We start from the raw sequence: 72,089 nt of genomic DNA, 5'->3' as shown, positions 1-72,089 counted from the left end.
GATACTAACAAGTCTGAAGTTATGAAGTGTTCACTGCCCGTCTAGGTTGTGTTGTCCTCAGAGTCCGTGGGAGCTGTGTTGTCCTCAGTGTCTGTGGGAGCTGTGTTGTTCTCAGTGTCTAAGGGAGTTGTGTTGTCCTCACTGTCTGTGGGAGTTGTGTAGTTTTTATTTTCTGTGGAAGTTGTGCTGTGCACGCATCTGTGGGAGATGGGCAGTGTTCACTGGCTGTAGGAGATGTGCAGTGTTTACTGTCTGTGGCAGCTGTGTAGTGTTCACTGTTTGTAGGAGTTGTGTAGTGTTCATTGTCTGTGTAGTTGTGTAGTGTTCATTGTCTGTGGTAGTTGTGCATTGTTCACTGTCCGTGGGAGTTAGGTAGTGCTCACCGTGTGTGTGAGTTGTGAAGTGTTCACTTCCTGTGGGAGTTGTGAAGTGTCACTCTCTGTGTAAGTTGTGTAGTGTTCACTTCCTTTGGGAGTTGTGAAGTGTCACTCTCTATGTGAGTTGTGAAGTGTTTACTGTATGTGGAAGTTGTGCAGTGTTCACTCTCTGTGGTAGTTGTGCAGTGTTCACTCTCTGTGGTAGTTGTGTAGTGTTCACTCTCTGTGGCACTTGTGTAGTGTTCACTGTCTGTGGCACTTGTGCAGTGTTCACTGTCTGTGGCACTTGTGTAGTGTTCACTGTCTGTGGCACTTGTGTAGTGTTCACTGTCTGTGGTAGTTGTGCAGTGTTAAGTGTGTGTTGCAGTTGTGTAGTGTCCATTGTCTGTGTGAGTTGTGCATTTTGCACTTTCCATCGGAGTTGTGCATTGTACACTGTCTTCGGGTTTTGGGTACTGCTCACTGTCTGTTGAGTTGTGTAGTGTTCACTGTCTGTGGCACTTGTGTAGTGGTCACTGGCTGTGTGAGTTGTGTAGTGGTCACTGTCTGTGTGAGTTGTGTAGTGGTCACTGTATGTGGGAGTTGTACAGTGTTCACTGTCTGTGGGAGTTGTGTTGTGTTCACTGATGGTTGGAGTTGTGTTGTGCTTTCTGTGTTAGTTGTGCAGTGCTCACTATCTATGGGAGTTGAGCTATCCTTACTGTCGGTGGGTGTTGAGCTATCCTCACTGTCTGTGGGAGTTCAGTTATCCTCACTGTCTGTGGAAGTTCAGCTATCCTCACTGTCAGAGGGAGTTGAGCTTCCCTCACTGTCTGTGGGAGTTCAGCTATCCTCACTGTCGGTGGGTGTTGATCTATCCTCACTGTCTGTGGGAGTTCAGCTATCCTCACTGTTTGTGGGCGTTGAGCTATCCTCACTGTCTGTGGGTGTTCAGCTATCCTCACTGTCTGTGGGAGTTCAGCTGCCCTCACTGTCTGAGGGAGTTGAGCTATCCTCATCGTATGTGGGCATTGTACCTTCCTGTTCTTCAATACCCTTTTGATGATTTATATGATATATTTACGGATGTAACAAGCGAAATACACCAGTTGTAAGAAAAGCGATATCATAGCGATGTTATAAAAGCGGAGGAGACGTGTAACAATGTATTAATTACTCAAGTGGACATTATCTAATGTCTACGCTGAAAAACGGCGTGGCTGTAATAAGGGCTGAGTTCAAAGAAAACATTCGTAGCTGATGGTTGGATCATTGACTGTCCTGTGAAAGTTCAAACTGATAATGAAGTGTGCAGATCGACTGCAAATAAAAGTTGACAACACATCTGCAATTATAGCTTCATCATATCAAACTGTGTGTGAACAAGGGAAGCCCGAGAGACGATCGACTCACGGAGATAATCAGCAGCATGTTGGCTGTGCGATTTCATTGTAATGAGGGGTGGTTTTATCTCATTTGCTCTGAACCTGTTTGATGCCACAACGCTTGCAATACAACACTGTACCAGTGCACGTCCAGGTAAATTCCTCTATTTCCAACGTATGTGTTCGCGAGTCATGCAATAGATCACAGGCTACTGCAATAACTCACAGACAAATTCAAATAGCATATGTCAATGATTAATACATCCGGGTTTACACGCATGCATATGGTGTTTATGTACATCTGGAGTTTCGTGAAAATTAATAGTTTATCTTGGTAGATCTGGGAGCAGAGTAGACGTCTTGTACAACAAGTGCTACCGACTGATCAGTTGATGCCCCTAAATAGACCCGTCCGCACGGGGAGGGAGGGGTGGGAGGGTAATATATTTATTTAATATGTTTCTCATCGTTTGTGTTTTTTTTAATATTCCAGCCACATGACGGCGATGTGTAAATATTTGAGTATTGACCAGACAATCATGTCATTGACTTCATGTGCATCTATCAATGGAGTTGGGATACAATGACATGCATCAACAATGTGAGCGAGCTAGTCACCTCAATAAGTCGCTTTTTTCAACAGAACCTGAAGAGACGAGCTTGGAAACAAATCGGTTCTTACAACAAGCATCAGGAGTTTTGATCTTCAGGGGGCGTCGCCCGTGATTCCCTGTGTCGTCAGGGAATGTCATTCGGATGTTCAAATCTGAATTTGACGACAAAGGAACGAGTGATAAATATCTGCTTCCGCTAATGATCGAGTGATTGCCATGTTTGGCCAAACTGATAGTGTGTCATCATGCCACAACAACGTCGATCGTTGGTCGTCCCGTCTTGGTGTGGATCACTAATAATTTCACATTGCTAAAAATGAGAGTACTACTTAAACTAAATCTACCTGACTCAACCTTCTTATTATTTGGGAAGTGGTTCCTGGAACGGATGTGTTTGTTTATTCTTTAACGCCACACTCAGCATTAATCCCACTATCTGATGGCGGTCTTAAATATTCGAATCTGTGTCAGACAGTCCAGTGATTGACATCATGAGCATCGATCTACGCATCTTGGATACGATGATGTGCATCAACCAAGTCATCGAGCCTGACCACCCGATCCCGTTAGTCGGTTCTTACGACCAGCATTGTCGCTTTCCACAAGCATGGGTTGCTGAAGACAAATTCTAACCTGGATCTTCATGGATCTGATACATTTCAAAGATGGATTTTGTGTTTTGACAAATAAATGACTATCCTAAAAATCATGATAACTGCATGCCTAGTTTCCTGATGGTAAACGTAAATGTATGTTTCATGTGTGGTACATTATATCATACATCACATAGGTCTCACCCCATGTTTGGTTGACTGGTTAACCTTGAAACTTGGAGCATAAAACCCACTTGATGTGAAGGTCAACGCAACTGCTGTGAATATAGCAATCATGTTAACTGACAAGTCTACAATATTTTGAAAAGAATATGTTATCTATGATAGCAGTTAGTACAAGAGCAATAGCCACCACCTTGGTCCAGATGATAAGGCATCTGCATGGATAGCAGAACGTTTATATCTCAGTGGGCTGGCCTATAAAACCTAGTAAACCTATCACCTAGTTAACAAATGAGGAGCGGTGAAATGGGGTTTAACGTCGCGTTTAAGATTATTGCACTTAAAGAGTGACGTGCATGCACATGTGTTTAGCTTCTTGTACTAGCATGGACTAAAGCTGTTTTTTAGCGCTAGCCCACTGAGATGTCATGCCAAAGTTTGCATCCATTCAGATACAGTGTACGGACTCGGTCCTTGTTTTATCCCTTTAATGACGAGCACCAATTTGTACAATCTTTTAACGCCAGTACCTGGAACGCGACTAACGGGATCGGGTGGTCAGTGTCGCTTAGTTGGTTGATGCACACAGTTATCGTATAACAATTGCGTAGATGGATGCTCTTGATGTCAATCATTTGGTTGTCTCTTCCAGACTCGATTATTTACAGACATCCGTCATATATACATTGTCAGAAGGGCTGTGTTTGTGCCAAAGCTGGGTGTCCACTGACAATAGGTTGGACATCCTCATTAAATTCATTGCATAATTTACATTTCATATTTACATTTGGATGCAAAATCAGACACTAACGCTTTCGAGAAGGAAGTGGCTGGTACTTAGCAGCAAGCCTTCAGTTTCCTGATCTCAACACACAACTCATAAACAGGATGCAGTGGTCGTTCAGACAGCCTTTCATGAAATACAGAGCCTGGGCCGATCTGATATGACACTTGGCTTGGTTGACACTCATATCTGTACCGTCCAGCATCACAGAACCATCAACAAAACCAACATTGACATTGAGATTATGCCCCACATTCTGGGCTCATTTAAAAAACAACAACAACTGTGGAATGACTTGTTTTCATAATTAGTCTTGACTTGCTTCACACGAAGAGCTTCAGACAAATAAATATGTTCAAATGTGATTGATGAACCCATGTTCTTCAGCTAAAAGTATTCTTGCACACACAATACATTTGCGTTGTTATCGTTGTACCTCGAATGTACCTTGAGAGTCTCATCAACCCTAGGTAATGAGATTATATTTGAAAGGAATATGTTATCTATGATAACAGTTACTACAAGAGCAATGGCCGCAACCTTGGTCCACTGGAGAGCAGAACGTTGGTATCTCAGTGGGCTTGCCTATAAAACCAAACCTCACTTACTAAACAAATGGAAAGAGGTGAAATGGGGTTTAACGCCGCGTTTAAGATTATTGCACTTAAGGCGTGACGTGCATGCACATGCGTTTAGCAACTTGTGCTAGCATGAACTGATGCTGTGTTTTAGCGCTAGCCCACTGAGATGCCATGCCAAAGTTTGCATGGATGTCCCATTCAGACACAGTATACTGACTCCGAGCCGACCAGTCCTTGTTTTATCCCTTTAATGACGACCACCAGGCAAGGAAACTAAACATACCATATTTTAACGCCTGTATCTGAAACATATCATTTTTTTTCTCGAAAAGACCAAAATAATATAAAGTGACAAGTTCCATTTTTAGATCTATATAATGTGTATGAGTTCAGATTTGTTTCAACAACTCTTACCTTGACCTGTGAAGATCCGGGGTAGAATAGGCCTTTAGCAACTAGTGATTGCCATAAAAGGCGACTATGCTTGTCGAACAAGGCAACTAACGGGATCCCGTGGTCAATGTCGCTTACTTTGTTGATGCATGTAATCGTATCACAATTGCGCGGATCGATGCTCTTGATGTCAATCACTGCATTGTCTCTTCCAGACTTGATTATTTACAGACCGCCGTCATATAGCTGGAATATTGCAGAGCGCAGCGTTAAACAACAAACAAACATAACAATCTTGCCTTCATTTTTCTTAGAGCTGGCAATAAAGGCACCACACCCGAACAATACTTATTGTCAATGTTCCCTGCTGTCCGACCGAAGGATAGATCGGATCTGTTACCAGAGATCCAACGTGACACGTTTATATCGCCGGGCTAAAACAACTGACCTACCTGGGTCACATGACACGAATGTTTTCAAAGTGATTAAATATTCCTTGACGTGTATGCATCCGAGTCGATTTCACTTCGAGGAACAAGTTTCCTGTAGTTCCCTTAACTTTGTTAACAGTTTGGCAGTACAAAGACTTCTCGATATGTAAATGTTAAAGGTATATCAGTTTTCATATCACACCCCCTATCAGCCCTTAGGTCCATACGAGGGTTGAGGGCTGAAGCAGGGTATGATAAATATGAAATGTGCCTTATAATAACCTTTTTATCATATACCATAATATCAAAAAGTAAATTGAATCGATTCACAAGTGAATGCAATACATTTTCACCTTGTTTAAAAGACGTTGCCACGGGAAAGCTACCTGAGCAGACGGCGAAGTAAGGGACGTAACTCCAATTACTTAACACTCGGGCTGACAGCGATCGCGTGGATGTTGGTGGCCCTACAGTTGACTGTGTGGCCCAGGTCACTCCTGACAGGGATGATGGTCACGGTACGTGTTGTCTGGACAACACCTGCTTGGGATGTGTGACCACTGGATATCCCCCTTGCCAACGGAACACTGTTCTTGTACCACGTGACGGTAGCAGCAGGGTAACTGGAAGAGGTCACGCAGGTCAAGGTCAGAGTTGACCCTAAGCAGCTCCCACTTCCTGGTTGGCGGATGTGATGGTTGTGAGAGACACACTGCTGACAGCAACTGCATAGACATTGAGTTAATCATAACTAATGTATATACAAACATGTATCTGTAAAGCCAATACCAATATATCGAATGCAAAAAAATAACTCTCTATGGTATTTATGATGTGGAGGGAGCATAATTATTTTATTACTTACTGTCAGGATAGGAATATGTTGAGTTGAGGGTATCCTGTGTGTTGGATGGCTGGCAGTAGTACAGGGAGTTCCTACTGTTGCCTGGCAGCTGGTAGTTGATGGTGGCTGTCCATCCAGTGTCTCCCTCCACTGCTGCTGGGCTGGTGGCAACATTCATCCCGTCTCTGTACAGCGTCATGGACGGCGGTGGGTTGGAGACAGCAACACAGGAGATAGACGTTGTAGTTCTTGTGATGGTAACATTGCTCAGAGGAACTGAAATAATAACATAGCTTTATAAAGTGTGGGTATCTATTTAAGACGACGGTGGATTGGAGTCTAGTGCATGTGACACTGATTTCGGGAACTGAAATATCAACATAGTTTTATGAAGTATGGTGACGGGGTAGAGAAACAGGTGATATATGAAGTAGTTTTAGCTAGGGTAACAATGCTTCGGGAACTGAAATAATAACATACCTTTATAAAGAGTGGGTATCTATTTAAGACGACGGTGGGTTGGAGACTAGCGCATGTGACACTAATTTCGCGAACTGAAATATCAACATAGTTTTATGAAGTATGGGGATGGGATGGAGAAACAGGTGATATCTGTTGCAGGTCTAGGCATGGTAACACTGCTCCTAGAACAGCACTGATAGTCATACTGTAGTTTACCCAAACATCAAAAGAACATACTTACCCGATACCTACATATGTATCGGGTTACTCTATACATACTGAAAGTCACACTGTGGTTTAAGCAAACATCCACAGAACATACTTACATGATACATCCATTTGTATCGGGTTACTCTATACATACTGAAAGTCACACTGTGGTTTAAGCAAACATCAACAGAACATACTTACCTGATATATCCATTTGTATTGGGTTACTCTATACATACTGAAAGTCATAATGTGTTTTAAGCAAACATCCACTGAACATACTTACCTGATACATCCATTTGTATCTGATTACTCTATACATACTGAAAGCCATACTGTGGTTTAAACAAACATCCATAGAACATAATTACTTAGCACACTTATGTTTAGTAGGCTGCTTGGTCTGCCTCCAAACTGAAAGTCGAACCTCCAGCTGAGTCTGTCTCCGCCGTACACGGCGTTGTTGATGGTGAGGGTGTAGCTGGTGGAGCTGGGGCAGGAGGTGGTGTAGTCAGCTGGGAACGAGAGGGAGGTGGAGCCGCAGCTACCCTGACTTACTCTGTGGAGTGTAGTTCCATCCTGCCACAGTATAGTAGTATGTGAAGCTTCTCCTGTGTAACACATCAGGGTACAGCTTCCCCCTGCCTGCACAGAACCTCGACATGATGACGTCAGCTGATGGTTCTGGGCAGTAACTGAAACCGTAGTAAATATGTTGTGAGATGTTACATCGAGGTTCACAGAACGATGTCTAACCTGATGTTCCACGATATCAACATAATCTTTATGCTTGTAAGATACTTGAAGAGAACAACTTGCGAGCCCAATTAGAATGGCCATAAAGGACTATTATAGGCAAAATTATCTGCACTCTGCTTTTCCACTTATCTGACGCATTCTGCTGCATTTATCTATTACTACGCGTTTGATGGCAACATGTGTCTACTACATCCCAATTCGCTTGCAGAGTTGCGTCCCTTTGCCGTGTGAGAAAAACATGATCGTGGGTTCGAATACCAGTTCACCATCATTATGTTTCCTGGTTTGAAAACACCACACCTGCGCTCGTGGGTTTCACCAAAGTGAATGCGTAAGACATACATTCTGGCTTTCCTCCTTCATCCAGCTGACACACTGAGCTGTAAGTGAAATATTGTTCAAACCAGCGTTCAGCCAAACCCACTTGCTGATTCTTTATAATTATAAACAATTCTCGTTATCCCGTTTCATGTGATGACAAATAAAGCATTCCGTTAGGATCTGACAAAACTAACTAGTTCTACATAACGAGATCGTCATTGTTTTATTCATGTGTATGCTTCATGTTCATAACTAGTAAACCACATGTATATACGGGGCGGTCGGGTAGCCTAGTGGTTAAAGCGTTCGCTCGTCACGCCGACGACCCGGGTTCGATTACCGACATGGGTACAATGTGTGAAGCCCATTTCTGGTGTCCCCCGCCGTGATATTGCTGGAATATTGCTAAAAGCGGCGTAAAACCAAACTAACTCACTCACATCTATACACCACACTCTTTATCATCAACATGCGGAGGTAGATGTATATTACTACAACCGTGTCCTACTCACTGACATATACGTGCAATCTACTTCCTGGTTCTATTTTCAGTGACTGTATGTGTGGGAACTGAGTGTGAGATTCACTTCGTTACCCCCGATGCAATAACATTAACACATATAAAGCACAAACAGTCAGATACGTGTACTTACCCATGTGTTTGTGACATATGTCTACCAAGAGAGCTCCAACTGTGAGGATGAGACGGGTGTACAGCATGGCCATGTCGGCAGTGTGTGAAACTAGATCTCGTGTAGGTAATGGATACTGGCGATACAGACGAGTACCCATTAATGTTATAACCAAGAAGGTGGGGAAGTTATACTGCTGTGCGGCGTCAGGCAACAAACTAGCAGATATTGGTGCTGGGGCACAGCGTATACGTATTGATTGTATGTGTCTGTGTAGACGTGTTACAGACGAGTACCCATTAATGTAATAACCAAGCAGGTGGGGAAGTTATACTGCCGTGCGGTGTCAGGCAACAAACAAACGATTACTTTGTTTCAGCAATTTATGTGAGTCTCTCGTGCTACCGGTCGATCTTGTGCCATCACTAATTTTCAGTAATCCATTTAAATAATTTTCCGCTGCTATGTTGCCTTTTACGCCTCGTGGAATCTGTGTCTGCAGAAAATCGAGACTGGTTATGTTCTGGCGTTGACGTTTTATATTATGCTACTTTCTATTACTCATCTCCAAAGAGACGCGTATAGTTTTCAAGACATCAGCCCGGAATGTAGTTGCAGGAAGGAGAACAAACTGTGTCAGTTACACATGTTCATGTAAATGAATAAATAAACAAATAAACAAACACACAAACAAGCAAACATATAGATACAGTTTAGCCTATGTATTCATACTCTGGTTTTTGAACAAGTGAAATGTGTAATCTTGAGCATCTGGCCGCTGAAATCATTTTCAGAATGACACTGGCTATATGTTATGAAACAACATAGCAATGCCGACCTTAAGAGGCTATTCGAGTATATGGAGTTACCTAACACGTGGACCCACTGAACACATTACAAGCTATGTTACATATTTTTCTTCAAAGTCAGGGGCGGTCGGGTAGCCTAGTGGTTAAAGCGTTCGCTCGTCGCGCCGAAGACCCGGGGTCGATTCCCGACATGTGTACAATGTGTGAAGCCCATTTCTGGTGTCCCCCGCCATGATATTGCTGGAATATTGCTAAAAGCGGCGTAAAACACGTGGACCCACTGAACACATTACAAACTATGTTACATATTTTTCTTCAAAGTCATGGTAAGCATAAGTCACATATCGGAATGATTGATTTCTATAAACTGACATGCAGTGTGTGCATTAGAACTATCGCCTGGGTTTGTGGGAATTATTGTAAATTTACAGAAGCAATATTGTTCACATGTGAGCTTTATTCAAAATAGTTATTCAGTATTCATAATCTCGGAAAAGCATGAAAAGAGTACCTGTTTGTTTCATAATCAATATCATATTTCTGAAATCAATGAAGTTATATTCGTTTTTTTTCCCTCCTCCGTTGTTTCAGCTGAAGATATCTGGAAAACACGTCTGTCATCACAAACACTAAACTGCAGCCACGATTATTTGGCAATGGGGCAACCAATATAAAGTCACCTTTAGAATCCTCCAAATCATCGTCCTCTTCTCAGTCATCCTCATCCGAGGCTTTTATCTTTTCTAGATCTATATGTGACAATAAACCACTCATCACTGATTTAGTCCTTATGTTCACAAAGCCAATGGCCCCACTGTGCATGTTACTGTTGTTACATTTGTCGTTCGTCTGACTTGGGAACAAATTTATCCAAATGTTATATCCCACCTACATATTATAACATCCCAACATTGAAGAAGAAATCAATGTTTCCAACACACACCACAGTTTTAGTAATGTGCCCTGTAACCACATCGACTGATAAAGAGGCAGTTTATAGAAATGTAAACATCACAGTGAGAGTTGTGGCATGCATTGTAACTTGTGTGATATTCGTTTTTGTTGTTGTTCTGCCTCAGTGATCTAGTGATCAGAAGGTCTGCCCAAAGAGTGGAAGGTCTGTGGTTCGATCCCTTGTCGCGTCATACCCAAAAACTTTAAAAAATGGAACTTGTTGTTACGCTGCTTGGTGCTCGGCATTTAAAGATAAAACAAGTCCTTGTCGGGGGCTCAGGGGCAGGATACTGTTTCTGAGTGGGGAATCCATGTTAACACGAGGCAGTGTATCTCAGTGGGCTGTCAATGGCGGTCTGCAGTTATGACTTGTACAAACAAGTATACACGTACACACTCACTCACGCACCCACGCACACACGCACATACTTAAACACGCACACACGCTCACACACGTACACTCACGCTCGAATGCACGTCACTAAATAAGGGTAATACAATTGTGACGTTTAACACCAATTCACATCACCTCACCTCCTCAATTAAGGTGAAGTGTTTATCATAATATTGCAGTACTGGCATCTGGTTAAGTGATGGCAATACCTGACTTTGTACGACTGTATGTTAAAACTAAAAACAAAACCTGGCTGATCAGGTTTCCTCATTTAGGTTCAACAACAAATGCTGCTTCGCACCAAATAATAGAAACAGGTTAAAGTCCAAGAAATCTGAAATCTACCAATATTTTAACTAAAGTGTTTCCATTACGTTAACGTTATCATCAAAGTGTTTGGTCAAATTATTTTGAAAATATATTTATTTGCTATGTGACATATTCAGTGACAAAGGCGATACATATATAGACATGAGCATAACCAACATAATTTGACTGAGCTCCTTTAAATTACTCGCCATGGTCAACGTTTGGTTTCTGTAACTGTGCTTTTATCGAGCAAACATAAAACAATGTAATGAAAACGTGAAGTGAGTAATAACTTTTGTTGTTGGATTGTTGTTTAACGCCGCACTCAGCAATATTCAAGTTATATAATGACGGTTTGTAAATAATCGAGACTGGACCAGACAATCCAGTGATGACATCATGAGCACCGATCTAACCAACTCAGCGAGCATGACCACCCGATCCCGTTAGACGCTTCTTATGACAAACGTAGTCGCCTTTTACAGCAGGCACGGGTTGCTGAAGACAACTCCGGATCTTCACGGGTCTAACGATGTTTTGACTCAAAGGAAAGGATTCTAATATGCTGCCCATGTTCCTTGGTCTGTCACTGGACATGATATAATGAAGTCTTCCTTCTTCGTTAATTATTGTCATGGTCAGGACCTGAAAAGTAAAGAACTACATATAAGTAAACACAGATTATATGACAGGTTTCATATCGCTCACAATAACATGAAATGCTAAAGGTGTTACATTAGGGTAGAAAAGAAAGCATACGCTTCTGTTTAATGCTTCTGTACATGCCCCACACTTTGTCCATGGCAATGACATACGATTCAAACCAGCAAGAGTGTTTCATGTTTTGGTTACCTTGAGAATGTGCTCCAGTGTTCTGATATGGAGATGGTTTGATGGACTCATAGGTCACAGGGGGAGTTTCTGTCATGCCTTCATAGGTGCTTGCAACAGCTGCAGCATCCGCTGAAGATATAAGTCATTGCGTATTACAACAACAAATCCGAATCACAACTCCCTTCTTCTAACTAGCACTTTAATATTACCTTCATTTGAATGCTTAAACTTAAACAATACTGAGTGAAAATGCAAAATCTATATCCACCTTTTGTATTCTCATAAATCTTCAACTGTGAATACGGTTGTTTTTCTGATTCCTCCAAATTTGAATACTGGACTGGACCATTTGTTTGATCTGAAACAAAACAATGTGAAAATATTGTATTGACTTCAGTACAAAACAGATCCATATATAATGGTAATTTCAGCAAAAGGGAAACACCCAGTACCTTGTACATACCTAATGATGAATACCCTCTGTTGTCCATTTCTACAGCTTCAGGATTCCTCCTGCTGCAAAGATAATAAGGTTGATTTCTAAAAACACATAATGTAATGGAGCGATTTACTTCAGTATGTGATATACGTTTTTACTTGTCTTGTTATTACTCTTTACTTTATTTACTTTTTTCACATATTCTTAACGTTGTTATCTTTAACCTTGACATTTACACTACCTTTTTCGTAATGCAGTTTCTGGAAAACAAAAATAGCCACATGGTACATAATGTTAAACACACATCATACATGGCAACACAATTTGACATCCATAAAGGAAGCCTACAGCGGCAATGATCAAGTAAACTGTAAATGACTGCATATTACCATATAAATAGCAACCTTTAATCAAACATTTGTTTTGACAAATGTGTCCATTCTGTCAACATTACACATGCAATTTAGGAAATCCTAGGCCTGACAATCATTCTATCAAGCGCATTAATCAATATCATGGATAATCACTATGCATTATTCCTCTTGACAATCATTTTACAATGGAATGTTAACTGTATACCTGTCAGAACATGTCCGAGTCTAGGTCTGTAGCCCTTTCTGTACAGTACTATCAGAACAATTCCCCCAATGAGCAGGGTAAGAAGAATGCCTCCTACTGTGGATCCTGCTATTATCCCTGTACATGAACATGGCGTTTCGAGTTTTTGCTGATTTGGTAGATCTACAATGTAAAAAAAAATCAGACGAAGTGCTAATCCGCGTATGACATTCTAAACGGGTGAAAGGGTATTCGTTTCCAGTTTCCTACTTTCAAACAAACAAATTGGTGATTGGTGGGTGATGGCACATAATTCATAGGTTCGAATCTGAACATATGTGTAAACGTGATGTCTTGTTTTTTTTATACTGACACTGCTAAAAGATATGTAGGTCACAACTTATTGCCTTGAACCCACATACACATGTTCACGATGAATGAATATAACCCTTGAAAACTTCATTAGATATAATGAACATTACTTAAAGTACTTCAAAATAAGAAATAATTCCAGTATCGAATGGATGAGTTATGTTTTCCACATAAACAGGAAAAAAGTAAAACTTCCAAATACAACATATGCTTGTATAAATTCTTTATGGTGATGAGTTGTTAATTACATTTAACTGATAATCAGATTAAACCATTTGTGATTCCACTTGAGTGACACATACCTCCAGCAGTCCTTGTTTCTAAAAATACATATCTGCTAGAATCCACATAGTCATTTCTCGAATGTAGTCGAAATATGTGAATATCTCCCGGTGTAAGCCCAGTCACTTCCACCACCATCATCTTGCCGGTGTCTGCATAGGTCTTGTACACAGTCCATGTTCTTGTAGCAAACTTGAGATGCTCAAGCAGAAACCTCTGAGGGTGTCCACCATTGAACCCAGGCAGCCAAGATAACCATACCGACGACGTTGTTGCATTATCCAGGTCTCTCAACTGTGTAGGTATCTCTGGTGGCCCTGACAACAAATTAATATGAAAAGGAATGCTGTAAAAGCTTTATCAGAGAATGCTGTAATATTAAGCTCTTTATTTGTAAAATGAAGATGTAATGATTACACAACAGCCAGAGAAAGGTATTGGAACACATGAACAAGTGCATCCTGAAATAGTGAATGATAAATCAGAATATCGCGGCTCACCTTCAGACACTATGCTGACTGTATATGTCAATGAACTGCTTTCACCGTTGTTGACTGTCAGACTGTAGTCCCCGAAGTCCTGCTGTTGGAGGTTAGTAAGGTGTAGTCTGGCAGTGACTGAGATGTCTGAGACAGGGCTGGAGGAACCAGTGAGGTCCTGTCTGATGCTGGTGGTTCTACTCCAGGTGAATGTAGGAAGGGGGTAGGCCAGGATCGACACAGACACGTTCACGTTACCACCAAGTCTAGTGGCGTATTTGAGTTGCTGGGGAACTGTCTCATCTAGTCGAGGGGAACCTGGTTAAATGTGGACAACATATGTAATGGCCCTGGAACAAATAATATATGTTTATTATGAAGACCAAATTTATCGATTATGTACAATTATTCATCAGGACACTTTCGTTGATATTTCAACTTGGCAGTATCAACATAAGAGACATGATAACACAAATATACAAGCATACCGTAGGCCGGCCATTTACTCAACAGCGTTAGTATCATATACACAGTTGTGACATCAACCATCAATGGAAATCATCACAACACTACCAGCCGAACTGAATATCCAAACAAAGATTACATTTGACCAGCAACACCACCCTCTGGCTGACAGGTGTCCCGATGTTGTTAGTGGCAGTACAGGAGTAGTTCCCTCTTTGTCTACAGTCTGCTGACGCCAGTCTATATTCTGCTGTCAGGGTGTTATCTGCCCTTGTCAACTCCTCAGTTCCATTCAGTAACCTGATGACTGACCTTGGGTTACTATCAACCTGGCATTTCAAGGTCACTGGATTTGACTCGTTAACTGTCACTGAACCACCAAGAGAGTTGACAGTAAACATTCTTACAGTGGCGGCATCTGAAAATATAACAGCATGAATATCTGTGGTTCGCTTTACAATGTGTAGACTATAGCCTTCGACTGAACATCAACAATGACTGTAACACTGTCACCAGTGTAGACTGTATACTTACACTGAACATCAACACTGACTGTAACACTGTCACCAGTGTAGACTGTATACTTACACTGAACATCAACACTGACTGTAACACTGTCACCAGTGTAGACTGTATACTTACACTGAACATCAACACTGACTGTAACACTGTCACCAGTGTAGACTGTATACTTACACTGAACATCAACACTGACTGTAACACTGTCACCAGTGTAGACTATATACTTACACTGAACATCAACACTGACTGTAACACTGTCACCAGTGTATACTATATACTTACACTGAACATCAACACTGACTGTAACACTGTCACCAGTGTATACTATATACTTACACTGAATATCAACACTGACTGTAACACTGTCACCAGTGTAGACTATATACTTAATCTGAACATGAACACTGACTGTAACACTGTCACAAGTGTAGACTATATACTTACACTGAACATCAACACTGACTGTAACACTGTCACCAGTGTAGACTATATACTTACACTGAACATCAACACTGACTGTGACACTGTCACTACTCCCGTGTGTATTAGAAGGCTGACATCTGTAGGAGCCTGTCTTAGATCTGTCAGCTTGTCCTAGACTCAGAGTGGCTCCACTGCTGAAGACTGTTCCATTGTGTAACCACCTGTAGGTACAACCTGGTCTACAGAGGGCGGAGCACGTGATTGATGGAAGAGCATTGTGCTCTGTCACAGTGTAGGAGGAGGTGGAGGGGGTCAGGGAGATCTGGTAGGGCCCGTCTGGAATGGGCACATAGCTCTGTGACACTGATACCGTGATACAATATATAGTTATACCTATAATAACACACATGAGGAAAACAATGATGAGTTGATGATATTCAGAAAAAGCACTTTGACAACACATTATGTTTATAATAGCAGCATGTACATAAAAGAGCGATTGTTTAAACGTTCCGCGGTTTGGTGTGGCTATCGAAATATAATTGTTCAGCATGATATATACATACTCTGTTCATCATTTGTTCATGGTTATGACGTTTTGTGTCTGTTCACGACGACAGGCTGTGAGACAAAAAGCAACAGTATGGGGAAACTTGACAGCGGTCTGCTTCTGTATATATTTACAAAAAATCTAATTGTCCTATTAAACACACGTGGTGCTGGCAAATGGTCGAGCTCCCTTGGAGTCTGTGATTCAACTGAAATTCGGAAAGCATGAATTTGTGAATACTAAAATAATTTACTTTGATAGAGTTTTGCTTTCTGCAGTAAACTCCACCAATCCAAGGGCAGTCGAGTAGCCTAGTAGTCAAAGGGTTCGCTCGTCCTGACAAAGATCCGGGTTCGATTCCAAACATGGGTACAATGTGTGAAGCATTTCGTCGTGATATTGCTGGAATATTGCTAAAGGCGGCGTAAAACCATACTCACTCGCTCACTCCACCAATCCAAAGTTGATATATTAAGAATTCAATACCATCGACATAGAAAATACCTGAGGTTTGTTTTGTGTTTTTGATCACGAGGAAGATGCAAATAAGAAGCCCCACGCAATATGGCATATTAATTAAAATTTTAATGTGTATATATAGATTAGTATCGAGTCTATCCCCATAGATGCTATTTTCCTTACGAGAGTATTTCAAAACGAATCCATCGCACAGCATCGAGTTTGAAAGTGGTATCTAACGGGGAAGAGTTTTGCGACATATTTATAACTTAAACTTTGTAAATTCTAAGCTGAAAAGAAAACCCCCCTTGTATAAGGGTGACGTGTGAATATATATACAACTTTCACAGCTGATTATTCGATAATGGGCTCTTCTCTCAATGTGCAACCTGGAAATATATAGTGAAAGCTTTCTCCGAGATCGATTTTAAGAACTGATAAGATGCAGATTCTGTAATAACGCTAATAATAGCATCAACACTAACATCACCAAGTGAGAGACATCGGCAGTCATCAGGAAAATGTATCTGCAAAGTATCAATTTGGGTTATGTGTTTGTGAGGGGAGCCGGATACAGGATCGACGCACCAGTCATCACTTTTGTCATGTTGCCCATGCGATTGTACACGAGTCAGCAGGTAGTTTAGAAGTTAAGAGGTGAGGTGAAATGTGGTTTGACGTCTTGTCCAGGATTATTGCACAGAAAAAAATTAATACCATGAACAATACAACTGTTTGTTTATTTAAACGGTAATATCTCCGAAGGAAATATAATTAAATTATATGACTTAACATTGAACAAAACGTTACTTTATAAACATCTTCATAATAGCCTAACCTAAGGTACGACACATCAGGGAAAACATCTAGCCTGTGTAGGTGAGTCATGTCTTGTTGGCTAAGAGATTTCATAAAAGTGAGTCTGTACACTCTTTCGATGTATATATTATAAATATTCATTTATTTATTTATTTATTTATTTGGCAGCCCCTGGATACAAACAAAACTAGTGATATAACTCATCGCATTCAACTAGGTATTTCAACAATGCATCGAGTTTTGAGAGAAATGGGTTCAGTGTGGATGATTGTCTGATGTTCCTTGAACATCGGGTCTGTCGGGAGTAGAATATCAGTAGATCGGAGTAAGAGTAGAAGTAGTGTTAAGTTGCGCACAGTTACCGACGCCCCCATTCGAATAACCCGCTGATGACCATGAATAGACCGTAATGATTTTTGTAACAGTGGGTGAGTATCAAATTAATTTCGTAGATCCCTTAACCACCAATGGCATGCGAACAGCCAGAGAATACATCAATAGCTAATGTCACGGACACTCCCTTCCATTTCCTTTGAAACAAGTAGTTCTAAATATGGTTCTTTGTGTTTTATTATTGTATGTTTGGTAACCGTTCTTATTGGCAATTTACGACTGAACTTTACATGAATCAGTGACGTGTGGTTCACACTCACACTGAGGCTCCATGTTGTACCCCTGGCTCCACTCTGACTCCGGACCCTGACTCTCTCTCGCTCTACATCTGTAGTTGTGACTGTCCCGGGAACTCACTGTGAAGGTGTAGGGGGAACCAGGGGAGGTAACTGTGATGTCAGTGCTGTCACGCCGCCAGGTGTAGGTCAAGGTCAGACCATGGTCAACTGGGACAGTGGTAGAGGTGGAGCTGCAGGTCAAGGTCACTTGCTGGTTGTAGACAGGAGTTGTGGACACTGGACGGCCAGGAGTGGTGGGCTTGCCTTTCAAAAGAATTCATGTGTTAATATATATAATGACAATAGTGGCATGAGTGGTTGGATGAATGCTTAAGTGTGGCTTGGCCATGTTAGCAATTTTAACACCAGCTATGGATGGATAACAATCTTCATATAAACAAATTGTAATGAATCGTAATGAAGTCTTATAATCCACTCTTAAATATAAGCATTCGTGAGAAGGTTGCGTCTTCTACACATTTAACCATCTCATGAATCTAACAGAACTAGTGTGACGTCAACGACGATTGCCACATGCTCAACATTGATGTTGACCAAAGTTGTGACTAACTCATATGGTTATATACTTTCAAGAACAAAACAACGAGTCTTTAAAACGAATTATCATTGATTGACAAGATTACAATTCCTCGACTTCATCAGACACGATGTTGAGTTGGATCAAATCAACAGATAAGATACAATAACGATCTTTAATGTGCTTAAACCTTTTCTGTTGTGTGTTCAAATGTTGTGTCACGAGGGTTGAAATTGCGATCCTCATCAAGTATTGACACATGGTAACATGACATTAACCCAACAAAAGTTTAGATAATGTCTTTGAATGAATAAATAATATTCTTGCTCAACTGGACACATGTAACACTATGTTTCATACAGTTTTAATACATCTGTCTATCCTACCAGTACAAATAAATCAGTTTTAACTTCTTTTTTTCATTTTGTGCATATGTACATGCAACAAAACTCAAGAAATCTGTTTTTGAAGAAGTTAAATATCATTAGGACAGATTAGATTTTCCCTATGAGTATGTTAAATCTTGATTTATGTATTCATTTAAAGGCAGTGTTTCAGTAATGTCTTACAAATACATTATGCCCTTGCTTGCAGGCATGAACAGACTTATACTGGACATGCGTTACAGATATGGTTCGAGCAAGTGAAGCTGGCGAGTGTCATTATTTGTAATGGATGTCTAGTTACGCATGCATAATCGACTCTGCTTTATGCAGATATTTCTATTGGATATGGACAGGGTTATGTCACTTTATTTACATGACTCAAAATACAGGATCAACAAAATACTGTGTAATCAGATGCAAACTACAGCCTTAAAGTGACAATAGATCAATAAATAGAAGAAAAAAAGACAATAAAAATGTGTACATGTAAACCTTATCCGAATATTCGTAGTGCGCGCACTTGTATTTCCTGTGATTCAGTAGATTCTTAAAGTCCGTGTTTAGAATTAATGCATGAGTTCAACATTTGCCTTGCAGAAAGTAGGTCAGTAAACTGTCAGTTGGTTACAGATAATCAACAGTTAGAACAATGGAGTGACGTCATAGATGTATTTTAATTTGGGCTCCAAACCACCGTAGCGACTACATGCACTAGACAACTTTCCCGAAATCACGTAAACTCTTCTTTTATGAAAAAAAACCAAGTACAAACACAAAGAGGCACATTACGACCATGAACTCCCACCAATGTAAGCATTTACCCAAAGCGAATCCACAATAAGCAGGGTCTACAATTTCGGTTTAAAGTGTATTGGATCTTAAGGAAACAAAGTTCTGCAGACATTTATTTGTCATGGTGTTTTGCTTATAGCTTTGCCTAGGAATTGAACATGGTCCATGTAGAAGGACCCCAACTGCTGAATATGGCCAGAGCAGAATATCATACCACAGAGTCACCCATTATGTACCTTCTACATCATCCGACCAGATACCGCCTGTTCATACAAATATTGATTTGGTAATGGATAAAATACTGGTGGTTGATATAACTACGATCATTGAATACCTCCATAACTGATATTTTGAATTAATTTATAGAAATGCAACGTGAATGGGTTCCTAATTTTACACTGAACAAGTTAACATAATCAAATGACAACTGTACGGTTCACTATAATTAATCATAAGTTGATATTGTCAGTGTACTTGCTGCCACTAACAATATAGATACGAGGGTGTGATGAGGTAATGACAAGGTTGCAAAAGGACACACGTGTATTCTTTAGTTTCATAAGGGAACACATTCATATACATTATTCAGTTACTATAATGATTGCTTGCTCTGAATACACACAGGGTTTCAAAATCAATCAGTGAAGTAGATTTGATATTACAACATACATTTTCCTTAAGAACGTGGGCACGCACTAAATGCATAGGTAACCAAGTGACTGCTGGCGTTCGGCTCAGTACTCTCAAGAATGTTGTTTGTTTATTTACCTATCCGTTTGCTGTTTACCCTTGTCATCAATATATAAACAGTCTGTAATTAATTCGAGTCAGGATGCACTTCTCTGTCAGAATTGTGTCATCCAGGGGAGTTCGACTTTGTCAGCAGCACACATGTCTTGTGGATTTCTCAAGAGCGGTAACAGTTCAGAAAATGTCTTCCCACATGTATAGTGTCCATTCACTCATGACAATCACTTGGTTGCCCACAATGTTGGTTGGTTGGTTTGTTGTTTAACGCCGCACTCAGCAATGTTCCAACTATATGACGGCGGTCTGTAAATAATCGAGTCGGACCAGTCAATCCAGTGATTGATATCATGAACACCGATCCACGCAATTGGGATCGATGACATGCATCAACCAAGCCAGCGAGCCTGACCACCCGATCCCATTAGTCACCTTTTACGACAAGCATAGTCACCTTTTACGGCAAGCATGGGTTGCTGAAGACCTATTCTACCCCGGAATCTTCACGGGGTCGTTGCCCACAATGAGTGAGCTTGTGTTCGGGTGGGTGGTTTTTGTTTTGGTTAAACTACTTGTAACCATTTCTCTGTTTGGGGGTGAACAATGCGTTTTCAACAAGATTATATTTTGCTGTCACAAGTGACCCGTTTCAAAATATCATTACGTTTGTGAATATCCTCCTGATATTAACATCACATGTGTTGTACCAGTGTTGCCTTGCATGCAGGCGACATTCATCTACATTACAATCGTTTGTTACTTGCGACATCGAATATTATTTGAGTGAGTGTTGTTTTATTCCGCTTTTAGAAAACATCACGGCGGGGGATACCAGAAATGGGCTTCACACATTGCACCCATGTGGGTTATCGAAAGCGGACTTCAAGTTGGGGTTTTAACCATAAGGCTACCCCACCGTGCCTAATAGTAGAGACAAGGAATACAGGTATTGTCACAGAATAACAACTCTTACATTTTAAAAACCAAGTTGTCTATTTCATAATCAGGACACGCTCTGACAAAAGTCAAGTGATGAAAGGTTGCTTTTGTTTTCAAACTATCCTCGTGGTTGTATTTTTATTTAAAGGAGAATCATGAAACACATTTTTGTGCAACCTAGTATGTATCATAAGTAGGTTCTCATTAGCTGACATGAATTGAACAGTGTAGAACAAAGCAACAATGGAGGATATACTGTTACCCCGGTGTGACAACCGTCCTTATAACTGAGAGTTATATACCTAATTCATAAACACGGACGATTATGTTTACATTACATTCTTATTTCAGACACAACTTTATCTCTTCTCTGAATATGTATACGGAATATAAAGAGGACTAAACTATGTGTACGAAACGTCAACAAATCAAAACTAAGTAGCCACTCACCCAGGACAACAAGTTTCTGTCCACAGTTCTGTATCACAGTACCAGGTACTCCATCCCCACACGTGTATGTCCCTGCATCAGATGTCTGGATGTTGCTGAGGGTGAAGGTGACATTCCTGGCTGCTATGTTCCCCTGGTACACCAGTCTACCTGAGTAGTTGCCAAACACAACAGATGCCCCAGCAGCTGTCACTACAAACACAGGGACTCCAGCAGGACTGACAGTGTAGAAGCTGACATCTGACCCCAGACCTCCCTGTGGAATCTCCCAGCTGAACCTGGCTGTGTCAGACACTGCAGACAACACTGGACTGGCACTGGGGGCACCTGACACAACACCTGCCGGAAACGATATGTGGATATGTAGCATATAGCATGAGGTATGACCGTACATTACGTTAAGTAGAATATAATCTATTCATCTCAAGTATGTAGGGTAATATAAGTATATTGTAAGATACACAGTTATTACACATGTGGGTGATATAAAAGAATTACCTGCAATCACATATAATACAGCAGCAGTAGTTATCTTCATCATGCCTGTTGTCTGGTACCTTGAAGAGGACTGAAATATAGGTTCATCATTTTTCAGTAATTTGGATACTGATTTGATACATTTGGTATCTATGAGATATGCGTATGAGAAAAGGATCACGTTATTGTCTTACCAGCTGTCTATTTTTGTCTATGATGATATTGAGTATGATAATAGTTGTAAATGTGTTAGACGGTATGACAGTAAATACGCATTTCACACTGAACGCTGATGGATGATTTACATGAATATATGCGTATTAACTTCATAAACTTCAACACGATAGATTAATTTTTGATTATATTTTTAACTGTACTAACACAAACATTAATTAAAAGTGTGAGATACGCTCACATGACATATATTTTATATCACATACATATATGAACACACCATGGAAATCTTGACTCCGAACCCACGATCATTGGGTCCTTGCATGCCTAAGAAAGGCCGCCCCATGACTTAAGGAAAGACAACCATCCTGATGATATGAACACACATACTGGTACAAGGCATTAGTAAGAGGATCATTTTGAATATCATCAAAACTCTTTGCTTTTCCGTCAAATGAAACAAAAGGAATTCTGTCGCCTTAAAGAAATAACTATTTACAAAATTTTCACTGAGGCGAGGTTTATCTTATGCATGCTGTAAACAACTGGAAACTGTAAGTCTGATGTGACTGTCCATCTGTATGTCCTGCGTTCCCTTCGCCCTCGCGACTATTTCCATACTGGTGTGAACAGAGTAGAAGTTTAGTATTACGGACAAAGGGAGACGACTCTGCAAAGCCTTTAGACGACCCAGACAATCACATTCATATCAGTTGTGTTCAGGTTCTAGGTCGTACCTGTAAAGCTTTGTGTTTCAATTAACCCTCCACGTACACAGGTAACATGTATACACAAATAGAGGCCAGGTCAAAGTACACGAGTATGTAGAGATATTGTGGGTTACTCCCGGATGCGTTATGCCATGTATGTTCGACATGGTGATACAAATATACATAAACAAGTAAGGTGTCATGTGTTAAGGTTAGAAATGTATACTTTGCACATACCTGCTGAGGCTTCAGTTTGTCAGACAAAAATCGTTGCTACAGTCGTCGTGTGTGACCGGGTAGCTCAACACGGAAGTAATATACAAGGTCATGTTTACATGCTTATCGGTCGCTTTAAACTAGTTCAGTAGTGGCCGCTAAATATAGCCAAGTCAATCTCTGACATATGAATGCAGGCTTACTGTTACATACACGTGAGTGAGTGAGCGAAGGAGGGAGGGAGGGAGAGAGGGAAGGAGGGAGCGAGCGAGGTTTAACCCCGCTCAGAACAGTGTTTTGATTATTTCAGGGCCTGTCAATTTGTCAAGCCCGTAAGTAATATACAAATTCATGTTTACATGCACATCAGTCGCTTTAAACTAGTTCAGTAGTATCTAAATATAGCGGAGTCAATCTCTGTCATATGAATGCAGGTTTATTTAGAGTTTTAGAGTGAGTGAGTAACAGTTTGTTTAACGCTGCTTTAGACACAGTATCTATATTACATCATGGCATGTCAACTTTGATGTTTATGTTCGGTGAATCCCACGTGCTGACAAACCAAGAAACATAAACATGGATATCGATTCGGACCCACGATCGTTGTGTTCTGTCACGCCTATGTACGCCTCTATATACAGCGACTGGTGACTTGCACCCGCATCTGTCGAGATACTCAGTGGCGATGTATGGTATATGTGTATGACATGCCGTCGTTTAGTAATACAAACACAGTTCCGATTGAGTACAGCTCAGTTATTGCGTCAATATAGAAGTTCAGTATACTTCTATTTAATCACAGAAAAAATGCGAAAAGTTTATGAAAATAGAAATAACCTTTAATGTAACGCAAACGGTTCGAGACTCGTAACATGCTCTGTCAAAGCAACATACAATGGGAATCATATATATTTTACCAATAACTAATGAAATATATTATTGTTTTTTTTCTTGTGTTGTTAAATATCTTGGGTCTTAACTCAATCGATAGGTACCGACATGTGTTCAAGCATATGACGACGTTTTATTCGCATCAATGTGTTGATTTTTTAAACACCCTTCGACAGTGATTAGTTGTGCCATGTTGCAGCAGAATGAACCATTTAGCCACTGTTTATCATTAACAGGAAAGTTTTACTGATGCAGTGTTAAGTCCGTTACCCATGTTAAACAAATCTGTATAATGATGGTTCTCTCTTGTTCTATTTGGGATATCGCTTTCTGATCCCACAAGGACATTATTGCTATTTGAAGTATTATCATTATCTCTGTTATCCTTCGTTGTATATGGATGAAACATTGCCAGTGCGACGATGAAATGTAATTCACTTACAAACTCCTACCCTTGCATGAAAACACAGTTCTGGCCTAATCATTTACAAGCGATTGGGGGAAGTGGGGTAGCCTAGTGGTTAAAGCGTTGGCTCGTCACGCGGAAGACCCGGTTCGATTCCCCGCATGGGTACAATGTGTAACGACCATCTCCCTGTGTCCCTCCCCCCCCCCCGCGATATTGCTGAAATATTGCTAAAAGCGTAAAACCATGCTCACTAACTACAAGCGATTGCAGGTAGCCACAAAACCACAGTAAGGCGCATCCACTTGTTATTCATTTAATATTGGTAGCATATCACAAAACATTATTTACACGTGAAAATGAGTTGAACACATCACGAACCATGGAACAGAGCAAAGCGTGCGTGACGATTCATCGTTACTAGGTGTATGACTAATTACAGGTGTGAACAGGAACATGGAAGGGGTATGCCTGCAAATACATTTTACCATTGCATTCATGGGCTAATTAGTGCAATGATTACCATCAATCATATTTTTACTAGCTCGCACCAAATTACTTTGGCATTGTGGCAAATGTCAATTAATGATATATTTCAATTTCAGACAGTATTTTAATTTCACACGTAACGTTCTATTACATTATTATTAATTAGATAAATAAATGCAGCAAAGGGGGTTCACAGTCAGGCTGGTGAGGCTCATCATCAGCTCAGGACCCTTGCCCCCTCTACATGCAGCCCAGACAGCTCGGAAAAGCTGCCCATTCGAACCCACCAAGAACAGTTCGGAGAATGTGAAGACTCCCCAACACTGCAGCCTTCTGCATTACCAACATGGTCAGAAGGGCTGTATTCCTGGCAGCAACCCCGGGTAGTCTCCTAATGCCCGTCAACAGATAGGGAGGTACCAAACCTAAGGCCCCGAGAACAGTGAGGAGTCGGACAACTTGGGATGCAAGTGTGACATTTCGAAAGCGAGGTCCGCATATTTGTCATGTTTTTTCTTGAGTCTTGTCCTTCACATTAGTGTCAAAAGGGACAGAAAATGCTTCGACATATATATGATTCCATTGGGATTATCCAAAGGGACAAGATCAGGTTATTTGGCCTGGATAGGTCTGAGGCTGTGTAGGGGCCTATTCCAAAGAATTTAATATTTATCATTTTCCATGACGCCCTCTACATATTCTTGGTTGTATACAAGCATGGCGAATACGGTAATAAAAGGATCGAGCCACGCCACCAAGTCGCTTAAGAAACTGTTCCAATATGCCAATCATATGTGCAGCCACTCACCTGAACACATGTGAAACACCGCCAACAGCAAGGAACTCATTGACATGTAGTCTGACATGCTAATCGTATGTGCAGCCCCTCACCTATACACATGTGAAACACCGCCAACAGCAAGGAACTCCCTGACATGTAGTCCGGCATGCTAATCGTATGTGCAGCCACTCACCTGAACACACGTGTAGCTCCGCCAACAGCAAGGAACTCATTGACATGTAGTCTGACATGCTAATCGTATGTGCAGCCACTTTCCTGAACACATGTGTAGCACCGCCAACAGCAAAGAACTCATTGACATGTAGTCTGACATGCTAATCGTATGTGCAGCCACTCTCCTGAACACACGTGTAGCTCCGCCAACAGCAAGGAACTCATTGACATGTAGTCTGACATGCTAATCGTATGTGCAGCCACTCTCCTGAACACATGTGTAGCACCGCCAACAGCAAAGAACTCATTGCCATGTAGTCTGACATGCTAATCGTATGTGCAGCTGCTCACCTGAACACACGTGTAGCACCGCCAACAGCAAAGAACTCATTGACATGTAGTCTGACATGCTAATCGTATGTGCAGCTGCTCACCTGAACACACATGTAGCACCGCTAACAGCAAAGAACTCCCTGACATGTAGTCTGACATGCTAATCGTATGTGCAGCCACTCACCTGAACACACGTGTAGCACCGCCAACAGCATTGACTTGTAGTCTGAGAGTAATAAGATGATTCAGTTATAATTCAGGGTTGATAATTAAAAGCAACAAAAGTAATGTATAAATGTTATAAGTAATTATAGTAAAGTGACAAAGTAATTCTTAGAATGTAGATGCTGCTGTTCGTAACTAAATTGTATGAAACTATCTGTTGTAGGAGAGGCAAAAAATTCTGAGAAACTTGCGTTTGTATGTAATATATTCCTTTACTTTCCAGACGCAATATAATGTTAATAGAAACTATAACATGGCTGTGTGAGTCGTCCTCATACGTTTGTGTGACAGCAGAAGGAGACACACAAGAGTTTTATTATCCAACTTCAAAACAACCTTCGAGAAAATATGGTTTCTGTATTGAAACCTGTGTGTCCAATTTATGTGTCGATATATACATTGTGTTAACAGTCATGCATGGTATCATGTTGACAATAACGTCTGCACTGTCAACACCATTGTCCCGTTTACGTTATCAATGATGTATTGAGCGTGAAATCACGTGTTTGGATTGCTATGAACGTGCTAATTTTCAAAAATGACTGTTTCTAGCAAACCATAGTTTGTTTATGTTTACATGTCTCATACCAGATTGATGCAAGTGGTGTTTTACTGCATTCTCAGCAATAGGACTTCTCTGGGACATTATTATTATTGTCTGACTGTTCAAAGCGGCGTTAAAATCCCTATTTATACGTTGTCGATATATTCCTCATGGTACAGCTATTAGAGAATTTGTATTGGCAACTCACATTGAAAGCTTCCCGTTAGCTTCCTCACAACTTGGTACCTATTATTTAAATATCCTTTGTATCTATGAGTTGGGTATATACAGCAGATAGTGTACAATGTACATAAACCTACCGGTGACCCGCCTAAAAGTGATATAAGATATACAGTGTATATCCTGCCTGCAGCTTCCAGCAGTATATCAACAGACAACAGTATATCAACAGACAACAGTATATCAACAGACAAGCTATGTATCTATGAGTTGGGTATATACAGCAGACACTGTACAATATACATAAACCTATCGGTGACCCAGCAGTATATCAACAGACACCAATATATCAACAGACAGCAGTATATCAACAGACAGCAGTATATTAACAGACAGCAGTATATCAACAGACATCAGTATATCAACAGACAACAGTATATCAACAGACAACAGTATACCAACGGACAGCAGTATATCAACAGACAGCAGTATATCAACAGACAAGCTGAGTAGTATATGCGTCTGCAGATTGTGACCCAGTGTTGTAACAAAAGCACGTACCTGACATGCTATTTGGGGACTGTGCGCTGTAGTGTAGAATTTCACAGGAAGCCCTTGTTATATTACTTCCTGTTAGCAGTCATAACGCGATCAACCACAACAACCGTCGGTAGATAGAATGACATAAATTTGTTATTGTTACTGTGAGGATGTAATCGGACGCTGTGTAGTGTGTATGTGTATGTGTGTGTGTGTGTGTGTGTGTGTGTGTGTGTGTGTGTGAGTGTGAGTGTGTGTGTGTGTGTGTGTGTGTGTGTGAGTGTGTGTGTGTGTTTGTGTGTGTATGTGCCAAGTCACGTTCAGCATACAGATATCTATTTCTGATCTTTTCTTTCTGCTAATTAATTATTAATTGTAAATAATCATACATGTAACTATGGGGGAGGGCGTTCTAAGTTGTGATATCATGTGCGCAATTGTTTCCATATTACTAAAATATTTTTTACCTAAACCTACCACTTCACGAAATGTCCTGTCCCCAGATTTGCCTCACATAGTGTCAATCAGCATAAGAGTTTTCTTCAGGTTTCACAAGCTGACACTATTATTAAAATACAGCCCCTAACCCTGTAATAACTTAATTTCTGAACTCTGTTCTTGGAACCAAACACATTTTAACGTTTTACACGCTCGAGCATTACATTTTTTTGCACGTGTCCCTGACGGTGCTCCGTAGTCAACAGCTCGCCTCAACGCTCCAGTTCTGTTCAATGCATGCATATGTTCAGTGATGTTACTTAGTAGCCCATTTACCATGAAGACTGACCGGGTGTGGCTGTGCAGAATAAAACTGTTTTCTCGTGGCTTTCCCACAGTTTATTCATGAAAGTCGTCAGACACATGTCGTCAGACGCTAGGCAGCACAAGTACTGTTCTCCTTACGAAATAGACAGCTACCGTTCATCGTGCTTGTGAATGTTGCGTGTAACATTGACTGCAGCTGTTCAAGTAGTAGATTAATGCAACACCTGGTGTCTAATACCAGCATGTCTAATCAAATTTATCACTGTGAAAGTGAATGACATGACATTCTATTCAGTGCTTGATAAACACTAGTTTATCATACTGTAGTTCAATGAGAGAAACTACATATAATGTATGGACTACAAATATACACATTTTCGTTTATTGTTCGTATGAAGTCTGTATGAAGTAGTTTACAATCAAAGTAAGTGGATTTGAAAGAGAGCAGCACATACGTCATAGAGTGAGACCTGGGAATGTTTCCCTGCCTGGGTACAATGTGCGAGTCACTGATTTGTATCACGTCCCCCGCCAGTATATACCTACTCACTGATATCAGTCTTCTAAAGTTTGTCAGTGAGATCATCAATAAGAACGGCTTAATAATGTGTCAGCTGCATGCTAATGCAGACCTACAGAAGATAGGCACAACAGCTAATGTCTACCTTGTGCTTCACTGCTTGCTGCAGTGTATGAAACAGTGAACACTTATCATCCTGTTTGGAGTTCACTCAATGCCAACCACCAGTAGAGAGAATGACAGACTGTAAATGTTTTCATGAAGAGATATGGCTGTATGGGAGGGAGTGATTTAATGCCATATTCTCTGACATATATATCTGGAAATGTTATCGTGTGTCGGTTTTTGAACATCTGTTAACATTAGAGCAAACATTATAGCCCCATTGACCAGAAGAATAAGGAACATTACTCTGACACTATGGGATATAAAAGAAATACTGTTCAAAGCAGTGTTTCATCAAACTCGCTCATTCTACAGAAAGTTCTTTAACCAATGTTTATGTTGTCAGGGCCTTTCAAAAACAAGAAAATGTTACAAGGAACGAGTTGACTAATTAGGGAAAATGTCTTACCTTTAACGAATATTTCGGAAATATACCAGGCCAGTACATCATAAAAGTAGTTGGAAGTTGGTTGGTTCGTTTGTTGTTTTACGCCGCACTCAGCAATATTCCAGCTATACGACGGCGGTCTGTAAATAATCGAGTCTAGACCAGACAATCCAGGGTTTGATATCATGAGCATCGATCCACACAATCGGGATCGATGACATGCTTCAACCAAGTCAGCGAGTCTGACCACCCGATCCGTTAATCGCCTTTTACGAGAAACATAGTCGCCTTTTACGGCAAATATGAGTTGTTGAAGACCTATTCTACCCCGGATCTTCACGGGTCTTTTGGTGAATTAGTCTATGTTAAAGTCTCAGCCTAACTGTCTCGAAAGCAAATTTAACACTGTCTGATATTTGATTGTGTCTTATTTCTAAATGATGTTTAAAATAAACATGGACTGTATGTACTTGATATAGCCCAACACCAGTTGCCAATAGTAATAGTAATAGATACTTAGTTCCGTCATTAGGATCCGCTGGTAACAGAATTGTCCCTTAAAGTGCATGTGGGTTTCACCAAACTAGGAAGCTGAACTGTCACATTTCACTAAACAGACATACACACATATGATATTATTGCAATAGTGATCAAAGTGGAGTGGAACTCTCATTTAGATATTGCACCACCTGTCATATGTATCATGTCAGTGCATTGTGTAGACTCTAAGTGTGAGGTGTACACAGATAGGGTGGGAACAGGGAAATATGAGGTGCATACAGATTTACAAAGCATTACACTACTAGAGTATAGAGTATATTGAGTGCACGTCAATAACAGTAGTACAGCGGGTACGTCTCTGCCATATATAATGTTGCTTATCTCCTCTTGTAGGTTGTGAATGTAAAAAGAATTATCTGCAACTTCGTGATGCAGACACCGAGTATTTTAAATTATGCTTGGCAGGTTGATCGATTTTTCTCGACATAAGTGCATGTGTTTACACCTGTTTCACATATAGAGGCTTACAGCAAGTCATACACTTCTGTGGCGGTAGATATCAATTAGTACACACTTCCTGGTTGACAAGTTTTTACGCGTTCTATTATTCGGTCTTTCTTCGATTGCTCACGTAGCCAAACATGTTTTTGAAGAAAGATGAATGTAACTATATATATGCGATAGTAGTGAATGAGTGACTGTACACAGCGAGGTCTCGTGTCACACGTCGCCAACAATCCCTCAGTTAGGTATGTTCTCCCTGACCCACTGCATGCACCGCCAGTCAGAGACTGTCGTTGGTGTTTACGTTGAAGCTGACATTCAGAGTGGTCGTGACATACAGTGTCGATGGACTAGTTAGAAGTTAACAGGGTTTCATCATTGTGATCTAACCTCAACAATTCGACATCTAACCACTGACAACAGATGATGCATATGCATTGTCATTATGGATCTGGTATTCTCTGTTTTATTGTAGTTCGAACATTAACCTCTTTTGGGTGTGTTTCCTGAAAAGATATAATTATAACTCTAGGTTTAGTAAATTCTGTTTTAATGGCTTCAACGATACAAAAACTAATACAAGCATGTGTTTGCATCAAACTGAATAGACACTTTATTGGCAAGAATGACGAACGGTGGACATAATGTAAGCAATCACTTCATCTAGTTTTTCCTTTTACTCTGAGTACAACTGTTTTGGTAGAGGGAAGCTCGACTTTATAAATATTTTTTTCCCTTTTCTAAAATATATCCTACCTCTTCCTTACACATTAATCAGGAAAATGTAATACCATGGGTTAATGGATAAATTATAATTAATTTTCGGTATTCTCATACATCTTCAACTGTGAGTGATGTTGTTTGTGTGACTACCAAATATTCAGTATCGACTGCTGGGCTTGGTTGCCATCTGAAATGAAACAAAGTTGCAACCAAATGAGTATGCAACTAGAAGATGCGATTATCAAACACACCCAGAACTTAATAACTGGTTTACATACTTAAGGGTTTATATCCCATGATACCATATCTTCAAATATATAATTCCAGTTGTGTTTCTGTATCAAAACACATTTATACATAAAGCCGGGGTCATGGGAACATATATTCAGGGATAATGACGCCACGTGTATTGTTGTTAACATGATCTGGATCCTGGCACGCCAAAGGGACATAATCAAATTAATTGCGGCGATGTATACAACTGGTCCATTGTCAGGGGTCATTTCCAAATCGAGATATACAGAACTTGAAATCAGGAAATAGACACACAATATCAATGAATAATTAACAAATTATATTGACGCACACAATTTTAAGTTTCCAATCATAAATGGCAGAGCAATTGGTCAAATAAGGGGCAGTAGCAATTAGTAACAAAACGTATGATAAATGGCAATGCCCTCACGAATGTGCAGAATTTGTCACTAAATGTCTTTAAAAACACTCACGTGCGTCGTTCTTAAATCTGGAAACAGTAATGGTAGCTGGCAGGAAGTTGGAGTTCTCAGAAAGGTAGCCCGTCTGAACAAGCGCAACAGACGCAGGGGTGGTTGTAGAAGACCTCGAATCGCCCGCGTCTCACTCTTTTATAGGCAGAGCCGGCCTTCTGGAAACTGTCATATCACGAAGCCAATCGAACGACATAGTATGTTCTGTTTCTTTACTGCTACAATTTAGTGATCATATGGTTTACGGTTTTTGTAACACTTTATTTTAGCGCACTTTATCAAATAAAAATCACATTGTCTTTACGAATTAATGAATTACTCAGTACATTTTAAGCATAGGTTCACCCTGATATTTCACAGCTGATTGGTAGATACAGATATAAAGTTGTTTCTGGGTAACAGCATCATAAGAATTCCTACTGTGAGTACAAGCAAGCTTCCGAGTGCCTGTTGCAGTCCATGCTATTATTCCAGTCCATGCAGTTCCACTGTCTGGGGAATCGGCAGCATCTGAACGGATATAAACACATGTTTAAAAACAAGTAGCCACATGGCGATTCCTGTTCGTACTTATGCAATTTCACTTTCCTATAGTACTAATATTGTTCACGCCTGAATGAATTTATTTGTAATGAAAATGTATCAGTATTGATATGACAAAATCCACATGTTTATGAATTCATTATGGCAGTGTGGCTCGTGTCAAGAGGGATCATTTTCATCTGATATCTAGACGTCAGTCTTTCATGTTTTGTCATTCTTCAGTGAAACTGTTTTGTTGCTTTTGTTTAGCTATACACGGGGAAAAAGGATATTCTACCCCCCTTAAACGTTCCCATACGAAACGTAAATATGAAATGGAATAAGAAACAACTTGGTTTTAGTATCACAGATCAATATCCATAGTGTTTCTCTTCTATGTTGCAAGTAGACACATATAGATAATAACAAAACTAGTAATTTCAAAAGCGAGATAATTAGGTTGCCTTGATCCTACTTTAGTCACAAGTATACCTAGCAGCCTATATGACCAACATGACCATAGGCTGTATTTGTGGTATAGTTGCTGTGGTATAATTTGGTGATTATATTCTCGGGGCAAACATATCACTTCCACAACCATAACCCTGTCTGTATTCGGTATGTTGTGCAGTTCTTAAAGTAAACTGGACACGCTCAACCAGGAATGTCTGCAAGTGTTCTCCATGTCCAAGGTTGCCATGATCAACATTATGTTCGCATTGTCGAGAGTGGTAAACCGATGGTGTCTCAGCAGAACCTAGCAATCAAATGTACATCAATCAGATTAAACCATATGCTCGACATCATGAAAAGAAATATAGAAATAACATACATTCAAATAAAATCAAGCAAATATGTAATCAAGCAATGAATGCAACGAACTACTCAATTAAGTTAGAAAGCAACACAGTAGCTAATCAACCAACCAACCATTGAACAATAAAGAAGGAAACAAAATGAGGACTGAATGATTAATGTATGAGAATGAGTCAATGTATCTGAAAAACTTAAACAAAGAAACTACAACTATTTCATCTAAAAACATAATGATTCTGATTGGTGTATACTTACGATTACAAGTGAAATCTGTTATTTTCATTGGTAAAATGAATATCATCAAACATATGAGTAGTATGCTAATACCTATGAAACAAAATAACAAGACAAATTGCAAATATGTAAGTATTGACTTACTAAAATGCTGAGCTGTGAAAATTATCTCGCACTCACCTTCAGACACGATCCTGACTGTATAAAACAGTCCCCTGCCCACGCCATTGTCCACTGTTAACTGACAGTCCCCGAAGTCCTGCTGTTGGAGGTTAGTAAGGTGTAGTCTGGCAGTGGCTGAGATGTCTGAGACAGGGCTGGAGGAACCAGTGAGGTCCTGGCTGATGCTGGTGGTTCTACTCCAGATGAATGTAGGACGGGGGTAGGCCAGGACTGACACAGTCACATTCACGTTACCACCAAGTATAGCGCCATACTTGAGTTGGTGGGGCACTGTCTCATCAAGTCGGGGAGAACCTGATAAAATGAAACGAATTGTAAATATAAATATAAATGTGCGTGAGCTCAGTTGGCTAAATCATAATTTTCAAAACCTTAACACGCAGCAGTCCCACTGAATGAGCCCCATCTGTGTCTTTTACAAATGTAGAACATCCACGATCTGATATATCTGAGTTCGGTCATGCATGACAGGGGAAAAAGAAGTATGTCATGGTGGCCAACATCAAGTATAAGGAATTTACATTAACTATTTATGTTCCTATTAAAAGAAGGAAAAGGTTGTATTTAATTGCTACACAAAATAACATTTCCAGGGACTATTGCACCTGTTTGCAGGTTACCAGGTTTGTGTCATCTCCGAAACGGAGAACCTGCAACCTGAGGTAGATACGTTTACAAAATGTAACATTTGTGATATATATCCTATTAATCTATTTTCTATTTCTCTGTGAAATGTGGGAATAAGACATTAGGCAAGAAGTAAATGTAGTCATCCCCATTGGCACGAATTGTTCTCCCCTTCTTGGTGATCGGTTTCTTTTTGCATTTGAATCGGACTTTCTGCTCATTTTGAAAAGTTAAAAGTACGGCCAAGTATTTTAACTTAAACTTCATATTTATCAGAATCTTACATTGTTGAATAACGGTCAAATAGCCTGTTCACTGCCACTGATTTACCCACCTGGACTTGAAATACAAAACACCAGTGACACCGACTCATCTGTTTCATTCTTAGATATATGCATCAAGTTTCTGAGTGAAAAAAACATCTCCAATAGACTGCATAACAAGACGAATTAGTTCAACTTTCCCTTTATGTCGAGCGCAGAGAACGTCACACGACTCTTGCTCAAAAGTTGTTTGATCAGGGTCACAACTTTTAGGGCCTCAGTAAAGTTTTAAAAATAGTTTTATGGTAGACACATTTCCAAATTTGTGTCACAAGTGACCAGAATGAATTTGGATGCAATTCACTCATTTTTCCTTGTACCATACGTTCACGTGTCTTGTTGCGGTTTTTTTACACGTTCATGTTACCACCCACTCTAGAGGCGTACTTGAGTTGCTTGGCAACTGGCCCATCTATTCGAGAGGCACCTGGTTAAATGTAAACAACATATGTAATGACTCTGGAACAAATAATATCCGTTGAGGGCAAAATATTATGAAGACCAAATTTATCGATAATGTAGAATTATTCATCAGGACACTTTCGTTGATTTTTCAGCCGGGCAGTATCAACATAAGAGACATGATAACACAAATATACAAGCATACCGTAGGCCGGCCATTTACTCAAGGGTGTTATTATCATATACACAGTTGTGACATAAACCATCAATGGAAATCATCACAACACTACCAGCCGAAAATAATATCCAAACAGATTACATTTGACCAGCATCTCCAATCCTTGGCTGACAGGTGCCCCGATGTTGTTACTGGCAGTACAGGAGTAGTTCCCTCTTTGTCTACAGTCTGTTGACTCGAGTCTGTATTCTGATGTCAGGGAGTTATCTGCCCTTGTCAACTCCTCAGTTCCATTCAGTATCCTGATGACTGACCTTGGATTACTATCAACCTGGCATCTCAAGGTCACTGGATCCGACTCGTTAACAGTCACTGAACCACCGAGAGAGTTGGCAGTAAACATACTCACTGTGGCAGGATCTGAAATTATTACAGTGTGAAAATATATGGTTCGCTTTACAATTATGAAGTTAATGCACAACCAAGTATTTTTTACTTTACACTATGTTAAATGATTGTGATGTGTAGACTATATACTGACACAGAAAATCAATACTGACTGTAACACTGTCACCAGTGTAGACTATATACTTACACTGAACATCAACACTGACTGTAACACTGTCACCAGCGTAACTTACACTGAACATCAACCCTGACTGTAACACTGGCACCAGTGTAGACTATATACTTACACTGAACATCAACACTGACTGTAACACTGTCACCAGTGTAGACTATATACTTACACTGAACATCAACACTGACTGTAACACTGTCACCGGTGTAGACTACATACTTACACTGATCATCAACACTGACTGTAACACTGTCATCAGTGTAGACTATATACTTATTTAAAACATCAACACTGACTGTAACACTGTCACCAGTGTAGACTATATACTTACACTGAACATCAACACTGACTGTAACACTGTCACCGGTGTAGACTATATACTTACACTGAACATCAACACTGACTGTAACACTGTCACCAGTGTAGACTATATACTTACACTGAACATCAACACTGACTGTTACACTGTCACCAGTGTAGACTATATACTTACACTGAACATCAACACTGACTGTAACACTGTCACCAGTGTAGACTATATACTTACACCTGAACATCAACACCGACTGTAACACTGTCACCAGTGTAGACTATATACTTACACTGAACATCAACACTGACTGTAACACTGTCACCAGTGTAGACTATATACTTACACCTGAACATCAACACTGACTGTAACACTGTCATCAGTGTAGACTATATACTTACACTGAACATCAACACTGACTGTAACACTGTCACCGGTGTAGACTATATACTTACACTGAACATCAACACTGACTGTAACACTGTCACCAGTGTAGACTATATACTTACACTGAACATCAACACTGACTGTAACACTGCCACCAGTGTAGACTATATACTTACACTGAACATCAACACTGACTGTAACACTGTCACCGGTGTAGACTATATACTTACACCTGAACATCAACACTGACTGTAACACTGTCACCAATGTAGACTATATACTTACACTGAACATCAACACTGACTGTAACACTGTCACCAGTGTAGACTATATACTTACACTGAACATAGACACCGACTGTAACACTGTCACCAGTGTAGACTATATACTTACACTGAACATCAACACTGACTGTAACACTGTCACCAGTGTAGACTATATACTTACACTGAACATCAACACTGACTGTAACACTGTCACCAGTGTAGACTATATACTTACACTGAACATCAACACTGACTGTAACACTGTCACCAGTGTAGACTATATACTTACACCTGAACATCAACACTGACTGTAACACTGTCACCAGTGTAGACTATATACTTACACTGAACATCAACACTGACTGTAACACTGTCACCAGTGTAGACTATATACGTACACTGAACATCAACACTGACTGTAACACTGTCACCAGTGTAGACTATATACTTACACTGAACATAGACACCGACTGTAACACTGTCACCAGTGTAGACTATATACTTACACTGAACATCAACACTGACTGTAACACTGTCACCAGTGTAGACTATATACTTACACTGAACATCAACACTGACTGTAACACTGTCACCAGTGTAGACTATATACTTACACTGAACATCAACACTGACTGTAACACTGTCACCAGTGTAGACTATATACTTACACCTGAACATCAACACTGACTGTAACACTGTCACCAGTGTAGACTATATACTTACACTGAACATCAACACTGACTGTAACACTGTCACCGGTGTAGACTATATACTTACACTGAACATCAACACTGACTGTAACACTGTCACCAGTGTAGACTATATACTTACACTGAACATCAACACTGACTGTAACACTGCCACCAGTGTAGACTATATACTTACACTGAACATCAACACTGACTGTAACACTGTCACCAGTGTAGACTATATACTTACACCTGAACATCAACACTGACTGTAACACTGTCACCAATGTAGACTATATACTTACACTGAACATCAACACTGACTGTAACACTGTCACCAGTGTAGACTGTATAATTACACTGAACATCAACACTGACTGTAACACTGCCACCAGTGTAGACTATATACTTACACTGAACATCAACACTGACTGTAACACTGTCATCAGTGTAGACTATATACTTATTTAAAACATCAACACTGATTGTAACACTCTCACCAGTGTAGATTATATACTTACACTGGACATCAACACTGACTGTAACACTGTCACCAGTGTAGACTATATACTTACACTGAACATCAACACTGACTGTAACACTGTCACCGGTGTAGACTATATACTTACACTGAACATCAACACTGACTGTAACACTGTCACCAGTGTAGACTATATACTTACACTGAACATCAACACTGACTGTAACACTGTCACCAGTGTAGACTATATACTTACACTGAACATCAACACTGACTGTAACACTGTCACCAGTGTAGACTATATACTTACACTGAACATCAACACTGACTGTAACACTGTCACCAGTGTAGACTATATACTTACACTGAACATCAACACTGACTGTAACACTGTCATTAGTGTAGACTATATACTTACACTGAACATCAACACTGACTGTAACACTGACACTACTCCCGTGTGTATTAGAAGGCTGACATATGTAGGAGCCTGTCTTAGATCTGTCAGCTTGTCCCTGGAGTGTGGCTCCACTGCTGACAGTTGTTCCATAGTGTAACCACCTGTAGGTACATCCGGGTCTACAGAGGGCGTAGCACGTGATTAATGGAAGAGCCTGGTGTTCTGGCACAGTGTAGGAGGAGGTGGAGGGGGTCAGGGAGATCTGGTAGGGCCCGTCTGGAATACATGCCACTGTGACACTGATACCGTGATACAATATATAATTATACCTCTAACAACACACACGAGGAAAACAATGATGAGTTGATGATATTCAGAAAACGCACTTTGAAAACTGTATGACAACACATTATGTTTTTAATAGGAGCATGTACATAAACGAGCGATTGTTTAAACGATCCACGGTTTGGTGTGGCTATCGAAATATAATTGCTCAGCATGATAAATACATACACTGTTCATCATTTGTTCATGGTTATGACGTTTTGTGTCTGTTCACGACGACAGGCTGTGAGACAAAATTAAACAGTATGGGGAAACTTGACAGCGGTCTGCTTCTGTAAATATTTGCAAAAAATCTAATTATCTAATTAAACACACGTGGTGCTGGCAAATGGTCAATCCCCCTGCTATTTTCCTTACGAGTGTGTTTCAAAACGAATCCATCGCGCAGCATCGAGTTTGAAAGTGGTATCTAACGTGGAAGAGTTTTGCGACATATTTATAACTTAAACTTTGTAAATTCTGAGTTAAAAGAAAACGTCCCTGGTATAAGGGTGCCGTGTGAATATATATGCAACCTTCGTAGCTGATGATTCGATAATGGGCTCTCGAAGTGCAACCTGGAAATATATAGTTCGAAGCTTTCTCCGAGATCGATTGTAAGAAATGATAAGATCCCGATTCTGTAATAACGTTAATAATATCATTAACATTAACATCACCAAGTGAGATACATTGGCAGTCAACGGGAAAATGTAGCCTCATTGTATCAAACTCGGTTATGTGTATGCGAGAGGAGGGCCGGAGACACGATCGACGCGTCAGTTAGTCACGTTTGTCATGTTGCCCATGCGATTTTACACAAGTCAGCAGGTAGTTTATGAGGTGAGGTGAAATGTTGTTTGCGTCGTGTCCAGGACTATAACAGTTATAAAACGACGTGCATGCACGTGTGTCTGTGTGTGTCTGGCTGATTGTACTTGTCCGGACTAATGCCGAGTGTGTTGTGCTGGTCAACTGAGATGGAGCACTCAGACACAGTATACTGGCCCTGAGCCGACCAGTCCTTGTTGAATGCCGAGCGCCTGGCAGGGTACTGTTTTTTAATGTATTTTTGTGTGACGCGACCGGGAACCGAACCCACAGTCTTCCGATCTCCGGCGGACGTTTTGTCCACTGGACCACAGAAGCGATATTTTTAGCAATGGAATTGATTGTAATTATTGTTTGGCATCACAAAAAAACGGTGCACTAAGACAGGGGATTGCATCGGTTGACATTTCTAGCTGTCCATTTTGTCCTTAGGGGCTACTCTTATTTGCAAAATGAAGTTGAAAGAAGTAAGTATGATGAATGTTGTGTTGATGGTTCGATATAACGTATTTTTTATTAGTGATGCTCTGAAGCGTTATGCTGCAACAACAATACTTGTAATACTGCAATAACAAGTACATGCAATAGATCACAGGCGACTGAAACATCCAACCGACAAATTCAAATATATATGTAAACAATGCAGCGAATTTTGAGATGAATGCACTGAATGCCTTGTTTCGTGAATGTTAATAGTTCCTTTCTTGAGTAGGTTATGGTCTGAATGTAGAGTAAACATTGTGTACGCTATCCCAACGATCAGCCGATGACTACAAATAGCCCGGACATGGTGTTTTAATACCACGAGCAATACAACTATTTGTTTATTTAAACGGTAATATCTCCGAAGGGTATATAATTAGTATATATAACTTAACATTGAACAAAATGTTACTTTATAAATATCTTCATAATAGCCTAACCCAAGGTACGACACATCAGGGGAAACATCTAGCCTGTGTAGGTGAGGGGAGTCATGTCTTGTTGGCTATAACATTTCATAAAAGTGAGTCTGTACACTCTTTCGAGGTATATACTACATATATTCATATATCTATTTATTTGGGAGCCCTTCGATATAAACAAACTAGTGAAATAACTCATCGCATTCAACTATTTATTTCAACAATTCAGTGAGTGATGAGAGTAAAGTGTTTAGTGTGGACGACTGTTTGAGTTAGTAGTAGATCAGAGTAAGAGTAGCAGAAGTGTACAGTTTCACAGTGTTACCGACGCCTCCATTCGAATAAACCGCTGATGACAAGGAGTAGACCAATCATGAATTTGTAACAGTGGGTGAGTAACAAATTAATTTAGTAGATCCCTTAACTACCAACGGCATGCGAACAGCCAGACAATATATCAATAGCTAATGTCACTGACCCTCCCTATCCGTTTCGTCGATGAAAGTAGTTCTAAATGTAGTTATTTGTATTTTATTATTGTATGTTTTGTAACTGTTCATATTGACAATTGATGATTGAACCTTACCGAAATCAGTAGTGTGAGACATTTATAAGTAACGTGTTTACAGTACTTACACTGAGGCTCCATGTTGTACCCCTGGCTCCAATCTGACTCCGGACCCTGACTTTCTCTGGCTCTACATCTGTAGCTGTGACTGTCCCGGAAACTCACTGTGAAGATGTAGGGGGAACCAGGGGAGGTAACTGTGATGTCAGTGTTGTCACGCTGCCAGGTGTAGGTCAAGGTCAGACCATAGTCAGCTGGGACAGAGGTAGAGGTGGAGCTACAGGTCAAGGTCACTTGCTGGTTGTAGACAGGAGTTGTGGACACTGGACGGCCAGGAGTGGTTGGCTTGCCTTTCAAAAGACTTCATGTGTAAAATTAGGAGCTTGTACATGTATGCAGCTTAATATCTCTCTCTCTCTCTCTCTCTCTCTCTCTCTCTCTCTCTCTCTCTCTCTCTCTCTCTCTCTATATATATATATATATATATATATATATGTTTATATATATATATATATATATATCTATATATCTATATATATAAATATATATATATATATAATGAACCGCAATGAAGTCTTATCATCCACTCTTAAAGATAAGCATTCGTGAGAAGGTTGCGTCTTTTACACATTTAACCATCTCATGAATCTAACAGAACTAGTGTGACGTCAACGACGATGGCTACATGCTCAACATTGATGTTGACCAACGTTATGACTAACTCATATGGTTATATACTTTCAAGAACAAAATAACGAGTCTTTAGAACGAATTATCATTGATTGACAAGATTACAATTCCTCGACTTCATCAGACACGATGTTGAGTTGGATCAAATCAGCAGATAAGATACAATAACGATCTTTAATGTGCCTTGAAAACCTTTTCTGTTGTGTGTTCAAATGTTGTGCCATGAGGGTTGAAATTGTGATCCTCATCAAGTACTGAGGTAACATGACATTAACCCAACAAAAGTTTAGATAATGTCTTTGAATTAATAAATAATATTCTTGCTCAACTGGACACATGTAACATAAAGTTTTATACAGTTTTAATCAGCTGTCTATCCTACCAGTACAAATAAATCAGTTTTAACTTCTTTTATTCATTTTCTGCATATGTACGTGCAACAAACATCAAGAAATCTGTATTTGAAGAAGTTAAACATCATTAGGACAGATTAGATTTTCCCAATCAGCATGTAAAGTCTTAATTTATGTAATCATTCAAAGGCAGTGTTTCAGTAATGTCTTATCAATACATCGTGCCCTTGTTTGCAGGCATGAACAGAATTATACTTGGCATGCGTTACAGCTATAGTTCGAGGAAGTGAAGCTAGTGAATGTCATTATTTGTAATGGATGTCTAGTTATGCCTGCATAATCGACTCTGCTTTATGCAGCTATTTCTATTGGATATGGAAAGGGTTTTGTCGCTTTATTTACTCAATTTATGACTCAAAATACAGGATCAACAAACTACTGTGTAATGAGATGCGAAATACAGTCTTAAAGTGACAATAGGTCCATAAATAGAAGAAAAAATTACTATAAAAATGTGTATATGTAAACCTTATACGAATATTCGTAGTGCGCGCACTTGTATTTCCTGTGATTCAGTAGATTTTTAAAGCCCGTGTTTAGAATTAATGCATAAGCTCAACATTCAACTGTCAATTGGTTACAGATATTCAACAGTTAGAACAGTGGAGTGACGTCATAGATGTATTTTAATTTGGGCTCCAAACCACCGTAGCGACTATATGCACTAGACAACTTTCCCGAATTCACGTCAACTCTTCTTTTATGAAAAAAATACCAAGTACAAACACAAAGAGGCACATTACGACCATGAACTCTTACCAATGTAAGCATTTACCCAAAGCGAGTCCACAATAAGCAGGGTCTACAATTTCGGTTTAAAGTGTATTGGATCTTAAGGGAACAAAGTTCTGCAGACATTTATTTGTTATGGTGTTTTGCTTATAGCTATGCCTAAGAATTGAACATGGTCCATGTAGAAGGACCCCAACTGCTGAATATGGCCGGAGTAGAATATCATAGAGTCACCCATTATGTACCTTCTACATCATCCGACCAGATACCGCCCGTTCATACAAATATATATTTCGTAATGGATAAAATACTGGTGGTTGATATAACTACGATCATTGAATACCTCCATAACTGATATTTTGAATTAATTTAAAGAAATGCGACGTGAATTGATTCCTAATTTTACACTGAACAAGTTAACATAATCAAATGAAAACTGTACGGTTCACTATAATTAATCATAAGTTGATATTGTCATTGTACATGCTGCCTCTAACAATATAGATACGAGGTTGTGATGAGGTAATGACAATGTTGCAAAAGGACACACGTGTATTCTTTAGTTTCATAAGGAAACACATTCATATACATTATTCAGTTACTATAATGATTGCTTGCTCTGAATACACTCGGGTTTTGAAAATCAATCCGTAAAATAGATTCGATATTACCACTCATGATATCACAACATACATTTTCCTTGAGAACGTGACCATGCACTAAATGCATAGGTAACCAAGTGACTGCTGGCGTTCGGCTCAGTACTCTCAAGAATGTTGTTTGTTTATTTACCTATCCGTTTGCTGTTTACCCCTGTCATCAATATATAAACAGTCTGTAATTAATTCGAGTCAGGATGCACTTCTCTGTCAGAATCGTGTCATCTAAGCGAGTTAGACTTTGTCAGCAGCACATGTGTCGTTTAGATTTCTCAAGAGTGGTAACAGTTCAGAAAATGTCCTCCCACATTTATAGTGTTCACTCACTCATGACAATCACTTGGTTACCGTTAATGGGTAAGCCTGTGGATGAGATCGGGTGGGTGGTTTTTGTTTGGGTTTAACGACTTGTGACCATTTCTCTTTTTTGGGGTGAACGATGCGTTTTCAACCAGATTATATTTTGCTGTTTCAAGTGATCCGTTTCAAAATATCATTACGTTTGTAAATATCCTCCTGACATTAGCATCACATGTGTTTTACCAGTGTTGCCTTGCATGCAGGCGACATTCATCTACATTACAATCGTTTGTTACCTGCGACATCTAATATTATTTGAGTGAGTGTTGTTTTATTCCGCTTTGGGCACATATCACGGCGGGGGATACCTGAATGGGCTTCACACATTGCACCCATGTGGGTTATCGAAACCGGACTTCAAGTGGGGGTTTTAACCATAAGGCTACCCCACTGTGCCCAATAGTAGAGACAAGGAATACAGGTATTGTCACAGAATAACAACTCTTACATTTTAAAAACCAAGTTGTCTATTTCATAATCAGGACACGCTCTGACAACAGTCAAGTGATGAAAGGTTGCTTTTGTTTTCAAACTATCCTCGTGGTTGTATTTTTATTTAAAGGAGAATCATGAAACACATTTTTGTGCAACCTAGTATGTATCATAAGTAGGTTCTCATTAGCTGACATGAATTGAACAGTGTAGAACAAAGCACCAATGGAGGATATACTGTTACCCCCGTGTGACAGCCGTCCTTATAACTGAGAGATTCTATACCTAATTCATACACACGGACGGTTATGTTTACATTACATTCTTATTTAAGACACACGTTTATTTTTTATTTGAATATGTATATGCAATATAAAGAGGACTAAACTATGTGTACGAAACGTCAACAAATCAAAACTAAGTAGCCACTCACCCAGGACAACAAGCTTCTGTCCACAGTTCTGTATCACAGCACTAGCCTGTCCATTCCCACACGTGTATGTCCCTGCATCAGATGTCTGGATGTTGCTGAGGCTGAAGGTGACATTCCTGGCTGCTCTGTTCCCCTGGTACACCAGTCTGTCTCTGTAGTCGGGGAGTGGGTTGAACGTCCCGTCACTAAACACTATAAACACTGCAGCACCAGCAGGACTGACAGTGTAGAAACTGACACCTGTCCCCAGACCTCCCTGTGGAATGTCCCAGCTGAACCTTGCTGTGTCAGACACTGGAGACAACACTGGAGTGGCACTGGGGGCACCTGACACAACACCTGCAGGAAGAAGATATGTGGATATGTAGCATATAGCATGAGGTTTGAACGTACAATACGCCAAGTCGTCATGTTCTGTGTGACATGTTGTTATGATTAAACAAGAATATATTCCTTTTATCTCAAATATGCCGGGTAATATTATGATATAAATAAGTAAAATATACTGTCATAACACATGTGGGTGACACTAAATTGTTACCTGCAATCACATATAATATAATTGTAGCAGCTATTTTCATCATGCTTGTTGTCTGGTACCTTGGTGAGACCTGAAATAATATATCAGTCATTTGGATGCTGATTGATACATTTGGTATCAAAGAGATATGCATGTGAGAGAAAGATCACATTACTGTCTTATCAGCTGTCTGATATCGACTATGTAGTGATGAAAGTATGTGTGTGATAATGTCCTTTATGTGTTAGACGGTGTGACAGTAAACACGCATTTCACACTGAACGCTGATGGATGATTTAGATGAATATTAGCGTATTAACTTCATAAACTTAAACACGATAGAATAATTTGTGATCATATTGTCAACTGTACTTAAACCAACATTAATTAAAAGTGTGATATACGCTCACATGACAAATGTTTCATTTCACATACATATATGAACACACCATGGGAATCTTGACTCCGAAGCCACGATCATTGGATCCTGGCATGCCAAAGAAAGGCGGTCCCATGACTGAAGGAAAGACAACCATCCTGATAATATGAACATACATACTGGTACAAGGCATCAGTAAGAGGATAATTTTGAATATCATCAAAACTATCTGCTTTCCGACGTTAAATGAAACAATAGGAATTCTGTCGCCTTAAAGAAATAAAGTAACTATTTACAAAATTTCCACTTAGGGGAGATTTGTCCTGTACATGCTGTAAACATCAACAACTGGAAACTGTAAGTCTGATGTCACTGTCCATCTGTATGTCCTGCGTTCCCATCGCACTCGCGCATATTTCCATACTGGTGTGAACGGATTAGAAGTTTAGTATTACGGACAAAGGGGAAAGACTCTGCATTGCCTTTAGACGACCTAGACAATCCTGTACCTGTAAAGCTTTGTGTTTTAATTAACCCTCCACGTACAGATAGCTGACACACTGGTAACATTTATACACAAATAGAGGCCAGGTCAAAGTACACGAGTCTATAGAGATATTGCAGGTTACTCCCAGATACGTTATGCCATGTATGTTCGACATGGTGCTACAAATATACATAAACAAATAAGGTGTCATGTGATGAGGTTAGAAATGAATACTTTACACATACCTGATGAGGCCTCAGTTTGTCAGACATACATCGTTGCTACAGTCGTCGTGTGTGACCGGGTAGCTCAACACGGAAGTAATATAAAAGGTCGTGTTTACATGCTTATCAGTCGCTTTAAACTAGTTCAGTAGTGGCTAAATATAGCGGTGTCAATCTCTGGCATATGAATGCAGGTTTATTGAGAGTTTTAGAGTGAGTGAGTAACAGTTTGTTTAACGCCGTGTTAGACACAGTATTTGTATTACATAATGGCATGTCAACTTTGATGTTTATTTCTTCGGTGAATCCCACGTGCTGACAAACCAAAAAACATAAACACAGATATCGATTCTGACCCACGATCGTTGTGTTCTGTCACGCCTATGTACGCCTCTATATATAGTGAGTGGTGACTTGCACCCTCATCTGTCTAGATACTCAGTGGCGATGTATGGTAAATGTGTATGACATGCCGTCGTTTAGTAATACAAACACAGTTCCGATTGAGTACAGCTCAGTTATTGCGTCAATATAGAAGTTCAGTATACTTCTATTTAATCACAGAAAAAATAGAAAAGTTTATGAAAATAGAAATAACCTTTAATGATCAGTAACGCAAACGGTTCGAGACTCGTAACATGCTCTGTCAAAGCAACATACAACATGGGAATCATATATATTTTACCAATAACTAATGAAATTATATATTATTGTCTATTTTCTTGTGTTGTTAAATATATTGGGTCTAAACATAGATAGGTACCGACATGTGTTCAAGCATTTGACAGCGTTATATTCGCATTAATGTGTTCAATGGCAGCAACGAACAATATTGTTGATTTTTTAAACACCCTTCGACAGTGACTAGTTGTGCTATGTTGAGGCTTTGACAGAATGAACCATTCAGCCACTGTTTATTATTAACAGGAAAGTTTTACTGATGCAGTGTTAAGTCTGTTATCCATGTTAAACAAATCTGTATAATGATGGTTCTCTCTTGTTCTATTTGGGATATCCCTTTTTGATCCCACCAGTGCATTATTGCTATTTGAAGTATTATCATTATCTCTGTTCTCCTTCGTTGTATACGGATGAAACATTGCCGGGGCGACAATGAAATGTAATTCACTCACTCACTCCTACCCTTGCATGAAAACACAGTTCCCCGCATTGGTACAATGTGTGACGCCCATTTCCCTGTGTCCCCCACCGCGATATTGCTGAAATATTGCTAAAAGCGTAAAACCATGCTCACTAACAACAAGCAATTGTAGGTAGCCACAAAACCACAGTAAGGCACATCCACGTGTTATTCATTTAATATTGGTAGCATATCACAAAACATTAGTTGCACATGAAAATGAGTTGAACTCATCACGAACCATGGAACAGAGCAAAGCGTGCGTGACGATTCATCGTTACTAGGTGTATAACTTCTTTCAGGTGTGAACATGAACATGGAAGGGGTATGCCTGCATATACATTTTACCATTGGATTCATGGGCTAATAGGTGCAATGATTACCATCAATCATACTTTTACTAGCTCGCACCAAATTACTTTGACATTGTGGCAAATGTCAATTAATGATATATTTCAATTTCAGACAGTATTTTAATTTCACACGTAACGTTCTATTACATTATTATTAATTAAATAAATAAATGCAGTGAAGAGGGTTCACAGTCAGGCTGGTTAGGCTCATCATCAGCTCAGGACCCTTGCCCCCTCTACATGCAGCCCAGACAGCTCGGAAAAGCTGCCCATTCGAACCCACCCAGAACAGTTCGGAGAATGTGAAGACTCCACAACACTGCAGCCTTCTGCATTACCAACATGGTCAGAAGGGCTGTATTCCTGGAAGCAACCCCGGGTAGTCTCCTAATGCCAGTCAACAGATAGGGAGGTACCAAACCTCAGGCCCCGAGAACAGTGGGGAGTCGGACAACTTGGTACTTGGGATGCAAGTGTGACATTTCGAAAGCGAGGTCCGAAAATTTGTCATTTTTGTTCCTAAATCTTGTCAGTCTCATTAGTGTCAAAAGGGACAGAAAATGCATCGACATATATATGATTCCATTGGGATTATCCAAAGGGACAAGATCAGGTTATTTGGCCTGGATAGGTCTGAGGCTGTGTAGGGGCCTATTCCAAAGAATTTAATATTTATCATTTTCCATGACGCCCTCTACATATTCTTGGTTGTACCATGGATGAACCTCTGTGTCAAAACCACAAGCATGGCGAATACGAATAAAAGGATCGAGCCAAGCCACCAAGTCGCTTAAGGAACTGTTTCAATATGCCAATCATATGTGCAGCCGCTCACCTGAACACACGTGTAGCACCGCCAACAGGAAGGAACTCATTGACATGTAGTCTGACATGCTAATTGTATGTGCAGCCACTCACCTGAACACATCTGTAGCACCGCCAACAGCAAGGAACTCATTGCTATGTAGTCTGACATGCTAATCGAATGTGCAGTCGCTCACCTGAACACACGTGTAGCACCGCCAACAGCAAGGAACTCATTGACATGTAGTCTGACATGCTCATCGTATGTGCAGCCACTCTCCTGAACACACGTGTAGCACCGCCAACAGCAAGGAACTCATTGACATGTAGTCTGACATGCTCATCGTATGTGCAGCCACTCTCCTGAACACACGTGTAACACCGCCAACAGCAAGGAACTCATCGCCATGTAGTCTGACATGCTAATCGTATGTGCAGCCGCTCACCTGAACACACGTGTAGCACCGCCAACAGCAAGGAACTCATTGACATGTATTCTGACATGCTAATCGTATGTGCAGCCACTCTCCTGAACACACGTGTAGCAGCGCCAACAGCAAGGAACTCATTGCTATGTAGTCTGACATGCTAATCGTATGTGCAGCCACTCACCTGAACACACGTGTAGCACCGCCAACAGCAAGGAACTCATTGACATGTAGTCTGACATGCTAATTGTATGTGCAGCCACTCACCTGAACACACGTGTAGCACCGCCATAAGCAAGGATCTCATTGATATGTAGTCTGACATGCTAATTGTATGTGCAGCCACTCACCTGAACACACGTGTAGCACCGCCAACAGCAAGGAACTCATTGACATGTAGTCTGACATGCTAATTGTATGTGCAGCCACTCACCTGAACACACGTGTAGCACCGCCAACAGCAAGGAACTCATTGACATGTAGTCTGACATGCTAATCGTATGTGCAGCCACTCACCTGAACACACGTGCAGAACCGCCATAAGCAAGGATCTCATTGATATGTAGTCTGACATGCTAATTGTATGTGCAGCCACTCACCTGAACACACGTGTAGCACCGCCAACAGCAAGGAACTCATTGACATGTAGTCTGACATGCTAATTGTATGTGCAGCCACTCACCTGAACACACGTGTAGCACCGCCAACAGCAAGGAACTCATTGACATGTAGTCTGACATGCTAATCGTATGTGCAGCCACTCACCTGAACACACGTGCAGAACCGCCATAAGCAAGGAACTCATTGCTATGTAGTCTGACATGTTAATCGTATGTGCAGCCACTCACCTGAACACACGTATAGCACCGCCAACAGCAAGGAACTCATTGACATGTAGTCTGACATGCTAATTGTATGTGCAGCCACTCACCTGAACACACGTGTAGCACCGCCAACAGCAAGGAACTCATTGACATGTAGTCTGACATGCTAATTGTATGTGCAGCCACTCACCTGAACACACGTGTAGCACCGCCAACAGCAAGGAACTCATTGACATGTAGTCTGACATGCTAATCGTATGTGCAGCCACTCCCCTGAACACATGGATAGCACCACCAACAGCATTGACATGTAGTCTAAGATGATTCAGTTATAATTCAGGGGATGGTTGATAATCAAAAGCAACAAAAGTAATGAGTATATGTGATAAGTAAATGTAGTAAAGCGACAAAGTAACTATTAGTATGTAGATGCTGCTGTTCGTAACTAAATTGTATGAAACTATCTGTTACAGGAGAGGCAAATAATTCTGAGAAACTTGCGTTTGTATGTAATATACTCCTTTACTTTCCAGACGCAATATCATGTTAGTAGAAACTATAACATGTCTGTGTGAGTCGTCCTCATACGTTTGGAGGAGGAGACACACAAGAGTTTTATTATCCAACTTCAAAACAACCTTGGAGAAAATATGGTTTCTGTATTGAAACCTGTGTGTCCAATTTATGTGTCGATATGTACATTGTGTTAACAGTCATGCATGGTATCATGTCGACAATAACGTCTGCACTGTCAACACTATTGTCCGGGTTACGTTATCAGTGATGTATTGAGCGTGAAATCACGTGTTTGGATTGCTATGAACGTTCTAATCTTGAACCTTTTAGATAAAAATGACTGTTTCCAGCAAACCATAGTTTGTTTATGTTTACATGTCTCATACCAGATTTATTCAAGTGGTGTTTTACTGCATTCTCGGCTATAGTACTTCTCTATGACATAAATAGGAATTATTATTGTCTGACTGTTCAAAGCGGCGTTAAAATCCCTATTTATACGTTGTCGATGTATTCCTCATAGTACGGCTATTGGAGAATTTGTATTGGCAGCTCACATTGAAAGCTCCCGGTTACCTTCCTCACACCTTGGTACCTATTATTTAAATATCCTATGTATCTATAAGTTGGGTATATACAGCAGATACTGTACGCTGTACATTAACCTATCGGTGACCAACATAAAAGTGATACAAGATATACAGTGTATATCCTGCCTGCAGCTTCCAGCAGTATATCAACAGACAACAGTACATCAACAGACAACAGTATATCAACAGACAAGCTATGTATCTATGAGTTTCGTATATACAACAGATACTGTACAATGTACATAAACCTATCGGTGACCCGCATAACAGTGATATAAGATATACAGTGTATGTCCTGCCTGCAGTTTCCAGCAGTATATCAACAGACAAGCTATGTATCTATGAGTTTCGTATATACAACAGATACTGTACAATGTACATAATCCTATCGGTGACCCGCATAACAGTGATATAAGATATACAGTGTATATCCTGCCTGCAGTTTCCAGCAGTATATCAACAGACAACAGTATATCAACAGACAACAGTATATCAACAGACAACAGTATATCAACAAACAACAGTATATCAACAGACATCAGTATATCAACAGACAGCAGTATATCAACAGACAACAGTATATCAACAGACAGCAGTATATCAACAGACAGTAGTATATCAACAGACAGCAGTATATCAACAGACAAGCTGAGTAGTATATGCGTCTGAAGATTGTGACCCAGCGTTATAACAAAAACACGTACCTGACATGTCACTGGGGGACTGTGTGCTGTAGTGTTTGAATTGCACAAGTAGCCACTTGTTATATTACTTCCTCTTCGCAGTCGTAACGCGATCAACCACAACAACCGTCGGTAGATAGAAAAACATAAATTTGTTATCGTTACTGTGAGGATGTAATCGGACGCTGTGTAGTGTGTGTGTGTGTGTGTGTGTCTGTGTATGTGTGTCTCTGTGTGTGTGTGTTTGTGTGTGTATGTGCCAAGTCACGTTCAGCATACAGATATCTATTTCTGATCTTTTCTTTCTGCTATTTAATGTATTAATTGTAAATAATCATACATGTAACTATGGGAAAGGGCGTTCTAAGTTGTGCGCAATTCTTTCGAGATGAATAAAATATGTTTAACCTAAACCTACCACTTGTCGAAATGTCCTGTCCCCAGATTTGCCAGTATAGTGTCAATCAGCATTAGAGTTTCCTTCAGGTTTCACAAGCTGACACTATTATTAAAATACAGCCCCTAACCCTGTAATAACTAAATTTGTTAACGCCGGCCTTGGAACCAAACACATTATAACGTTTGACACGCTCGAGCTCACACAATAAAAATATTGTGTTCGTGTCCCTGATGGTGCTCCGTAGTTAACAGCTCGCCTAAACGCTCCAGTTCTGTTCAATGCATGCATATGTTCAGTGATGTTACTTAGTAGCCCATTTACCCTGAAGACTGACCGGGTGTGGCTGTGCAGAATAAAACACATGTCGTCAGACGCTAGGGTGTAACATTGACTGCAGCTGTTGAAGTATCAGATCAATGCAACACCTGGTGTTTAATACCAGCATGTCAATCAAATTAATCACTGTGAAAGTGAATGACATGACATTCTATTCAGTGCTTGATAAACTCTAGTTTATCATACTGTAGTTCAACGAGAGAAACTACATATAATGTATGGACTACAAATATACATATTGTCGTTTATTGTTCGTATGAAGTAGTTTACAATCAACGTAAGTCGCTCAGAAAGAGAACAGCATACTCATAGAGTGAGACCTGGGTACAATGTGCGAGTCACTGATTTGTATCATGTCCCCCGCCAGTATATACTCACTCACTGATATCAGTCTTCTAAAGTTTGTCAGTGAGATCATCAATAAGAACGGCTTAATAATGTGTCAGCTGCATGCTAATGCAGAACTACGGAGGATAGGCACAACCGCTAATGTCTACCTTGTGTTTCAATGTTTGCTGCAGTGTATGAAACAGTGAACATTTATCATCCTGTTTGGACTCAATGCCAACCACCAGTAGAGAGAATGACAGACTGTAAATGTTTTCATGAAGAGATATGGCTGTATGGGAGAGAGTGATTTAATGTCATATTCTCTGACATATATATCTGGAAATGTTATCGTGTGTCGGTTTTTGAATATTTTTTATCAATTGAGCAAATATGATAGCCCCATTGACCAGAAGAATAAGGAACATTAATCTGACACTCCGTGATATAACAGAAATACTGTTCAAAGCGGCGTTTCATCAAACTCGCCCATTCTACAGAAAGTTCTTTAACCAATGTTTATGTTGTCAGGGCCTTTCAAAAACAAGAAAATGTTAACAGGAACGAGTTGACTAATTAGGGAATATGTCTTACCTTTCACGAATATTTCTGAAACACACCAGGCCAATACAACATAAAAGTAGTTGAACATTCTGACTTTCGTTTGGATACGGCGGTCTGTAAATAATCGAGTCTAGACCAGACAATCCAGGGTTAGATATCATGAGCATCGGTCCACACAATCGGGATCCATGACATGCTTCAACCAAGTCAGGAGCCTGACCACCCGACCCCGTTAGTCACCTTTTACGACAAGCATAGTCGCCTTTTAAGGCAAATGTGGGTTGTTGAAGACCTATTCTACCCCGGATTTTCACGGGTCTTTTGGTGAAGTAATTTCTGTTAAAGTCTCAGCATAACTGTCTCGAAAGCAAGTTAAACACTGTCTGATATTTGATTTTGTTGTATTTCTAAATGATGTTTAAAATAAACATGGACTGTATGTACTTGATATAGCCCGACATCAGTTGCAAATATTTAAATTTTGCTAAAACAATGCGACATCTAACCACAATCTAGTAGACAAGAGACGATGAATATGCATTGTCATTATGGATCTAGTATTCCCTGTTTTATCGTAGTTCGAATATTAACCTCTTGTGGGTGATTTTGTGTTTCTGAAAGGTGTAATTATAACTCTAGGTTTAGTAAATTTTGTTTTATTGGCTTCAACGAAACAAAAACGAATACAATCATGTTTTAGCACCAAACTGAATAGACACTTTATTCGCAAGAATGACAGTGGACATAATGTAAGCAATCTGTTCATCTGATTTTCCTTTTAGTCTGAGTACAACTGTTTTGGTAGAGGGAAGCTCGACTTTATAATTATTTATCCCCTTTTTTAAAATATATCCTACCTCTTCTTTACACATTAATAAGGAAATGGAATACCATGGGCTAATGGCTAAATTATAATAAATTTTCAGTATTCTCATACATCTTCAACTGTGAGTGATGTTGTTTGTGTGACTACCCACTGTTCAGTATCGACTGCTGGGCTGAAATGAAACAAAGATGCAACCAAATGAGTATGCAACTAAAAGATGCGATTATCAAACACACCTAAAACTTAACAACTGGTTTACATACCTAAGGGTTTACATCCCATGATACCATATCTTCAAATATATAATTCCTGTTGTGTTTCTGTATTAAAACACATTTACACATAAAGTCGGAAATATGGGATCAGTCATCAAAATGATGAACATATATTTTGGGAAAATGACGTGTATTTTTGTTAACATGATCTGGATCTTGGCACGCCAAAAGGGACATAATCCAATTAGTTGGTTGGTTGGTTGATTTAACGCCGCACTCAGCAACATTCCAGCTATATGACGGCGGTCTGTAAAATAATCGAGTCAGACCAGACAATCCAGTGATTGACATCATGAGCATCGATCCACGCAATTGGGATCGATGACATGCATCAACCAAGTCAGCGAGCCTGACCACCCGATCCCGTTAGTCGCCTTTTACCACAAGCATAGTCGCCTTTTACGGCAAGCATGGGTTGCTGACGACCTACCCCGGAATCTTCACGGGCCCATAATCCAATTAATTGTGGCGATGTTTACAATTTGGCCATTGTAAGGGATAATTTCAAAATTAAACGGTTAACCAAGAAATCGGAATATACAGAACTTGGAATCAGTAAATAGACACAAAATATCAATGAATAATTAACAAATTATATTTACACACACAATTTTAAGTTTCCAGTCATAAATGGTAGTGCAATGGGTCAAATATGTGGCAATAGCAATAAGTAACAAGACCAATAATTAATGTCAATGCTCTCAGGAATGTCCAGAATTTGTCACTAAATGTCTTGAAAGACTTACGTGCCTCGTTCTTAAATCTGGAAACAGTGATGGAAGCTGGTAGGAAGTCGGAGTTTTCAGATAGGTAGCCCGCCCGGACAAGCGCTACAGACGCAGTCGTGGTCGTAGAAGACCTTGAATAGCCCGCATCTCACTCCAGAGCCATTCTTCTAGAAACTGTCATATGACGAAACCTCTCGAACGGCGGATTCTTCTGTTTGTCCACTGCTACAATGGAGTGATCAGATGTGTTACGGTATTTGTAGCACGTCATCAGTGCACTTAATCATACTGTCTTTATGAATTAATGAATTACTGAGTACATTCTAAGCATAGGTTTATCATTATATTTCACAGCTGCTTGGTAGATACAGATATGAATGCTTTTTCTGTATACTATTATCATACGAATCCCTACTGTGAGTAAAACTCAAGTCTCTGGGTGCCTGCGTCAGCCTGTGCTCTTATTCCAGTCCATGCAGCTCCACTGTCTGGGGAATCGGGAACATCTAAACGGATATAAAGACATGTTAAAAACAAGTAACCGCCTGAGGTCAATGTTCTTAAGTAATGATGCAATTTCATTTTCCAAAAGCACTACTATTGTTCACGCCTGAATGAATGTATTTGTAACGAAAATATATCACAAATATATATAACAAAATCTTGATGATCTACATGTTTATGAATTCATTATGGAAGTTTGGCTCATGTCACTTTACATGTTTTGTCATTCTTCATTGACACTGTTTTGTTGCCTTTATTTAGCCAGACAGGGGACAAAAGGGGATTTTAACCCTCATACGTAACTATACAAAACGCAAATATTGAATAGAATCTGAAACAACTTGGTTTTAGCACCACGTATTCATGTCGATAGTGTTCCTATTTTATTTTACAAGTGGACACATATAAATAATAAACTAGTGATTTCTGAAGCGGAAAAATTAGGGTTGTATAGATCCTACTATAGTCACAAGTATCGCAAGCAGCCCATGTGACCAACATTGCTATAGGCTGTATTTTTGGTATAGTTGCTGTTTCTGTGTAGTCATATTGGGTGATTATATCCTCGGGTCAAACCTATCACTTTCACAACCATCACCCTGCCAATGTCCTGTATGTAGTGTAGTCTGTTCATGTTCTTGGAGTAAACTGGACATGCTCAACCAGGAACGTCTGCATGTGTTCTCCATGTCCAAAGTTGCCATGATAAACATTGTGACGATGCTTCTCATTGCCGAGAGCGGTAAAGTGGTGGTGTCTCAGCAGAACCTAGCAGTCTAATTTACATCAATCAGATTAAAATATCAGCAGGACATCGTGATATGATGAATAGAAATAGGATACATACAAATAACAATAAGCAAATATGTAATCAAGCAAGCAATGCAACGAACTACTCAAATAAGTTAGAAAGCAGCACAGCAGCCAGTCAACCAACTAAGCAGCCATCCAACCATCCAAACAACCAACCGTCCAACCAAACGACAAAACATTGAATAATAAAGAAAGAAACAAAATGTGGACGGAACGATTTAAAAAAATAAGACAATGCAGAGAGGATCTCACACGGAGGAGTTTTTAACATTTGTCAACGACTGGTGATATCCTAGAATATACATACTTACTACTAATATGACATCTAAAAACATAATTATTCTTATTGGTGTACAGTTACGAGAAGATTATCTCACCTTCAGACACTATCCTGACTGTGTAAAACAGTCCCTTGCCTACGCCATTGTCCACAGTTAGCCGATAGTCCCCGAAGTCCTGCTGTTGGAGGTTAGTAAGATGTAGTCTGGCAGTGACTGAGATGTCTGAGACCGGGCTGGAGGAACCAGTGAGGTCCTGGCTGGTGCTGGTGGTTCTACTCCAGGTGAATTTAGGAAGGGGGTAGGCCAGGACTGACACAGACACATTCACGTTACCACCCAGTATAGCGGCATACTTAAGTTGGTGGGGCACTGTCTCATCAAGTCGGGGAGAACCTGACAAAATGAAACGAAATTGTAAATATAAATGTAAGTGTGCCTGAGCTCAGTTGGCTTAATCATAATTTTCAAAACCTTAACACACAACAGTCCAACTGCATGAGACCCATGTGTGTCTTTTACAAATGTAGAACATCCAAGATCTGATATATCTGAGTTCTGTTAGAAAAAAGAAGCATACATGTATGTCAATCCACGATCTGATGTATCTGAGTTCTGTTATGCATCACAGAGAAAAAAGAAGCATACATGTATGTCATGGTGACGAACATCAAGCATAAGGAATTTACATTAACTATTTATGTTCCTATTAAAAGAAAGAAAATGTTGAATTTAGTTGCTACATAAAAGACCTTTTCCACGGACTATTGCACCTATTTGCAGGTTACCAGGTTTGTCATCTCCGAAACGGAGAACCTGCAACATGATGTCGCACATATTGCCACCTGAGAATATGAGTGTATTAAGTTTACTAAAATTTTGTTTTGAGGTAGATACGTTCAAATAATCTACCAATTATGATATATTTTCTTTTAATCTTTTTATTTTCTATTTCCTTGTGAAATGTGGGAATAAGACATTTAGGCAAGAAGTAAATGTAGGCATCCCCATGGGCACGAATTGTTCTCCCCTTCTTGGAGATCTGTTTCTTTTTGCATTTGAATCGGTATTTCTGCTCATTTTGGAAATTAAAAATACGACCAAGTAGTTTAACTTAAACTTAACATTAATCATAATTTGACATTGTTCAATAACGGTCAAATGGCCAGTTCACTTCCACTGATTGACCCACCTGAACTTGAAATTCAAACCACCTGTGACACCGTTTCATCTGTTTCATTCTTAGATCAAGCTTCTGAGTGTAAAAACCCATCTCCAATAGACTGCATGACAAGACGAATTAGTTCAACTTTCCCTTTATGTCGAGCAAAGAACGTCACATTACTCTTGCGCAAAAGTTGTTTGATCAGGGGCACAAATTTTAGGGCCTCAGTAAAGTTTTAAAAATAGTTTTTTGGCAGACAAATTTTCAAATTTGTGGCACAAGTGACCAGTGATTTTGGATGCATGTCACTAATTTTTACTTGTACCATACGATCACGTGTCTTGTTGCGTGTTTTTAAGGTGCACAATTTTCTTGCCTTTGCACGTGTTTGTGACGGGTGCCAACTATGGGGCAGAATACGTTCACCTTTTCGCGAACACCTGGTATCATCACTATTTGACAGTTATTCATAAACAAATGATTATGATGTAGTCGGAATCATACAATGGATAATGCTTTTGGTATATACTGCTTATGTCGTAAGATTCTACTAACAGGATCGTCAAGCTCGCTGACTTGGTTGATGCATGTCACTGCATCCTAATTGCGTAGATCGATGCTCATAATACCAATAACTGGATTGTCGGGACCAGAGTCGATTATTTACAGACCGCCGTCCTATAGCTGGAATATTGCTGAATGCGGCGTTAAACAACAAACAAACAAACACATCTTCTAAAAAAAAAATGTATTTTGTTATTGTAATTTATGTACTTGATCAAGAAGTAGAAGCCTAATCAAGTATCTTCAGTTTCAGTCAGGGAGTACGTATGTCCCACTCGTTTTAGGCGCTACAATTCGATGCATGGAGCGCATCTCTTGGGCGTGCTGGAATACGACGATCTTAGGTTCGATTCCATAATTCACACGGATTTGTCAGCACCATACCTATGCTCTTGGTTCTGACTAGTGAGGTAAATGTGTAAGACCTGTTTTATTTGTGGCTATCCTCGAATATTAGGCTTACATATCATAATATAACTGAATTACCAACTACCTCATTCAATGGCTTCTTGAAGTTAAGACGTCCTTAGTATCCTGACATTTCTTGACATACAACACGTGTAAGCTATTGCTTGTACATTTTGTAAAAGTTGCAACACAAATATTCTTACTGAGTTGAAATTTCTAATAAGTACTCCAAATAACTCACGTGACAACTCTCTCTTAAATAAGAAAAACTACGAGACGATGGAATTAGGTGTGAACCTCATCGTTCAATATATTGATAGTAACGTGCACCTACTTCATTGTTAGGAAGTGTTTTAATACAAATGTTCTGCGACGACATATATAATGTTGTGACATAATGACGAACTTTATATTAGTTAACCGTATCTCTGTGCTGCTTCCCATACACGATGATGATATTGATATTGATTTGTTGCTACACATGCTATACGGTTACCGCAGCTACATATCAGCATATTTTTGTTGTCTCACGGTAATAATAATCCCACAATTAAGGCTACTTCAAAAGTGGAGACGCAGTAAATATGGCGTCAACGTCTTCCATCGTTCTAACTTCTTATCCTTCTTATGTAACAATTAATGAAGACTATTTTCACAACGGTGCCTTTGTTGAATATATGACAAGCCAGTCATAAAATTACAAGACTCCTCCAAAAATCAAACATTGACACCGTCACACCCCAGAAAAAAACAGATGGAAGACAAACATCCAGGTAACAGGTCACAGTCTACCGCTGTAAAGAAACACACAACGGAGAAACGTCCCTAAGCGCCACAGATCAACTGACAAACTAGACTCCAAAATCCTAATTGCGTATATCGATGCTCATGTTATCAATCACTGGCTTGTCTGGTCCAGTCTTGGTTATCTAAAGACCGCCGTCATATAGTTCATATATTAGTTTATATTATAATATTGCTATTTGTGCGGCGTAAAACAACAAACAAACGTTTCGGAGTATATGGTTACCCCTTCATCCGTTGAATGAAGGACTAAGCATATACCCCGAAACGTTCCTCATAATAAAGAAGTTGACATCCATAAATTCTCTTCCTTATGACTATCACTTCTAAATACTTTTCAATGAGCATCTGATGATACATAATATGTATAACAGATAGAGAAAACTCTTAACAATGATTTGTAATAACCATTGCCTCATAAACAGAAACTAGGCCAATGGCGTACATCTTCAAAGTCTTAACAGTAAATGATTGTCTTTGAATCATAATTTCACGAGATTTGAAACTTACAGCTAGCAATGTTAACAACACAAACAGTGATACTGACAGCTTATGGCAACATATTGTGCAGCAGAGTGGAATTTACTCCATTGACTAAGATCATGGGTGTTTGACTCAGATGCTTTTATGTCTAAAACTAAGATTGATGCATCTCATAACAAAACAGTATACTAGTATTCAAGATATATTAATATAATTATCTGACTATGTGTTGTGTACTGTAATGATCCATCGATTCGATATTCACTATTACCATCACACGTTGTGGTTTTTAGTTTCGGTGTTGCACACTCAGATCCCTGTCCGGTCACAGCACAGGTGTATGTCTTCATTCCCGCACCACTGATTGTCCTTGTCAATAGGCCCGCTGTTGTGGTTGATTCTAATACGTTTTCATCCTATAATAATATTTATGATTTTGAAACATAACTCATATAAGGAAATGACCGCATTTGCATACCATGTCATTTCATGTACATGTTTAATGCCTTAGATTCATAATAACGTATGTCAGATTCAAATATTGACAATGGTACATAAAAGCCACCCACACAACTCACTAATTAAAATAAATCTCAGCAATGAATAGATTTAAGCACACAACTTGCACATAATATGGTAAATAGAACGAACGAAACAAATATCCGGAGAGGTGGATTTTTCACGATTGCACCATTAGTATTATCACCCATAAATGCTTGACTAGCTTTAATTACAGGTGTATATACACATTATATTGGACGTTCTTTATTGAATTCCGACCATACTGCACATGATTCATATCGGTTTCGTCATCTTAGTGGAACCTCACTCTGAACGGAATTAATTCATTATAGGCAACTACATGTGCCTACAAAATTAATGGTCATAACACTCCCAGTATAAAATTACAATTTTACAGTTCTACTTCTCTAACTAAACCAACAGGAACAAAATGAGCAGTTTATCCTCATGTCGGAGAGATAAGATCGACGTGCACAGGCAACATTGCAGTCCATACAAAATTAACTGTAAAAATAAAATGGCTTATATAGAAACTACCTCCATTACAATTAATCATAACTTAGTATTTAAAGTACGTTAGTCATTATAAGTTCAATGCGAAAGTGTAGGCAAAGTGTCTTTCTTAGAATTCTACATAAGATATACAACTTTCTGAAATACCATCACCAGCCTACAGAAGCTTAGATTAAATTCAGATTAAACAGTTGAGAACGTTAAAAAGTTAGGTTAAAATCAAGAAATTGACTATGAAAATGTACATACTCTCTTCAATTTTGTGTGATTAAAACATGAATTTTTGACAATATTATTTCCTGTGTGAATACGTTATGTCTGTAGGTATACCATACTGTCCCATACATGCATGAAAAGTATACATTGTTATGCATACCCTCATTTCAAGTGTTATGGCTGGTGTTCCATGGTCATCTAATTTACATGTCACTGTGTGCCCTATTTCAACCCTTGTACACGATGCCCCCAAAGTGATATTTCTTGGTTCTGAAACAGAAAACGACAAACAGTTTTCTATGGTGTAAGGGTTGGGGTGCTGTTTGATATAAGCCCACTATGTATGTGTATATTCATTGCTCTACAATAATGAATATGATCATTGTATAATCTCTCAAATTCGGAGAGTTGCACATACATTTGCAGCGTTTGTTTTTAAGACATACAATGTAGTGTATAGGTCGTGTGGTTCGTCGTTAATTACCTATTGGAGTTAGCGTACATGATTGCTTTTTCTCCGCCCCACCAATACATTCCCAGTCTCCAACATCTGTATTGCTAAAGGATGTGATCTTCATTTATGCCGTTTGTGAATTAACATAACTCCAACTTGCATATCCTGAAGTTGATGGCATACACCCACCACCATGGTTACATATAAACACACACACACACACACCCCTCCCCCCCCCCCACCCCCCTCTCCCTCTTCCATACAACACCAAGGCTCATTGATAGAGTAATAACAAAATCGGAGTCTTAAGCGGACAATTGCATGATTTCGGTTAATATGTACCATCTATTTATAGTTCATCTGATTCGTCATTGATTACCTGTTGGAGTGAGTGTACAGGATTGGGGTGTGTCCGGGGGATCACTACAATCCCAGTTTCCAACATCTGCACTGCTGAAGTTTGTGATCCTTATTTCTGCCGATTGAGAAGTAACAAAACTCCCAGATGCATACCCATCTTGTGGCAAACACATCCCAGTAATGCTACATGCAAGTACCATGTTTCCATTCCTCTTCCATACAACACCTGCTTGTAATGCTCCACTCCATCTGCAGGTAAGGGTGTAACTGGATCCACTAATTGCAGCACATCTGTCACCACAGTCGATATTGGAAACTGTCAAATTGCGAAACCAAACAGGTAGATTATTGCATTATTTTTGTTTGTTTGAGCATCGATCTACGCAGTTGGGATACGATGATTTGCATCAACCCAGTCAGTTCGCCTCTTACGATAAGAATGCGTTACTAAAAACCAGGGTCATCACGGGGGCATTTTTTAATTACTAATAATGATCAGTATATATATGTCGAATTCACATCAAATACACTGTTTCGTTTGTTGTCTAGTATATTGCAGATACAATTGTTGTGAAATAGAAAATAATAACTTAATTTCAAACTGATGTATGTCTGTAAAACAAAATCATGATATCTTTGATGAGTCAGTGCATACACTGATATGTATTCATGTATTCGTTGATAATTATCATCTTGTAAATGTGAAACTCATTGCTTATGGCAAAAAGTAAGATGTTCATATCTGCACAATAGGCTGGCTAAAAAAATGCATAAACCTCCATTATATATTCCAATCCGTTTCACTCATATGCGACTGTGCTACGAAGCACAGCGATACATACTCTCTGATAAGATCGGAGGCTGTTATTTAGAAATTGACTGATCAACGTCGGATATATCATTATCTGATATCGTGTAGGGCTTTAACGCACTTCCATTTGGTACGTGAGGTCATGTATTACATATCATAACTGTAGTATATAAGGATAGCTCTGACTTTTAAAAAAGGTTGCTAGAGCTCAGAAAACTTGGCTTCAATTGAAAATAAGTAATCCTAATTAACAGTGAGGTGAGCTGATAACAACACCGTCCACATCATCACTGTCAGTCAGACCCCACCATCAGTTAGCAAAGTCCTTCCTGCTCAAAATGCAGTAAACAAATCTGCCACTCATTCTACCATGACATTTATGCATGCTTGATTGCTACGGGAACCTCTTTCAAATATATCAAAAAATTTCACACAAAAAACTTGCGTATGAATACACTGATAACCTATATATCGATTCATAAAGAAATGGCTGCCGATCAAGCACCCCTATATGAACTGTTAAACGTATTTATGTTACACACTGGGTCTCAAGTACAAGCCAGGTCTCTAATACACGGAGAAGTCTATAAGAGGTATCTATTCTACAGTGGGACTACATCAAATTTAAAACACAGTAGGTCCATCTCCTTATTCACTGCTACCCTGAAGTATCCATTAAGTCAATAATATAATGACAGTAAACGCAACATAAACTGTTTCCATAATCAGAAGAAATATACGTTGTACGATTCCGACTATATCATAAGCATGCGTTAGTGAATGACAAGGTTTTGAAAGGCAAGTATAGGAACAAAAGGTACAAGTTAAATTAGGGAATTGCAAGGGACGTTATTTTAGTCGTTGATGCATCACATATGCATAAAGAAAGAGATTGTTAAGGAGGGGAGCACAAATGGTGCCCATGGGGAAGCCTGTTTCTTCTCTACTTCTTCATGAATGTTTTTACTGAACTCAGCATGTTAATGAAACTGCCCCAGGGATCAAGGAATGATCAAGGGTTTTTATCGTACAATCAATTCTGCTTTTTGCAGAGATTTCTTATGAATATCGAAAGAGTTTTGTCGCTTTTATTTCATGCACATTGTGGTGTTTTTTATGATTATTCACTATTTTGGTTTTCATTTATCTTAATGTCTATGACTATGCCTTTTCTTAGCAACTGTCTGAGACAGCTACATGCATGATGGATTTCTTCTAGTCACCTTCCAAATACCTAAATGAATCATCAAGGCATGCAACATCTAACGTTTTGTCAAGAAGTATCTAAATATTGGTATACATCTTGAAAATTCTTCATCTTCTTAGGAATGATACACGCAATTGAGGCAACTCGTCAAAAATCCATACCTTTTGTAATAAGCCCTTATAATCCACACAACCCATGATCATGAGTCAGGGTACGCCTTCATCAAATATTAACTGCACAGATGATAACTGCACAGATGATGCCAATGACAAGCGGATGTTTAATAATAGCGGGAACCATGTATTGAATTGTTTGAGGCTAAAAGCTGTAACCTAAATGTAATATACGTCCATAGGAAAACACATTTATATAGCATGATGTGAAGTACTAATGTAAACCTTTTTGTCAGAATATATTCGTTTTGCTTGATATTTCATTTATGCACTGTGAATATATGGGCTATTGTACTGATTTAGACACGGAACAGTGAAGATCATGTGGATAGATGTGGAATAAGCATATGTTACCCCTCTCCTTACCTGCGGTGTTATAATCAAGGAGATAGACATACTGTGTTCTAAATGTAGAGCTAGGTTACCTGTAGATTTAACCGCGCTAAATTGACTTTAGAACTGAACGTGCAGCAGTTTATCTCCATTCTACCATGACTATCTAAAACGCGAACTCGTTGGCGCCAGCAAATATACTGAGTGAAGTGGCTGGGTTGAATCCAGTGTTTTGAGTGGGTTGTCGATCTGAATTACGGAAACACCGACAACAGTCTGTAAACAAAATATGGCGCTGTATTTGTTCAAACAGTTTGTTTACACTCATAATACGTCACAACGTGTGACAGGAATTGAAATGGTATAAGTACATAAATTTGGTAAGCTAACATGAGGTGGGCACGTCTAATGAAAACTCAGCATACTTTGCAAAGTTGTACACTGCACGTCACCATTAATATGTCATGTCGCTCATTGTGACGCACATAATATGACGTCACAGTCGTATATAGAAAAACGCCAAATTCAAAGGTCACAGTCGTCCCAAAAACTTAAAATACATTCTCTTTGAAATGTTCTATCTTGTCTTCTGCACGAAATGTATTGCCACACCTCCTTTGAATATTGTAGTAACCGGAACATTGCATTTTGTAACCTGTAAGTTAAGATATAATTATTTAAAAATATGCCTACAGACAGTGACTGAAAATCGTATTATTCTATGAATATTAGCTTCCGCGGTGATGCGGCCGTTACACCAGCTGTTTCAATCAGAGGGGCTTTAATGTCATTTAATAGTCCCTGATTGATCAATCAAAATCGAGTAATTTCCAAATTCATGGTAGAATTATATTCAAGATCGCTTTTGCACCAAAGATAGACATGTCAAACTTGAATCATGACAGACCATTTTGTAATCATCAAATTCAAATTATAGGGTCGATTGTACATTAACCGTGACCTTTACGAATGTTTTTTGTTCATGTTATAAAAATATTATATATATGTTTCTATACTGACAGAAGAATGACTGTGCTTCAATAAAGTTCAATAAAAATAAATGTTTTCTGAAAGAAGATATGCATGTTGTCATTTGGCGTGTAAACTTCGGGTATATCGTGGAATATTCTTGATGCTCTAGAGCTGAATTAATGATGAGGGCACTGTGTTTCCAGTATCTTGTTAAGCTGTGAGCCTCGTGGTTTAATTAACAATTCATACGATTAGAAGACACTGGGTTCTCATGGTCTAACCTATACAAAACTGTTTGGAACTGTCACAGCTTGCGGAAAATCAACGTCTTGGCTATGCTGCAAATAGGAATTAGGCAAACGAAGTTGCGTAACATTTTAACGTTCATCGAAACGCAATAGTATCTCTATTGGGATGTAATCTACAGCAGGGCAACACACATGACTTGTCATGGGCAGGTTGTCCACCTGTGACGTCATGTCATCAAGAAAACCACATGAGGTTGGTCTATTTACGGAATCGATATCAAACTGCCACATTAACAATTCGGACAATAGATGGGCTCAGAACAATGGTGGTAGATCCATACACAACCGGTTGATGGTTGACGCCCCATTCTGCTTCGACGTAACCGTCAGTCACGCCTAGCTTGGTATAGACAGCATCTAAGGTTCAGAAGACACGACTGGGACAGTATACTGTTAACAGATGAGTCCAGATGAGTCCAGGGGTCATCTTGACAGCTTTTATATATATGTTTGTATGTATACTCACCAGCAATGGAATTGCATCTGGACAACATCAACACTACTGAAATGAACACACCTCCCACCTGTAATAAAAAAGTGTAATACAAATGTGTTGAAAACCTATTTTTGTTTGAGTAAAATTTAAATGAAGTGTGCATGAAACACAATACAATATTCATATACCTATTTTGAACTTTTAACATGCCATCATACCATTTATTAAATGCCACTGTTATGAGTTTATTACCCGGATGTTGTAAACTAGAAACGTATATACCTATGAAAACGACATCACGTGCGTGTGTGTGTGTTTGTGTGTGTGCGTATGTGTGTTTGTGTGTGTATGTGTGTGTCTTCTTGAGGTCTTAGGTATTAGAGTCAAAGGTCTGTCAGGTGTGTTATTTTGAATTCAGCAACAATATCACCAACAGCGACGTCAATGGTGTCAAGGATGCAGAGTATGCACTAAACCGAGATGGAGATGGAGAACTATCACCACAGAGTCAAAATTTATACTGCTTCAAGTCAGTGAGAGTGCCCGGGTGTACCGACGTCTCCATGAATGTTTTGCCCCCAACTGCATAGCGGAGGTCGACGGATTTTTGTTGTGAATGTTTCATGATGTGTCACAGGTATTGTTGAATGCTCTGCCATGTACCGTTAAATGATTGTCTTCCTGTGCTACATGTTATTCCTAGCATTATCAATGTGATTATCATCAACCAGAGTTTAAGCCAACTCATTGCTGAGAGTGTTATTTTTCATATTGGCTAGTATTGTCCGCATCCACCAGTTGCCGTAAATCATGTTGTGGTATCGTGTTGCAGGCAAGTCCGCATGATCCCAAGCGAAACGGTCCATATTTGGACATATTTGCTTTGTTTTTATGACATGCTTGCACGCATAAAACTTGTTCTCGTCGCTATATGGCTGAGATAATGGCCAAACAACTTTAGATTTTAAATCACTCATTCACTCATTGAACCACAAGCACGCCTTGCATGTCGTCTATTGGAGGGGCCAGGTAGTTAATCGTGGACACACAATATCTCAAGACTTCGCATGACCTTGAACTTTGTCCAGGTTGCAATGTATCATAACCTATCAAGTTCATATGTGCCGTATATGCGTGCCGTAAAATGTCTCCTATCGAAAATCATATTGCAGTTAATATGATTGACTGGATGTGTATGTACAGCATGTTTAATATGATTTGATATTTGTGGAATGATAAAGTCAATATTGAATATAACAATCACAATGCATTGTCTTGAGATTTAAAAGATTTCGTTGGTTTGCGTAAAACCTATATATTTTTTTTATGATGCATGTATTTGTGCACGCCTAATATTGTTTATTTTTAAGATGTACGTTTCAAAAACTAAAATAGAAGAGGACAGTGATGAAACATATAGATATGCCTTCTAATGATGAAATGAAAGTTAAGAACTCTTACATGAAATTAATAGAAATAGATTGAGATAGCCTGCATTATATGTAATCCAAGTGACACCAAGACCATATTGACGCAACGGAAGTGTTATACAAGGTTGATTATTTGAACGTTTTATCAGCCGTTTACAGCTAACATTCCATGGTATGCGCCATTGGGTACATTTGTAGTAATAGGAGCCAGCATTTAATAGACTTGAAAGTAGCGTGTACGTACTGTAACCGCTTTGGCTGTCCTATACCCCATACACATTTTCAGAAATTGCGGTATATTTTCTTATCCTTTCCTTACTTTGCCTATTTAGTTATTCCCAAATTTACAGTTATAATTGCCACCCCTTTACCATTATGAACCTGTTTATCAAATCTAGATAATCGATCTCCAAAGTTAAAGCATGTTTGTTTTTAATGTTATCAATTTAACTTAGTAATCATGATTATTTACAAAAGATCACTGGAATGAACACATATAACAGCAATTTAGTTTCAGACAGTAGTTCATCAAGTTGCCACAGTAGTACTAAGTACATCCACCCTTTGCTTGCAATACTGCCTTGATCCTGTCGTATTAATGTTGGAAGGTGCCTTTTGTAAGGGAATACCATTGTTTCTTTACTGATACCAAGAGTTCTTTGCTGGATGTTCTAATTATTGTAATTATCAGCGTCACCCCTTCAGCTGTTGGTGTTTCTCCAGTGAATGAACAACAACTCATAACGATAATATCTGAATGATTAAGAAAAAATAGATTGTGCAAGTATATAAATAAACAACGAATGTCATGCCTTACTGTATATTACCCCTGTCTTTGCTAAAATCAAAATAAATATTACATTTCAAATCTGTTAAATAGTAGACGGAGCAGCCTTTAGAACAGCTATTCTTTGTTTAGTTACGATAATATCCTGCAGTCCCTTCATGACAACATTTATCACACACAGAATATTAAAGTATTCAAGTTTCGTATTGGATTCCCATACTGTCTTGTTTGATCGTAAAATAAGCTTGTACTTCATATGTTGGTGTAAGTGGCCTGAAACGCAAGAACAGTTCTGTACTATACTGCGTGTGCCTCTGCTGCATGCTACCATTGTATTTTGGACTTCTGCATTGTGTTTGACCACACTTGATTTTTGACAACGTTTCTTGTGAATGAATATATTATGCATTCAGGAACTTTGGTTCGTAAACAATCATAACCAATGGAGCCTGAACTAAAATGATGAATGTTTCACATCCAGCAATCGTTACCATGATGGATTTAATAGTGTCATGCTATCACATTAGCCACTATCGCTACCAAATTGTAACGCCATTTCTAACTTCAGAAATTGAGCATTGCGCATACAACAAGATATGTAACTGTAACATGTTTTTTTTTGCTATATTGTGATAACCGCACAACAAAAGACATACTGAGACCATGTACATAGTTACATGTATTTAACACTAATTACTGCTCTGTCTTATTGCGAAGTCAAACCAGTAACAGACCATATATCACTTTCCGTTTTCGAACGACGATTCGCGAAAGATGTGTTACGGTAAATAGCTGGTTGATATCCTTACCAGATGGAAATTTCATATCGATGTACGTATCTAAATAACATTCAATAACATACATGCAACAATCGAACTGAGATAACATCGGAAGTGTATTGTGCACGAAACAGTGTTGTTTAAAAGGTAACTGTTGATTGTATGTTTGTGGATAATGTTGATATTTGTATTTTACTCAACATTTTCAATGCGTGAATAATATTGGTTCGAATCCCGGACATGACTCAGCCCTCAAAAGTACGAGAATCTGTACTTTACAAATATAACATTTGTTACATAAGACCACTTTCTAAATGGCAGTGTGTGTTCATAGCGTCAATAATTGTGAAATGATGCAATGTCGTCTTTCTGTACATACCTTTCAGTATCAACATATCATGGCTGTATATGACTAGATAATTGTTTTAATGATTTATGTTTTCGTGACCTAGAGTATTGTCGTTAATGTTAATAAAGATGGCACATACCTTCATGTTTAGGGAATGAAAACCAAACCAGGTAGTCATACCAGACCAGACATATTGGTGACTGACACAGTTCGCTTTGCTTGAGTAGAGAAAGAGTTACTCCCCTTTCGTCGCGTGTCTCTGTAAATGTACAAACGTTCACATGAGGTATTGCTCTGCGATATTAATCGCTGCGCAAGAACTAAACTGAGTGAGTGAGTGCATAACAGAGTAGATAGGGTAAAAATAAGAACAACTTTAAATAAATAAATTAGGAACAAATTTCAAAATGCTTCAGTTATTTTATTCAAGGGTTAATGATGTGCAAATCAGTTTATTCAACTTAATTGCAATGAGGTGATTTCAAAACAATTATCAGAATATATGTGAAATATTTACATTGGAAATGATTATTGTATTTACTATTTGATACAGAATATTGGTACCAGTTGTTAGTGGGGTTGGATATGTAGCTGAACTGGTTTCCTCTTCAGTTAACTGGTCTGGGAAATTTCATTATTCCTCGATAAAGGATACTAAAGTGTATTTATTAAAATCAAGGAAGTGAAAAAGAACACCACTCTTATACTGGGCTATTTTTGACGTTACAAAGTTGAGCAGGCAGTGAAAAATAGTCCGTGGAATCATGGACATCAACTGTTTCACGCAGCTTTTAAAGACGTTTGCTATTGACTCAATGACGCCATTTCACTGTATAATACATTGCGATTGAAGAATGAATGAGTGAGTGAGTAAGTTTAGATTTAGCGTCACATCGCCATATAGAAGGGTGAGTTGTCTGACCTTGTCTGACAGCACTGGGACACAGAGTCAGTCGACAGACAGTGTATATGAGACTAAGGGAACGTGTCATCAGAGCACGTCGATCCTTCCCTGGATTAGTGTAAACCCGTCAACACTGACCTAACAGGTTTGACATGGTGCAAGTGCGAGGATAAGGACGCGTCATGTTCTCCGAAATGATGGTCGACAATAGTGTACAGACGAGTAGGTGCACTTAAATTGTGTTCAACAACTTCAATCATTTGATGGCAGTAGCGTCATGGTCTGGGGAGGTTTCTACTGAGATATCACAATGAGGCTCGTTCTTATTCAGGGAAACCTGAATGCCCTCTTGTGCAATCATTCCTTCAGCAACAAGCACGTGACATTGTCTTCAAGCAACGGCTCAATTCAACCATCAGAAAATGAAACAATGTGTCCTTGGGGAATAGCAGCGGATTACCCCCAACGTCATACAACGCTTGACGTCAGCGGTGCATCGTCGTATTCAGGCGTGCTTTAATGCACACGGTTGGCGTACTCGGCATTGAGTTGGTTTGAATGTGCGTTCAGAGACAAAGTTGAACAAGTGTTATTATAGTGATAGTGTGAAACTTGTTATTTTTACCCCCATGTTTCTCTGTGTCTCAGTCAGTCGTAATGTTTTGTTTGAATAACACGAGCAGTTTTACACATATTGTAAAAACACAACTCAAACGGAATATGTACATATTGACATTCTACATGATTTTGCTTTTCTTTCATAGTCTTTCAAGCTCTTGGTATACTTTCTTTAGACATATATAAGACACAAAGTGTTACTTAGTGAAAATCTCTAGGTATATAGTGTGTAGAATATGGTTACAAGAAAGACAAATGTACAACCGGAAAATCAGTTACTGTTGCTGATATCTTTAAAATAATAATACATCGGACATATAAAAAAACCCAGACATATATACGCTTAAAAATGTATTTTCACGTATTTATTTCAGAAAAAAAGAGAGCTGATTTTCTTCCATACAAATATTACATCCTCGTTATATGCTGCTTATACATGGTTTGTATTATTGGAACTAATACCTTCTCAACACTTTTTTGAACATTGCACCCTTTCCATCTTTTCTTAATACTCGGCTCTTGTCATCTTATTCAAAAGCTCCATCCTTGTCACGCTTATTCTTGTATGTTAAACA

The 72,089-nt window shown here is 39.4% G+C and overlaps 2 protein-coding genes and 1 long non-coding RNA gene across 6 annotated transcripts; all 3 read right to left on the bottom strand.

The window, feature by feature from the left end:
• Positions 1-13,440: 13,440 nt before the first annotated feature.
• Positions 13,441-22,409, bottom strand: LOC124126442 (nephrin-like). Its single transcript, XM_048385059.1, has 7 exons — positions 22,238-22,409; positions 21,740-22,078; positions 17,870-18,151; positions 15,464-15,724; positions 14,583-14,861; positions 14,000-14,296; positions 13,441-13,816 (listed from the first exon to the last, which is right to left on the bottom strand). The coding sequence occupies exons 1-7, from the start codon at positions 22,278-22,280 to the stop codon at positions 13,479-13,481; spliced, it is 1,839 nt and encodes a 612-aa protein (XP_048241016.1). The 5' UTR covers positions 22,281-22,409; the 3' UTR covers positions 13,441-13,478.
• An 8,846-nt stretch (positions 22,410-31,255) lies between these two features.
• LOC124126218 (protein turtle homolog B-like) lies at positions 31,256-53,085 on the bottom strand. 3 transcript variants are annotated; one of them, XM_048385058.1, is made up of 11 exons: positions 51,889-53,083; positions 45,888-45,955; positions 45,460-45,529; positions 44,919-45,257; positions 41,268-41,549; positions 38,590-38,847; positions 35,600-35,878; positions 33,926-34,222; positions 32,594-33,452; positions 32,174-32,338; positions 31,256-31,632 (listed from the first exon to the last, which is right to left on the bottom strand). In XM_048385058.1, the coding sequence occupies exons 1-9, from the start codon at positions 51,893-51,895 to the stop codon at positions 33,259-33,261; spliced, it is 1,794 nt and encodes a 597-aa protein (XP_048241015.1). In that variant the 5' UTR covers positions 51,896-53,083; the 3' UTR covers positions 31,256-31,632; positions 32,174-32,338; positions 32,594-33,258. The 3 variants fall into 3 exon arrangements, with proteins under 3 accessions (XP_048241015.1, XP_048241014.1, XP_048241013.1); XM_048385057.1 differs by having other exon boundaries at positions 32,174-33,452; XM_048385056.1 differs by lacking the exons at positions 31,256-31,632; positions 32,174-32,338; positions 32,594-33,452 and having other exon boundaries at positions 33,482-34,222; positions 51,889-53,085.
• A 1,243-nt stretch (positions 53,086-54,328) lies between these two features.
• Positions 54,329-56,997, bottom strand: LOC124119601. 2 transcript variants are annotated; one of them, XR_006858674.2, is made up of 3 exons: positions 55,739-56,997; positions 55,342-55,548; positions 54,329-54,492 (listed from the first exon to the last, which is right to left on the bottom strand). It is a non-coding gene; the product is annotated as an uncharacterized LOC124119601 (long non-coding RNA). The 2 variants fall into 2 exon arrangements; XR_007218549.1 differs by lacking the exon at positions 55,739-56,997 and having other exon boundaries at positions 55,342-55,732.
• Positions 56,998-72,089: the final 15,092 nt, after the last annotated feature.

This window comes from Haliotis rufescens, unplaced genomic scaffold (genome assembly GCF_023055435.1).
Source record: "Haliotis rufescens isolate VD_foot unplaced genomic scaffold, xgHalRufe1.0.p SCAF_53, whole genome shotgun sequence".
NCBI lineage: Eukaryota > Metazoa > Mollusca > Gastropoda > Lepetellida > Haliotidae > Haliotis > Haliotis rufescens.
Note: the sequence above shows the minus strand (reverse complement) of the source record. Positions and strands in the feature narration are given on the sequence as shown.

Coding starts and splice junctions, on each gene's coding strand:
- LOC124126442 (XM_048385059.1), bottom strand. CDS start 22,280: ATGATGAAGATAACTACTGCTGCTGTATTATATGTGATTGCAG. Junction 18,152..21,739: donor ACAGAAACTTGTTGTCCTGG/GTGAGTGGCTAC, acceptor TTCTTTTGAAAG/GCAAGCCCACCACTCCTGGC. Junction 15,725..17,869: donor GTACAACATGGAGCCTCAGT/GTGAGTGTGAAC, acceptor TGCCCATTCCAG/ACGGGCCCTACCAGATCTCC.
- LOC124126218 (XM_048385056.1), bottom strand. Junction 45,530..45,887: donor TCGGAGTCAAGATTCCCATG/GTGTGTTCATAT, acceptor ATATTATTTCAG/GTCTCACCAAGGTACCAGAC. Junction 41,550..44,918: donor ACAGAAGCTTGTTGTCCTGG/GTGAGTGGCTAC, acceptor GTCTTTTGAAAG/GCAAGCCAACCACTCCTGGC.